Below are 68309 nucleotides of genomic sequence, written 5' to 3' on the forward strand. Positions count from 1 at the left end.
CATTTGTATTTTGAGAGTGTGTCTCCAGGTAAACATGTGTATAGACAGAAAGTACCCTGTGAAATTATAGACTGGAGTGAGGGACTCTCTTTCCAGTCTTCCCTTCCATCTTGATTAATTACCAAAGATGCTATAACAATATATAGGTTCCCATCTCTTGTATCTTTCTTAGGTCATGTTCCCCCAGAGAACATCATGGGCGGTCTAGTCTATTCAACCAGTAGGATGGGGGAAGGGGTGGGGCCAGTTCAGTTGTTTCTCATTATCATGGAAACTGAGTGGCAGAATCACAAGAGTCTGGGGCTCTTGTTCAACCACCAGTCTTTAACTAGAGAAGAGGGCGCAGGCTTCCAGACAGGGCTGGAAAGAAGGTAGGGAGGAGGACTTACTCTTTCCTTACTCTTTTCAACTGTGAGCACTAGGCCAAAGACCTTGGAATATTCCAGTCTGGTGCCCTGGGATATAAGGCAGGTTCTTGCTAGAGAAAGGTCTACCAACCAGAGTTCAAGAATCTTGGGTCTGAACTATCTGGAATCAGATACAACTGGATTGACTACGAGAAGAAAAAAAAAAAACAACAGGCTATTATCTGCCCTGATTGGGTTTACAACCCTCTCCTTCAAACTTTGGAAACCATATATCCCTGAATATGAATGGAGGATGGAAGATGTGAAGAAGTAATTTTTTTGTTTGTTTCTTTTTTATTTTTTGGAATCCAGAGACGAGAGGTCCTCCAATGTGCACTGCTTTGGTTTCCTCAGTTTATGAGAATTCTGGGAGGTACTGAGGGGTATTCGCATTGCTCAGGAAATGACGGAGAGGGCAATAATGAATGTCCAGGTAAAGAGGTTAGAAAAGGCCATCTAACCCTTTATGGTCAGAATTGAAGATATGTTCAAAATCTGGAGCCCAAAAGAGCCCAGCAGAGAACTGGAGCATTATCTAAATAATTCAGCACCAAACCCTCTGACCTCAGGTTTCTTGCTTTTAATCTGAATTTTATAGATAATTGTCCCTGAGAGAGAAGAGGCTGGCCCCTAGCAGGCAAAGACTCAAACTGTGCAACACCAGGACCCTCTCTAGCCGGAAGAATGAAATGCAAGTGACTGGGGGTTGGGGAGGGGTTTCAAGGTTTGGGCCCAAAGGTCTCTGGACCCTGGGGTAACAGAACAGGCTAGAGGACATTGGTCCTCCATTTGGGGACTTCTTTGACTGCTAGAGGTGACGGGTGGGGAGAAAGGAGGGAAGGAGGGTGTTGGGGGGAGGGGAAGGCAGGAACAGATGCTTCCAGATCTAAAGAAATAGTTTAAGAAAGCAGGAAGGATCAAACGAAGAAAGAGGAGGGGGAGGAGGGGGGAAAGGAAAGAGAACAAAGGTATAGTGGGGATTGGAGCCTCTTTGGTGGAGAAGACATAAAGGGGAATCCGGGTGAGATGGCTAAACCAACATCTGCCCCAGGCTATAAAACCTGCTCTATTCGAAGCTGGCCCAGGGGCCACACCGGAGTTGTCAGCTCAGCCCCTGAGGTGGCCTGGAACTAGAAGCTCAGCAAAGAACCTTTGAACCTCAGTTATCCCTCCCAGATTGCCCCGACCCCACCTTTTGGTTCCTCTTCCTCTGCTTTCTCAGTTGGAAGGGAGTTCCAGGAGTAGCACTGGGGCTGGGGACTGTCCCAGGGGATTACTGCGGGATGGAAGGGGCTGAGGAGCAAGGATGTGCAGCAGGACAGAATACAGGAAGCGGTAGAAATGTTGGGCAGAGAACTTTGAACAGCTGAGCAAAGACAGGCAGACAGAACTGGAGGCAGACACATTCTGAAACAGTTCAAAATCATCAGAGAGACAAGTCCAAGAAGAAATGTTTCTTGGCTGGGAGGCCCACATGTTCCCACCTCACCTTGAGTTGGTGGGTCAGGTTGGGGTGAGGCGAGGGGCTAGAGGAAGGCAGCTAAAGGCATGAGCAACTATACAAGAGGAATATTCCATACCTCCCCCATTTTCTCCTTTCCCCAAGTGGTCTGCCTTTTTTTCCTCCAGCTAGAACTCAACCCCTATTCTCTAAGCTTATTTTCCAAAGTCTTTTCCAGCTGAATGGGAAGATTTCACATGCACAAAGTTACAAACACTGTGCTACTGCCCAAAGGAAGAGAGTCTCAAATAAGAGCCATGAGGTCAGTAGAGATCTCCCCAACAAGAACAAATTGATTGGGGGCAAATTTTCCAAGTGACTCACCCAGCCCTCCCCAACCCCCCATGGATAGCCCAGTCCTGTCCCTGGCCATCAGATTTGAGAAGGGTCCCCTTTCATAAGAGTCCTGACCCTGACCTGGCTTCCAGAAACAAAGGCCAGGAGAAACGGGAGGCTGTTCTCCCTATAATGTGGGGTGAAGGTGCGGAGAGGACCCATTCTTGGTCTGGAATTCCTCTGATGGAAGACACTGTTGGTTTGATGGCCTGGGATTCTTCAGTCCAGCCAAGTCCCTGTCAGGGACTGCTTCCACTGCTAACTAGATTGCCCATCTCCATCCCTGCCCCCAAAATCTTGAAAGGATCCCATTTCCTGCTCTTGTAACTCCGAAAACTATTCTTTCATTTCTAAAGAAAATGAAATCTTATCTGGTGATGGTAACGCTGGGGTATTGGTCAGTCAAAGAGAAATTAATTGAGAGTCCGCTCAATTTTCTATGAAAAAATGGAAGGGGGAATACGAGAAAGAAAAGGGAGATTAGGCTCTAAAGGGCGAGACCCCAGGGGTGTGGAGCGGAGTTCACCGCGCAATGAACCCGCTCGGCGGCCACGCAGCCTGCGCCCCCTACCCCGCCCTGAGCCCTATTGTCCTGGATCCCTGCCCGGGGTCGTGACCCAGCTGAAGGCGACACCACGCCCGGGACTGACGCGGCGTGGAACCCGGAGGAGGAGCCGGGCTGCTGCCGGCCTCTTGCATTTCGCCTTTGCCCAGGCTGGTCCCATTTCTCGATCCTGACGATCCCGTAGCTGGGATCCCCGCCCCCCCAATCCCCCGCCCCCCCGCGCCCGCGCCCCAGAAAGGCAAGGCGTTTTGTGCCGCATTCTCTTGAGCCGGGCTTCCGGGAAGCCAGAGGCCAGAGCGGGAACCTAGGGTTGAACTATTTAGCGGTGCCTCCCTACACACTTCGTTTTAGGGTTTCTCCGCTCAGAAGTTCAAATATACTTTGCTCTCACAATCTCTGATGCTGGGAAGGGAGGGTCAAAAAGGAGGAGTGAGTAGAGGCGACACTTTGGTCTTGACCCATATCCCACCACGGCTGGCACAGCAGACCTCAGAGGACCCTACTCCTCTGGAATCTGGCCATTGCTGATGGGGACTGGAAATTTAAAACCGTTCCTTCCCTTGATTAGGCTCTGTAACCTCATTCACGCTCAAACACAATCCAAGGCCCTCCTTACCCATCCTCGTTTCCCTGGCCTCCAGGGAATTTATCAGCTGGCTGGGCCCACAGGCGTGGGAAGCCGGAAGGTGCAGCTGCAGAGGCCCTTACCCTGCTTGCATGGGTGAGGGCTCGGCTGGTGGGTGGACCCTATGTTCAAAGAAGCTACAGAGCTGACAGCAGAAAGAAGAGCAGAAAAATCCCAAGGAATGGAGGAAGAGCCAGTTCTCAGAAGGGACCCCTGGATTTAGAGGACAGGGAGCAAACCTTGGTTTCTTCTCTGCTCCCCAAATTCAAAAGAGATCTGAGCTCCTCGTGCTGTACAGGGTTTAAGGTGGCTGAGGGACCCCTTCAGGTCTCTGATTCAAACAATGCACCCTCCCATTTTTTATTCTCAAGAAGCAGTTAAAACCTGGTACCCGCTGCAGGGGGAGAATTAAAATGAGGCTACTGATTTGGGGTGCAGCAAAAGCAGGCCGAGGGGGTGATCCGTTCTAGTAGATAGATCGGTCAAAAGCAAAGACTTTCTTTTCTACCAAATCCCCCAAATGTTTATTTTGGGCTCTTGCCCATCCAGATAAATCAAGCTAACAGATTAGGAAGTTCATAAAATTGTATTTTTAGGTAATGGTATCCAGAGAGGTAATAAATATTCTCTCTGCTCTGATGGCCACCGGGATTAGGGGATCCTCCATCTCTTTTTCTAAGCTTGAGAACAGTTTCTTGAAAGGGGAACATTTCAATTAGAATTAGCTCCCCAAAGCTGGGGTGCCATATAGAAGCTGTGGAAACCATGAGAACTGGCTTTGTGAGGGCATCGTCTCCCAGGACTGGGCAAAAAGCTGAGAAAAGGATGGTGAAATTGCCCCAGCCCGCTGCTCCTCCCTGTTATAGTGCCCTCAATCTCAAGGACTCCCTTGGTAGTCCCTGTCCTATAATCTTAGAGAAGCAGACAAACTGTTTAGCAAGGGCTCCCCTGCCCCAAGCTCTGGAGAACCACTTAATTGTTTAATCCTCCGTACCATTCCCCCAAATACACACAGACTGTGGGTTGCAACCCACAAAGTCCACACATGAAAAAAACAGATGCACAGATTGCAGGAAAAAACTTGGTAGGAAACTTCATACAAACAGCACTGAGAGGCCCTCAGAGAAACAAAGTTCCCCGGTCCTTTCCCCTAGGCTTACTTTGCCAGTTCTCTCCCCTTTTTGAGTCAAGTTTCTTCACTCCTCAAGTATACGGGTGCAGGAACTACATTTTCCCCAAGCAGAAGCCTTCCGTTCAAGATTAGATTTCCCACCTTCCCTCCCCAAGACTGGAGTTGTGATAAAAATTGAATGGCAAATAGAGAGAGAGTTGAAAGTGCTATACTTCTCACCCCCAGAGTAGATCCAGTGCTAACTACTTACATGTCAAGGGAATTTTTGACTTGTGGGGATCTCCTGGCGCTTGGAGAGAAGGACCTTGCAAGATTGGTGCCGCCGTGGTTTCACCCCGGTCTTCTTTCTACTTGGCCGTTAGTGAGAAAGATACAATGCGCTAGCAGGCATTCAGGCGCCTCTCCTCTCCCATTACTCTGGGCAAGAAATCGCCAGCCCCACAAAAGCAGTGGCATCCTATCTGGAGACCAGGGGCTGAGCCAGGGCTGGCTTGGGAGGGTCGGAGATGGGGGTGGGGGAGAGGTCAGAGGCGCTGCTGCCGAACATAAAGGCAATGGGAGAGAAAAAGCTGTGTCCTCCCCGTGAACCTGGGCTGCGTCCTCCCCACCCACCCCCCACCAGCCTTTTCCCCACTGCTCAACCCAACTTCAATAAAAGCCCCAGCCCTCGGCCGGGTCTTCCCAGTGAGGCTGTAGCAACACCGGGTGGAGAAACAGCAGCAAGGGACCAAACCTGCCAGAACTAAGGTCCCTGGCCCCCGTGGCCCCTCACACCCTTCTCCCCAACCCGTCCCAACAGGCTGATCCCATTCTGGGTGGTCAGGTCCAAGGCAAAGGAGAGCTTTGAGGAAAGAATGAGAATGGAGCCCACTGGAGGGAAGGCCAGAGGCCAAAATCTTCAAAAACTCAAATGTAAAGGGGTTTAGTTTTATTTTATTGGTCAAGAATTATGGATTTCTGATGTTTCAGACCAAGAGGGATAGAAACACAGAGAGAATGATTACGTGTACATGTGTGAGAGGAGGAAGGAGAAACCAGAGCCCCGAAAGAGGGGAAATAAAAGTGTCCCAATCCTTTTAAGCTACTTTTCCTTCAACAAGTTCAGGGAGAAGCTTAAGAAATAAGACAGTGATTTTTCCCCTCTTTGCTTTTATCTCTTCCACTTGGAGGAGGAGAAGGAATAAATTCCCCTAAAACCAAAGGAGCAAAGTTAGGAAAGGACTATGGATTTTAATTTTATTTTTTTGCCCTTCTCTTCCCATATTAACTTCCTTACAGGCTTGGAAAGACAGCCAGGTCCACCCTTCAGACCCTCTTTCCCCTCTCCCAAACACAGCTAGACCCTCTCTTCCTGCCCCAAAGTCAACTGCCTCAAAATGACAGCAACTACAGTGAGATTTGGTCCCTAATTCACTTGATTACATAAAATAACTCTAGATAATTGTTGGCCCTTCTTCCTCGCACTGTAGGCGGCATGTTTTGCTGTCTCCAGGGCACCATTGACGAAGGAGAAAGTAGACCTACAGGACCAAGTTGTTCCCCTCAACACACATACACACACACACCCCCACTCCAAGAACCAGCCAGCAAGTGGTGCAAGAGGAAATAAATCTAGATCGCACCAAACTGACTTGCACAACTTAGTCCCCTTGTTGCCTTTCACTACAGAATTTGGGGAGAGAGGAAAGGAGTATCCTTGGCTCCCCTGTACACCCCAGATCTCTTCTCCTTCTTTCTTCTACTTCCGATAGATCTCCACCCTAAAATTTGGATAAATTGCCTGAGAAGCTCACCAACTGCCTCTCCCACCTTCTCCCAACAAACAAGCGAAAAAATGAGCAGGTCTTGCTTAGAGCTTGGTCTTCAGGACCAAAATTATTTGGGAACCTTTGGCTTATATGAATTGCTCAGGTAATCCAGACCAGTTTTTTCTTCCTTTCTTTCTTTTCTTTCTTTCTTTCTTTCTTTCTTTCTTTCTTTCTTTCTTTCTTTCTTTCTTTCTTTCTTTCTTCCTTCCTTCCTTCCTTCCTTCCTTCCTTCCTTCCTTCCTTCCTTCCTTCCTTCCTTCCTTCCTCTTTCTTTCTCTCTTTTTCTCTCTCTTTCTTTCTTTTTTCCCCCAAGGAAATAATATTAAAACAAAAATTTTACAGCCAGAGAGCCTTGTTCCAGCCTTCCCTCAGCCTTGCCGGGACCTGGGAGATTGCAGGAAGAGAGGTAGCCCCTGTCTCTCCCTGTATCTTTTCTCAACACCTGGAAGGTCCATTGTAAAAGTTAGGGGGGAAAAATAGAAGTTCTTCATTATCTCCAGGCATCAGGCTTTGAGGCCTACCAATGCAAGGGGGCCTCACAGGCCTCTGGCCTCTACTTCACCCTTCTTTCCAAGTCTAAACAAACAGAGAAGCCATCCTGACAGGTCACTTTGCTGCTTCAGAATCACTAGCTCGAATCTTTCTTCTTTTAAGGAGAACACACATTGAGGGGGCATCTTTCTTAATCCCTCATCCCCAAAGAGCCCTAAAAAATGAAAACTCTTCTCCCTCCTACTATCTAAACTTGCCTTCTTGTCTGCAAGTGAAGCAGGCCTACTCAGCAGAGAGAAGGGAGAAAGTAGGGGAGGGAAACAGAAAGAAGGAAGAACTGTGCCTAACTATAGAAAAGTGAGACGCTCCCCCCCCCCCCCCCCCGCCTCCACTGTAAGTACCCCCAGGAGAATCTGGCCTCTTTGCAGACTCAGAGGGAAGGGACAGGAGAAATCAGCCCTAATCTTCCACATCCCCTCTTGTGAGCATCCGCTCTCCCAACCCCCTTACTGGTTCTTCTAAGGACATTGGAAAGCTAAGTTGAGAGTTAAGATTTGTGTGTTTGCTTAGAGTAAACTTAGGCAACTATAGAGAAGGTGGGATGTTACCAGGCCAGGAGGATGGGGATAAAAAAGAAACCATCAGACATTGACGTAAAACTAATTCACATCCACTGGTTTATTATTGATCACGGGGCATTTCACATCGACACTAAAATTCTTTATTGCAAGTTTTACAATAATCAAGTAAATTCAGTCCAAAAACACAATAACCACGATGGGGGTTGGGGGGAGAGATTCTACCTATAGACTGCCTCTCTGAACTGAAAGTTCATTTTTATTTTCTTTTGGCTCCTCAAACTGAACAGCTCTGAGAGGCTCTCCAGATGCATTTAGCTTTGTCTGCTGTCTTCTCCCATCTCCTCCCAGCCTCCCCCCACAACAATAATACAAAAGAACTTCATAGCTTTGTTCTCCTTAAAATGACTTCCCTCTCACTAACCTCCCCTGGTGCATTTTCAATGCAAAAGGCCTAAGGAAAGAGGAGGGGAAAGAAGGAGGAGGAGGAGAAGGAGGAGAATTGGCTTAAAAATCTCTTTCCTTTTTTCTTTTCCTCATTTCCCCTGAAATCCACCTAAACCAGACCATCACACCTTGCAATATATAATTTTTGCAGTTTTTTTCTTAAAAAATAAATAACCCCCCAAAATGGCCTTAAAAAAAAACCCCAGCAGGTACCATGCTAAGACAACATCACATGCTTAAAAGGGTCCTTAACAGTGGAAGGGAGAGAAGGGCAGGGGGCTTGTTTGTTTTTTCTGTTTTGTCTGTTTGGAATTGACAAGGGATACGGTGGGAAGAAGAGAGAAAAGAACCAAAATATATATATATTAAATTCTATAAATAAGAGTCAATTTGTATGTGAGGGGAGGATGGGGGCATGGGATGGGGGCAGGGTGTGAGTTATGTTTTATAACCTGGTAATGTCCTCTGCCCGTTGCTGCTCCTGCGGCGTGGCGCTCTGGGAGTGGTCTTCAGAAGTGCCCGGGGTGGCTGCCGAGAGGGTGCTGGGCGCAGCGCCGGCCGGGGGCGCTGACCTGACTTTGGTGTTGGGGAGTCGGTGGTCCTTCTTCCATTTCATGCGACGGTTTTGGAACCAGATTTTGATCTGCCTCTCAGAGAGGCACAGCGAGTGGGCGATCTCGATCCTTCTCCTTCGGGTCAGGTAGCGATTGTAATGAAACTCTTTCTCTAATTCCAGGACTTGCTGCCGGGTGTAGGCTGTCCTCGAGCGCTTGGGTTCCCCTCCGTTATAATTGGGGTTCACTGGGGGTGGGGAGGGGAAAAGCAAATAGTGGGGTTCAGAGGCAGCAGGCTCCCCTCCCCCCACCCTCACCCCAACCTCAGCTCTGTGGAACAGGAGGAGGGGGTGGTGGAAATAAAGTCATCAAGCTAAATGGGTTATAAAGAAGTTGAAGGAAGCTGGAGACTTTGTAGTGTAATAAGAGGGGAATCCTCATTGTAACGACACTGAATTATTTATGCGCCCTTAGAAAGCGAGCATAGTTTTCACACATACATAACAGATCGTAGCACATGGCTCGGACTGCCCAGAGTAGCTAAGCCATAAAATTTATGGGGGATGTAATTACCCATTCTCGCTCGTAAATCCAGTTCAATTGTGCTAACCCAGAGTCGCTCCTGGAGAGAGAGGGGGAAGGAGAGAAAGGAGGACGGGGGCCAGAGGGGGCCAGGGAGGGTGGGGAGCGCTGGGGAAGAGGGGAGGGAGGGGGAGAGCAAAAAGCAAAGTTGCCTACCCGTGCTAACGTGGATTTTTTTCATCCATGGGTAGACTATGGGTTGCTTGCTGGCGGCGCTGGAGGGATGGTCAGGGGCTGGCTGGCTGCAGGCTGGCGGGGCTGGGGACGGGGAGGCGGAGGCGCCTGAGAGAGGCGCCGGCTCGCAGAGCGGCTGTGATTTCTCAGGGTGGTGGTGGCCCGCCTGGGCCGGCCCGTGGGCTCGCGAATTGCCTGGCCCCTGGAGACTGGTGCAGCTATACTGGCGCTCGGGGTAGCTAGGACGCGGAGGCGGTGGTGGGTACAGCTCCTGGTGGTGATGCTGGAATCCCGATTCCCTGGTCCGGCCGTAATATTCCGGACTGTGTTCAGGGATGTAGCTATTTTGCGAATATTCTTCGCATGGAGGAAATTTCGGATCGATGTAGTTAGAGTCCATCAAATACGAGCTCATGATCATTAATTTCTGGAGTGGAAAATAATTTTTCTCGCTTTGTCGTTTTTCTGCTCCATAAAGCCCTCCTACTAGCTAGCGACCCTGTAAAGTTACTTTCACCATGTGACTCTGCCGGCCAATCACACGGAGCAACCCAGTCCCCGGATAAGGAACCGAATCGCTTTATTCAAAATGTATCCAATTTTTTTGTGTGTGTGTGGTGGTGGTGGTGGTGGTGATGTGGGGTTAGCTGTCAGGGGCTAGGGTGCCCCAGTGCACACCCCACAGACTGACAGCCCTCCCCTGTAAAAGGAGATGGTAAGCCCCCAGATCCCCTCCAAAGCCTGGGCATGGAGGGGCTACCGGGAGGCTGTGATTCAGCCGTCTTGCAAAGTCTCCCCTTGGGCCTCCAGTGGGCCCCTTGGGCCTCAGCTCCTTAGCTTCTCCGAAGGTCTCCATTCATGGCGATCCTGTCTCAGTCTGTGTAGGTCACCGGGCAGCGCCCCTCTTTCTCAGGAAGAGGAAGTTGAATGAGGACTGGAGTGGAGGTTGGATGGGGAGGGGCCCAGGCTGAGCCCTGGAGGCTGAAGAGCCTGGAGTGCCCCCCATCCAACAATACCAGAGTCCAGCCCCCTTGCCATACACACTCACCCAACCCTCTGGCCATGGGGCCGCCAGGCAGGGTCCCAGCTGGACCAGGCAGGTAGAGGCAGCGGGATGCAAATGATTCTGACGTCATTTCTGGAGGTCTGGGGGTTGAGCCCCCCCTGAAGAGAGACAGGAAGTGGTTGGCAAAAGCAGAGTTCAGAAGCCTTGCCCTCCCCTACTACCCACTGACCCTCCCTGCCCCAGCCCAGGAACAGAGGATCTCTTCTACTGCTGGTTGCTTTTTCCACTCTCCATGCCTTCTGGCCTGCTGCTTTCTGACAACTACCTCCAAGGCTGCTTCCTAAGGAGCTGGGGCAAGGAGGAGAGCGATCTGCCAGGAGTCAGTGCCCTGCCGTGGTGTCCAGCCAAGGCCTTGGGAGCTCTTCCTTCTCTGTTCCCACAGAGGGCAGACCTAGCTAAGAGGGAGGCCTGTGTTGGTAGAGCCTGCTTCAGGCCAGGGATTGTATCCATGTAACACATGTATTTACATGTAAACACATATTCCCAAGGGCCAGCTCCAGGCTGCCTTCCAAAAGCTGAAGGGTGAGCTCACTTAGCTGAGGAGGCTGGGCACACCTGGGGGGGGGGGTCTCCGGTCCATTTCTGCCCCCTTCCCTCTCTCTGCCACCCACCCACAGGAATACCATGGTGGCGGGGTGTCAGGGCCATAGAGTGGGGAGAGGGCAAGAAGGGCTGCTTTTCAACCCCCCCTCAGATAGGGGTGGCCACGTCACACCACCATTTCCAATTAACTGATCCCATAACTCAGAGTTGGGGGGGGTGGTAGCAGAAGGGAGAGCCCAGGGAGGGAGCCGGGTCCCCTTGTTGTACTTGATAACAATTATAGTTTAAAATCATAGCTTGCCGGGGCTCGGCTATATTTTACTTGATAACAATAAAAGTGACACATAAAGTTAACTGTTTATGTTTTATTTATTAGACTAAATCTGCCAGCGGTGGTAGGAGCGCTTGCCTCGTCGCTACAGCTTTTATAGGGCTGTAAAACGTCATAAATCAGTCTCGCGGAATCGCCCGCACTCTTTGTGTCGGCGGCGGCGCAGGGCTGGCGGCCGCTGGCTGCCTGCTCCCTCCTTTCCACGAAAAGTCGTAATGTGATTTTTTTCCCTCTGATTTTATTATTATGATCGCCGCCGTGATTAGTCAATCTACCTTTAATTCGCCGCCCTACGCTGCCTCCTCCCAGCCCAGCCTGGTTGACACTTGAATAAGTACCTTTTAAAACGGCATAACAACTATTTGAGGGTTTAATTAGAACATCTGCAATTAAGGGAATGAGGAGGGGAAAGAAAAAAATAAAGCCCTTGTGAGAGGGAGACTGAAAGCTAGAGATTCTCAACCTGTCTCTCACCACCTTTGGGATGCAAGAGAGGGTCCCCACTTCCAAATTAGGGCTCACCCTGAGGGCAGGAATGAGAGAGACACTGGGCCACAGCTGGCGCCCAAAGGGGCTGATTCTCTGCCTGGGCCCCTGACTGCCTTCTCTCTTCCAAAGCTCAGGTCTCCTACCCTCACCCCTGGTGCCGGGAGAGGTCCATGGATACCCTCTCCCCAAGAGGACAGTGCCTTGCCCTACTGCCGCCAGGCAGGTGAGGGAACAGGAATTCCCAGGAGTAGATTACCCATCCCTTGGAGGAGGCTCCCAAATTCCCATGGTTGGTTGGGACCCCCTCCATGTGAGGATTGGCTGATTTGGTTGGAAGAGGAATTTGAGACATTGAGGAGGGGAAGGCTGCTGCTTGGTTGACAGTGGTTTGGAGTGTGTGAGGGTTTTATTTTTTGTAATTATTGGTGGTGGGATGAGGGCAGGAAGAGGGCAAAGGGAAATTAACACTGAATACTGACCTACATAAAAATCCGAACCACTGCCCCAGACTGCCCCAAGGGGAAGAGCCAAAACTGCGGGAATCTCAGGTAGGGTAGGGGTGGGGGAGGGTGGCTGAAGGAAGAGAAAACTTTCCAGCCCCACCCCCAACCTCCCTTCAGACCAGCACCTGGATCAGGCTGCCCCACCCCATCAGACTTCCTGCCCAGCAGGCTGGCCCAGATATTCTTTTCTCCACCTGGCGTGGTGAGGTTTTGGCCTGGCTACCCTCCTCCCAGCCCTCACACTCACCTTCCACCAGCCCTGCCTCCACCTCAATGCTCATTTCTTCAATCTTTTCACATTCTTGGACTTGCTAAGGAGTTCTTCCCAAGGCACTGCCCATCCTACATGCTTACTCCCCAGGATTCTGGGCTCCTGCAGGTGGCTCGGGGAAGCAGGAGCAGGAAACTCACTTCAGGCCAGTATGTGTAAGTAGATACAGAGAGTTCAGATGCCTCCAACTGAATGTCAAGTCTCTTTGGTTATTACAGCTAACAAATATATATGCATACATACTATTAATATTTATTAATGTATTAATTCCACCTTATGCGGCCACAAATATGTGGGGTTCCCATTCTAGTTTTGCACAGCTAATTCAACATGCACATCCATAAAGCAAAATCTGGGAGATTCCCCCAGATATGTCCATGCTCATCTACATCATTTACCAAAAAACTCTCTTTGGGCTCCTACAGCTTAATAGCAGGGAAGTCGCCTATCACATGGGGAAAATAGCAAGCCAGACTGCACCACATGCATATATACAAACATTTTCACTTACTACCAGTACAAAAATCAAACCCTTTCAGAAGGCTCCTGCACTTAGCGTGGGCTTAATGGGGAGGGGGACACTAAAGCGGCTCTTGCTTGTGATGAAGCCTAGTATCTGGTCCTGCCTCCTTTTGTGCTTTGCCCTCCTGCCTTGCCAACCCAAGTATCTCTCCACGCCATCTCTGCCCTCCATCTCTCTCTGTTCCCATTTTATTTTTTATTTTTTTCTGACCACTTTTTGCCAGGGTCCAAACGCTCTCCGAATGCCCCTGACCCCAGACCCCATCTCCTTTCTAAATCTCGAATCAGTTTCTCTTTCGGAAACATGTTTCAGTACAAAGCGCTTCCCTTCTGACACCACTGAAGAAAAATATGTGTCCATTGTGTGCGAGGCCTTATTGTGCCGGGATTACCATACTGACCGTTGGATAACCCATATTCCTCCCCTCCCCAGTAACAAGCTGCCGGCTGAGAGACCTTAGCGGCTCACAGATTCTGTGCTGCATTAAAATCCACCTTTCAGACTCCCTGAATTTTCCTAGAGAGAAAAATAAATGGGAGAACCAACATAGGATTTGGAAGGCAAAGAGAAGGAAAATGAGAGTCATTCCTTTCCCTGTTCTCAGAAGTGCAGGATTTTTTTTTTTTTTTTGGTATATGTATGTGGGTTTTGTTATTTTAGAGATTAAAAATTGCAACATGTCTCTTTCCTCCTCCTTAAATGAATTGACTTTTAGATGATATGCAATCAAATAATTCATTTCATTTTTATTTTTTTCTCCAAGCAACTTGAAAACCCCAAACTAGAGCAAGACTCTTACCCCATTTTTTTCTGTGTGTGTGTATGGATGTACATATGTGTGTGTTGTCCCTTTCTAATGCCAGCAGGCAGGGTTAATGTATGCAAAAGAATATGCAAATGCTTAATTGATTTTTTCTTAAATCTCTTGTCAGTAAAAGTAATGAATTGGTCTAAAATGATTTTAATAATCCGGACGTGTCACCAGAAAATACTCAACCTTTTTTTTCTCCTGGAATCGCTTATGGTCTCACAAAAAAAAGAAGAAGAAGAAGAAGAAGAAGAAGAAGAAGAAGAAAAAGCAATCATGGAATGTTAATTTGCCTCCCTTTAAAATATTAAAGATAAATTTCCCTTGTTTGTTCGAGGACCATAGGCAAAGTCTTCTCCTGGATTTCCCCCTCCTTGCCTTGCCTTCCTTGGAATTCAATTTTCCTCAAATCTCGTTTAAAGTGGCTTTTTAAAAAGTGGCCGCATTTTAATATTGGTTAGACAGAGTGACCTGCATTTCACCTCGGGTGTTTGACTTGTTCCAATAGGTCACTGCCATGGGGTTATTGATGGGGAAACTCCATTGAAATTTGTCTCTTCGCAAATGGCCTTTAGATCTTCCAGCGAGTTCAATAACTAGTTATAATGTGGAAGGGGAAAAATGAAGGCCCTGGGCTAACGAATTTGATGTTTCATTTTTATGCTGGAGAAATTGTTAGTTAGAGGGTGGGTTCCCCACCCCCTTCCTTGCTCATCCTGGCCCCACTGACCCCACTCCTGTCCAAGGCTGCTGGATTATAACCCCTGTAACACTTGGGCTGGGGTGTCCCTTTCTCCCTTTGATGCAAGCTTTAATTCTTATTATGAACATAGTTGACATTCAAAATTATTACTTAAAGGTGCAGGAAGCTTGTGCTGCTGGAGATTTGTCACCTGAACTTTCCTTTTGGGGAGGGGGAAGAACTTTTTCTTTTAAAGGAGCCTAAATGCAGTTTTGAAAGATTCACTAGTTAGGCTGGCTTAAGGGTAGTTTATGGAGGGCTCCTCAGCCTGGTGCTCTCAGAATTAAGGTGCCGATAGGAAGCTGCGATCCCTTTGAGGGGGGTGTGGATGACGGTATCTGCTCTCATCTGTTCTTGGCCTCTGAGCTGCCAGAGACCCGTGGGATCCCCCACCCAGGACCAAAGTAGGCAGACGCCAGGAAAGGCTTAGGATAGAGGGAGAATTCCATGGAGCAGGCAAGGGAATTCTGGGTCTCCTCCAGGGTCAAAGACAGGATTCATGAGCATTTGGTCTGGTAACTGCCCGCTGAACTTCATAAGAAGAGCGTCCCGCAAAAGCCCAATGCCCATAGACAGGGCATTTTAGTGAATTGGAGAGAGTAGAGGAAACTGTTGGGGGGGGCATAGAAATTTTATAAGGTTCCCTTTTAGCTGGAGTTCTTGAGGAGTGGGAGGGGAGAGGGCAGAGGAAGAGAAGACTGTCTTTATTTTACCCTCCCCAAGCACAGCCAAGGTGGGGGACCATAACTTCTCCAGGGAAGTCTCTGTGAGAAGGTTGTGTCGGGGTGGTCTCTCCAGGCTGACCCAGCCACTCCAGATCATTACCATTATTAACCCCAATAATAGCAAGAACACCGTTCCCTCACAGAACAGCTGCCTGTGTGCCTTATTTTCTTCTCCCAGGAACTGTTCCTTTTCTTTCCCTGCCCAAAGGGGTTCAGTTTGCTCAGCCTCAAGTTTTCCTTTTAATAAGCCCCTGCACCTCCTTTCCCCCTTCCAAGCCTGGGCCCATAGATAGGAGTCATTCCAAAGGCGAACCTAGGTTTCTGGGTTGGGGGAGTCAAGGCGGGGGCCAATATGGAAGTGTCCGAAACCAGGGTGCCACTTCCCGCCATCCCCTCACACCCAAAGGCAGTATCTCGGTGCCACCTGCGCTCTCTCATAAAACTTTCCTAGGCAGATCCGTGGCACCACTGGGTCAGGGGAGCGGCCCTTTAACCACACTCCAGAATCCCGTGAAAATGGGGGAGTCTGAGAAGGGACCATCTGCGGCTTCAGGAACCGGCCTGGAAGACGACACCCAGCCTGCTCTCCCCAGGCAAGCCGGAATCAATAGCGATCTGTTCTAAACTTGCCCGCAGCCCCTCCACGCTCGGGCCGGGCGGGCGAGTCCCTTCCCCGGATGCTCGTCCGCCTCGGCCCGCACCTCGGCCACCTCCTCCGCACCCCGGACCCCCAGCCTCGGGCCTCGCCCTCTCCCCGTTTTAATTACGTGATTGATTTTCGCTTTGGCTGCCTCGGGACGCCTCTGCCTTCGACTGGTTTAAAGCTTTAGGTTCCCTTTTTGTCTTTCCGAGTCCTCCTGCCGGGCTGTGTTTTAGAGACTGCCCCTCGGGCTGCCTTGGTCCGGTCCGCTGCTGCCTCGCCCTACACGCCAACGAAATGGTCCTCCCCGGCTCGGCGCGGCCGGGTCTGCCGCCCGCCCGCCACGCGGGGCTCTGAGACTGCTGTCCTGCCCATTCGCCTTTCTGAATTATTTTGTGCTCCATTATTCTCTGATGGAGAAACGCTCGGTGTTTGAGTTATCACTGCGCGCCGGGGCTGGGGCTGGGGCTGGGGCTGGGGCTGGGCTGCCCGCGGTGCTGCGTCCCCTCCTCACCCGGGTGAGGGGAGTGCTAGGAGGTCTGCGCTGGGATTCGAGGAAGCGCGACGCCTGGCTCCGGGCTCTGCGAGCAGCTCCAGCCGCGTCCCACAAGACCCGGCCCGGCGCCCGCGGCCCAGAGGCGCCCAGAAGCGCCCAGAAGCAAATACGGCCACAACTTTCCACCACTACACGCGAGCGGGACCTCAGGGCTGGCAGTTGAGAGCCCCTGAACTGCAGTTGGCTGTTAGGTCTGCTGTCGCTCCCCAGCCCCAGACAGAGTCCCCACGGGCACCGGCGGCGGCCTCCGGCATCTTCGTCCAGGAACTCGCCAGGCAGCCCCTGCACCGGAGGGACTGACTGAAGGTGAGGCGAAGGAAGGGAGAGAGGGGAGGAATTTTAATGTTTGAGTATAGAGATTTGAGGTGGGGAGTGGGAGGGGAAGAATTGAAATAAAGAAAAGGAGCCACCTCTCCCACCGTGGCTGACTTGCCCTTTCTCGCCTCGGGAAGAAAAAACTATGTATTTTTTTCCTCCCCAAACCTCTGGTGTTCCTCGTAATCTCTCATCTATTTACAACTAATAAACACCTCTCTGGTTATCTCACATGGCCTGTCCATTCTTGGATCCTTTCCAAGGAGGTAAGCAATGAGTTACTATTAGCAGTATTTTATATTTTTCCCCTGGGGAGAGGAGGGAGTTGGGAATGTCTTTCTCACTGGGAAAGAAGTTCAGTGAAACTCGCGTTGGTCACAACCTTCTCCTGTCTGCCGACCTACAACACCCCAACCTCTGCTCCCCCAACCCCCTTCCCCCGCTGCAATGTTGCTGGGTAAATAAGAGTCCGCCTGCCTGGCTATTAGGATTCTGGAGACGTTGGCATCTGTAGCAATCATTAGTCAAAGCCGCAGAAGCCAAAGGAGCCGAGGAGTTGGACAGAAAAAATCTTGGAAATGATATACAGGAGCCGTGGAGGCATCAATCCCGCCGATAAGAGCGCGGGGCTGCCGGCAGCGAGTCGGCCACTTAATTGGGCCCTGGGCACCAAGAACAATTGAGGATGGGACACCTATGGGCTGGCGGTGACTCTGGCGCCATTTGGACACGCCACAAAAATAGTCCAGGACTTGAACGCTCTTTTCCCCACTAGTCAAAGGCCCAGTTGAGGTGGGTGGATGGGTGGGGAACTCTCATGGCTCTGTCAGCTTCTCCACTCTGGGAGCCAGGAGGAGCTGGGCTGAATGACTCTTCCCTTTCTTCAGTCCCCGTCCCCTTAGTGGCTCTCTTAGGAGGTACTGCAGGTAGGGGAGCCTAGGCTGGGATTTCAGATCACAGCGTTAGCCTGGAGAGGCTGTGATCCCTTGCTAGGGTTTTCAGGGGGCAGATAACTCAGTTGTACTAAATTTGAAGATAGACTTAGAGACAGCAACAGAATCACTTGCTTTAATAAGCAAAATATCCAAAAGATATTTGTTCCCTATCCCCACTCACCTAATGTCTTTATTAATCACAGAGATAGAAAGACAGAGAGATGCAGTAAGTTTAAATGCTTCCAGAGGGAGATCTATGCTCCTGTATATAGATATATGCATTATGGAACCATCTCTAAATATATGTTCAAATATTTAAGTTTCCAGCAAAACTGCAAAGACTATAAAGATCTCCAAATATTCTGCTTCAATATGTAGCTTTTTTATGAGTTGGGGACCTTGCATAAATCTAGATAAAATTTTCAAAATAGAGATTGAGCAACACACCCATAGTTCTTTACAAGTGAGAAAAAAAAAAACCCTCCAAATATTCATCTAGGTGTTTAGAGAGAGAGAGCTTTACCAATACATCCTAGCATATACATCCAGCACTATAGAAAGATTGGTAATGTGCACACAGGAATTCGACAGAGGACTGTTATGTTCACTGTGGATCTATAAATCTAGAGATCTATAAATCTGCATTTAAATGTGGAATAGAGAGAGATGTAAAACATACATCCTGTTATAGAGACATCGAGCAATCTATAAATACATTTTCACGTGTACAGCTACAGGATTGCTCAGCTCTCTATAAAGACACGTGTATTTGTGTGGAGTCCTAAGAATGACAGCGTTTCTCTATTGCTTGTGGGTTTAGGATGTCCCAGCCCAGACTTCTCTGGGAAATAAACAAGGGTACACTAGAGCCTGTTCAAATGCTAAGAGGGCCCGGGAACTCATATAATCTATGGCCTCATTTCTAGCATGTGGGGGCATTTCTCTGGCGGTGGATAGGAGCCCTTATCCCTGGGCCTGAAAATGTCCTGATGTACGGAGCCCGAAACGAGATGGAGGTAGAGGGCTTTTTATTTCTTTCCCGTTCAGCTCCTTAGCCCCAGGCTCAGGGGACACCCATGGGAAATTGGGGTGTCTTTAGGAGGGGAAGGCTCATTAACATTACAAAATGGAGTCATTTAGGTAAATTATGATTTTGTTTGAAGAGGGCTCGGTTAGGGAGAGATGTGAGAAGGCTGTGGGCTTTCACACACCCCCCTGCTCCCAACTTAATTACATAAAACCAGTCACTGGACTACAGAGTTTCCTCTCTTCATATGGTGCTAGAGGGGGTCTTCTACATGCCTCACTCCCACCCCCTTTACTCATGAGCTCTCTCTTATACACCTTATTCCCCTTTATCAGGAATGGGTTTGGGGTTCAGGAAAGGGGTCACGGGAAGACAGCAACCCAGAGGAGAGCAGAGCCCCCCCACTCCCGGAGTCAAGGTATCTATCACAAGGCTCAGAAGCTGATTGCTTTGGATGTTGGTTCCTTTTTAACTGAGGGGGTGGGGGGACCAAGGTCTGCGTGGGCAAAAGAAAATGAAAGGTTGCTCGATTGATTTTTAAATCTGGACCTTTGGGGGTGATCGCCAATGAGCTCTTTTCTTATTGGAGGCAGAAGATTTTGGGAGCCCTGGATTTCCTTTTATTTTTCCTCTCTGGTTTACTGGGGAAAGGGAGGTACAGAGAGAGGGGCCCCAGGTGGGCTTGTGGAACTGCAATCCAATCTAGCTGGCCAGATTGGGGGCGAGTGATTTACAAAGCAAAACCTCAGATGCTGCTTCCTGAGAAGTCACCAGATCAAAACAGCCTCCTCTAGGCTTTTATGACCCAGTCTCTACTCCCAACAGGAAAAGCACCCTCAATAAAATGTTGGCCCCCACCCCCACCCCCATCCTCTATCCAGAGGGACCTGAAGATTACTCACTTCACACACAAGCGTGCGTGCGCACGCACAGACACAGTTTTCTAGCCCGACAGTGTTTACTAGATAAGATTTTTCTCCACTGAGCAAATCATCAGCTGTGAGAGATTTGGAATTTGAGTCTGGAGCAGAGAGTAAAAGGGGGATTTAATCAGGTGAGGGTCTGGCTTCATAGTCCTTTATTGCCTTCCAAGTCCCCAACAACTCAACAGGCCAACAGGACACTAAAGGTCACCAAGAGCTTGGCTGTCGCCATCTGTGGAGGCTGCTCCAGGGTTTTAGTTTTCCAGAGAGGCAGAAGGGAGGAAAGAGAACAGTTGCCTAGAGCTTGAGGGCAGGGGTGGGGATGGCAGGACAAATGGTGTCCAGCCTGGGTGGATGGGAAAAATGGGGCAGGACAAGGACTGGGAAGTTGATTCAAGGCTGGTTTACTGTGTGCAGCCTGAGCTTCAGACCTCTTTCATACTGCACTTGGGCAAATACATACACTTAGGTGTGTTTAGTGTTTGGGTGTGGTATTTGGGGCCAGAGGTTGGAAGGAGTAGGAAGGAACCTTTCTAGGGCAGAACCGAGCCTACTCTACCTCTCTGAGAGCTGTGGCATGTGCAGTACTGATGCATCCCAGGATACTGAGCTGACACATTCCACCCAGCTCATACAGAGGTACAGATCATAGTAGAACTTTCTCTGCACTTGCGTCAGGTGTGAAGTAGCCTCCTTCCTGCACTGGCTCCCCAGCATGCCAAGAGCCTTCTATATTCAACTTATTGTAGCTTCTAAGGCCCGGCCATCAGAAGCTGAACAAAATCGTTGGATTACCCAGTGCAACTTTCCCAAGTCCAACATTTTATCCCTCCCCCCGATATACAGTGATTTCTCCTGGATGTCTCTGTTCTCTTTTGCCCTTCAGTGAACCTTAGGAATGGGAGAGGGAGATGGATCCCAGGGTTCTGTAGGACTCAAGGACCAAGAAAGAGATCTCTGTCACCCCAGGGCCTCAGTCCAAACTCCTTTAGTTCCTGGGGCCCCATCAAATCCTGTGAAGGAGATATTATCAGAATAGACACACCATTCTGGATTACAAGGACCCATTAAAAGGGGATGTAATCTTCTTGGCCCTGTAGCAGCCTAGTTTCTTCCTTAAATTGAACCTCTAACCAAAAGAGCCTTAGCTTAGGGTCCTCATTCTCTCCCTTCTCCACCTAAAAGGGTTCCAAGCTCTCCAGGCCCACCAAGGGAGGAGCAGGCTCGGAGTAGTGCTTGTCTCCTCAGCAAAAGAAGACACTGAGCTGAAGCCCAGGATGATGATGTTTCAGGTTAGAAATTCAGCCCAAAGCAACTACACACAGAGAGGGAGAGTCAAAGAGACAGATAAAGTTTACATGGATATTAGAAGGATTGAAGAGATAAAAATCCCTCTTCCCAGTGCCTGTTTTGACAGCAAATGCCCCTTATATTTCTTTAACCAGCTTCATGGAATCTAGAAACTACAGTGTGAAAAATCCACATTGGAGGTGAGGGTTGGTCTCAGACAACACACCATCTACCAAGGAAAAAGAAGTGTGTGTGCTTTCATTCTAACACATGCAAGAGTCAGTGGAGCAGTGTGGTTGAAGGTGATGTGGGAAGTGGGAGCTCAATGGTTTTTGAGAAGGGCTGCCCTCCCTCTGGCTTCTCATTCTAATCCTTTCCACCTGTCGCATAGTCCCCAAATCAACCCTACCCAGAAGACAAACAAGCAGGAGGGTGCTGACAAAGCCTAGTTCAAACTGGGCTACCCCTCCTACTCCTGCACACTTGATGCCCCCAGAGGAGGGCTTAGATGTCCTGGTAGCACAACCCATCAGAACTTCTGTCTCTCAGATTAAGGAGGACAGGAGATCAGAGGGAGGAGGGAGGGGAGGAGAACGCGACCAGAAAATTAAGCCTGGAACAAAGCCCTGAAGGCTTGGGGGTGAAGAGAGAAATACCTGTCTGGACCCATGAGCAGGTTGGCTCAAGGTCCAGCCCAAAATGTTCAGGAAACACAAACACTTCTGTCATACATGCACACTCTGTGCCATCAGATGCTCTTGCCCAGAAATAGTTTCTCCACCCATTGCTTGTTCTGATCTGACCCTTGTAAACATAAACACTGAACTCCACACCTTCAGTGGGCTGTGTTGTTTGATAACTGTTGGTCAGGACACAGGATCACCACGTAGATAAAGCTAATGGGTCCTAGAGCATTTCCAAAAACACAAACCAAAAGAGATCTCTTCTAATCATTCACCTGCCCTCAAAAAGATCAGAAGAGAATGAAAACTTGTACAAGGTAAGTGTATAGGGAATAATCACAGTCAGAATTTTAATCCAAGGCTGGAGTTCATACCCCCACCTGCTACATATCTGTCAAGTCCAGAGAATTGGGCCAAAATGGGAGTAATCCAGAGGACACCCTCACAACTTCAAATACCTGTACAATTGAGATTGACCTCAAGGTACAACTTTGATATAACTAGAGGACACAAGCCAAAGACTCTCCACAGCTGGTTCAGGAACAGAGGGAGGGGGCTAGAATATTCTCAGCATCACTCATCCCCTTGGGCATCTGAGATAGGGCAGACCCAGGAGCTATAGGGAGTGGTGGGGAGGGAGCACAGTGGAAGGGTAGGGCTAGACAGAGACCCAAGTTCTTTGGGGATGATTGGTTGGTGGGGACCATGTGACTCTGCTTAGAGCATTCCTGATTGGTTGCTTGACCTTTCTAGGGTTAAAGACCTAGGAACAAAATTTAAAGCTTTCCGGGTTGGCTGGAGAACCTTGGCACCTGATTGACTGCTCATCCCCCCCTCTCCAGAGGAAACCCCTCCCCCTTCAAGTTGAGCGAGGGGAGAGAGGGTGGGGAAACCGAGAATCTCAGGCCCTGTTTTGTTCGTCCTACTTCCATTTATATCTGTCCTACAAAACAGCAAAAACAAAACAAAACAAAAAAGACAGGTAAATTATTTTAAAGAAAGGACGATCTATACTGGGTCAGAAAGAAGGGATGATATTTTCGAGCCTAAAAACCAGAAAAGGGGACAAGGAAGTATAGGTCCCCAAAGACTCTGTGTAAATGTGTAAAACAGTAACACAAGCATACATCGCTCTACACCCGAGCGGAAGGGAATGGGACCGAGATTTGGCCAGGAGTTGGGGGGAGGCTACGGGTCTTCGCCTCGACTAAATCCCTGGTTAAAGACCATTAGACTCGCTCCCTAAGGCCCTGCGGAGGCCAGAAGGAGGGAAGAGTCGCAGAGCAAGGGAAATTCCCACCACCCTGCTGCTTGGATGGAAAGTTTTCAGAAATCCTCAAAATCATCTACTGGTGGAGAAGGGACAGTCCAGGAGGTCTGGTAATGAGGAAGGGGGAAACCTGAGGGCTAACTTTCTAAGTGGCCTGCTGAGGTGAATCCTCTCAGATCCTAACGCTTCCCTGGCAATAAAGGGATGAGGAGGAGGGTGGGGAGGCTGACCCTTCGCGAGTTACTGAGGCCAAAAGGAAAGGCATAGGAAGAGTTCTCCAGTCAGGCGCTGGTGCTCCTCCTGCAGAAGACAGACTACTGGGTCGAGGGCTGGGGCTCCAGCTCAGGCACCAGTGTCTTTGGCTCTGTCTCCTTCCACCCTCCCAGAGCCTGCCTGGTCTCTCGCCTGTGCTCGATCCCTGCTTCTTCCTCAGTCTCTTGGGTGGCAGGGGCACGCTAACAGCGTCCTCTCCCCTTCCCCCCCCATCTTTAAATGCACCTCTCTCCACAAAGGGGGTGCCCAGGTTCCCTCTCTCTTCAAGGCAATCCCCCCTCCTCTGGGAAGGCACAGACCTGGCTGGCCCCCTCTGCTCCCCTCCTCTTCCCTGAGCTGCCCTCCATGGGACTAGCTTCCACCCTGCTTCGGAATCCATAGCAATTCCAATGGGCCCCTTCAAGGGACCTGAGTTAGTATGTTGTTGCTTTTCTGACTTAGCTCCAGGTGAGGAACTAGGAGGGGTACCGCACTCATGGGTGCGGAGGACACGTGCCTTCCAGGCCTGCGCCTAAGCTGCTCTCCTTCCTAGAAACCTGAAGGGAGTCCCAGGCTGAGACTGGCTCCAGAGTGCCATGCCCGTATTGGGTCCCCCCCTACTGCTCCGTCTCCCAGAACCCACTCTCTCCTCAGGGCTGAAGCGCTTTCCCGTCCAGCCTAATAGACAGTTGCCTCCATTCCCTCACCCACTTACACTCTACTCACAGCACTAACTTCTAGGCCTCCTGGGCCTAGATTTACCTTAGACAAGGGCTAGGGAGGCCAATAAATTCCCCAACAGTTAGACGGAGGAGGAGGCATGAAACCACACTGGCCCCAGCCAGACTAGAACCCCAGACCACTAAGGTTGAGACAGCTGTCCACCCAGGTCTGGTGGTGAGGAAGGAGAGGATGAGCTGAGCTCCCTGGGGTTCAGCTGGCCACCTTTAATATGTTTCTGCCATTTCAGCTTGTAGCCTTTGGGCTCGGAAGTCCCAAATCCCTCTTTCCCCTGCCTCCTTTCCCAGCTGCCCACACTGTTTGGGCTCTGGGTCACTGGCCAAGGGTGGAACTGGCCCTTCCCTGGACCAGGGGACCCTAGAGGCAGTTTGCATTTGTGTCTAGAGTTTACACACTTCTACAAACACCAAACACCCATGTGTCTGCCGCTGTCTTTCTTCCCAACTGAAGAGTGAAAGGGGGTCAGGAGGACCTGGCAAAACTCTGGAGAACCTAGGCCTCTCTTTGCCCCAGTTGACTCACGGCTTGAGGGAATAAGGGGCAGGAAGGAGAGGGCTGGTCTGGGGAGACAAGCTCCCCCATCCTCCTACCTTCCAGCGGCCTTTTCTCTTCTCCCACCCCAACCTGACGATGCCTGGGGAGGCCTTCTTCTTCTCCCCTTAATGAGTAGGAACTGCCTTCTCTCACGAAGGGGAAAGATTAGGTAAACGGGAGAAAGGGTCAGAGAGAGAGAAAATTAACTTACAGCGTTCGCCTGGGATTCATTTTCGAAGATGTAACCTCTCTCACCATCATCCCCAGCGCCGTAATCCCCTCTAACTGCCAGGCCCTCTGTCCTAGCATTAAACCTCACCAGCAGCTGCGTGGCTGGACAGTTAAGATTATATATGATGTAAATATATTGTGGGTTTGTCAGCTCTCCCTACACCATAAAACTTGGTTTAATGACATCACGTGGTCCCCCAAGAGCCACTCACGGGCTTGCCTTCGGGCCATTCACATAAATAACCTCCAAAAGTTTCAAACTCCTAAATTCACATAGAAGCCATGGGTATTTCTCTAATGCTCAGTTACACTAAAAAGCCCTTGTGCTGCTCCTTTGCCCCACCCCTACACCTCCCCCCGCAGGGTGGGGAGTGGGGTGAGGGTGGATCCTTATTTATTTACTTACTTATTTCCATAAGGACCTGTCGCCTTCGAGGTCGTGTTGATATTTTTTTTCTTCCTATTTTTTTCCTCCTCTCTCCTCTAATTGTTCAGAGTGGGCCGTGTCCCCCTCTTCCCACTCCCCCGGGAAGGTAAGTCACGCTTCTTCCCCTTCTTTTTTTGCTGCCAGAGGGGGTTGGTTTCAGGGCAAAGTGAAGAGGCAAGCTTCATGGTCTCTGTTTGGGACCCAGAAGCCCCTCCACTAACTCCCCCAGAGTATTGCTAAACCCTGGCACTTGGTGATTGTTACAGGAGGCTGGCCGGTAGGGAAACCCCCTCAGACTCCACAGCAGAAGCCTCTGCTCAGGGAGGAAGCAAGAGTCTGGGCTGTATCCACTCCCAGTGCAGGTTTGTGATCACTGATGCCGCTGGATCAGATGCTGGGGTCTGGGCAGAGACCTGCAGGCCGTGACAGGACGGGGGAAGCAGGCAGGCATGGCTGCATCTACCTAAACCTGCCCAACTTAAGCCAGTCCTCCAGTTTCTCCAGCGAAAGAGCTGTTCAAACCCCGCGAGAAGTGGGGCAGTCAGTGCCCGGTGGGGCTGGTGCACCCTGCACAGCGGAGCAGAGCAACATCTCCCCCACCCTTGGCAAAGCCCTTGGTTTTCCCTCAGGGGCAGTGCATCCCTGGGGAGGAAGTGCAGGGCCTAGGCAGCCAGGGAGGCTGGGGCAGGTGACGGTGGGCGCCAGGGCCTCTTCCTTAGTTAACTGTTACCCATTGGAGACACCAGTGCTTCTCCACGCTTCACCGCTCACCCAATAGTTTTACTCAGCATGGAGAAAAAATTAAAATAACTCCCTAAAGAAAATTACACATTTTATTTGAGAGGGAGGGGGGAAAGAGAGAGAGAGAGAGAGGAGATGAGTTGGTGCTGGGCTGTCTGCTCTATGCTAGTGGAGGAGAGACATTTTGGGAGCCCCAATCTGTTCTGAGTGAGTGCGGCGTGGAGAAGTGCGCTGCAATGGGTGCAGTTCCATAAACATTTGGTGAGACCTCCTACGTGCTGGCATGGGGTGAGGAAAGGCTCTTGGGTCTTTTAAAAAATGACAGGTGGCTTAGGCAATAGGATGCAGAGAAGTCAGTCCTTATAATAAATCCATGGAGCATCAGCATTAATAATCATAAATATTCCCCTTACCCCTCCCCAGAGCTTCTCTGCTCCCTCTCTCTCTTGGCTGCTGGAGCAGCCTTCTAGCCCAGCTTCTGAACCTCCCCCTCCTGCACCACCCCCCCCAGTGCAGGGAGGGGGGCCTAGGCTTGGCTCCAGGAAATCACCCTGTTGTGGGAGGCGGGAGAGGAAATGCAGTAAAGTTTTATGGACCCTTCCCACATTTGTTTCTCCTATAAAGTACTTCCTCCCCCATCCCATTCCAAGATCCTGGAGCAGAGCAGAGCAGAGCGTGGGGCCTAAGCCAGCCTCAGGCACCACCTGAGTTATCTGTTTTCCCCTTCCCTTTCACCCACCCTCCCTCTACACAAAATCTCAGGGACTGAGATAAATGGTGGCAAAAGACGCAACCCAGGCACTGGTCTATGTAGCTCCTTTCCCAGCTAATTGTCCTACCGAGCCTTAGGCCCTAGAAGGTGGGGAGACAGTCTGAAGATTTCTGCCAGGCAGGTACACCACGAAGATGGCCTTCCCTACTCATCCTCCACCAGTATCTGAGAAAGCTGAAACACACCTCTTCCACCTCCCCAGCACCATTTACCAAACAGTACCAACTTTCTGAGGACTCTTCTGAGACCAAATGGGACCCTAGGCTGAGGGTTCAGCCCTTTCTCTATGACCATTGAGACCCCTTAGGGACCGCTGAGAGAGATCTTCAGAGGCCCAGAGGGTCTGAATCTGAGCATCGCGGAGCCACCAGTCCCTGCAGATTCATTCTGGCATGCAGTAAGGGCCGCTGTCAGTCTAGAGACCTCAAACCCACCCAGGCAAAGTGCAAATGGGGTGCAGAGAGAGGCTGAATGCCTTGGACATCCATAGCATGGGACAGGCCAATACAGGCGCCTAGTTGTCCTCCCCTTCCCCCAGAGACTCTTGGAGCCAGAGATCAAGACAGGAGCTCAGTTTCACCTCCCTCGCCCCAATACCCCAAGAAGCTCCTAAAAATCATTTTAAAAGGGAAGTTTAAATGCTGTGGGCCTCCCCTACACCTCACAATTCATTTAGACACTTTTTCCCAATACATGCCCCAAACAGAGAGGAGCCGCTGCATCTTTAATACTGTTCTCTCTTTGTCTTTATTTGATATGACAAAATATAGTTTCAGGAAAGACCTGGAGTCAATAAATAGTTGTACAACAGCGATAGGACAGGAGGGCACAGAAAGTCATGGCAGGGACGACTAGCAGCCAGGAGCCTCTAGGACAGCTTGTTGGGGTCCGGTGGCAGGGAACCTCCACAGCTGAGCTAGCTAGTGGTCTGAGGCTGGGGGCCTGAGAGGGCATGCAGAGGGTGCAGGGTGGAGAGGGTTCTGGGCTTTGGGGTTGGAGGAGAAGGTCTGGAGAGCACAGGGCAACCAAAGGGGCCCTAGGCGGGCTTCACTCCTCTCCCCTTTTTATTATGCAAATCATTAAAAATGAACAACTTGAATTTAGTCTCTTCAAGAAAGCACCCCGAGTCTGGTGAGTCTGGCGCCAGACTCCCCCAGGCATAACCACTCTCTCCGCGAGCCCGCAGCCGTCTGGCCAGCCGAAACCGGGAACAAAGGAGAGGACGAAGCTGGAGGATTGGGGCGCCTGGCCTGCGGCCACCGCAGGGCCCACCTTAACTCCGGCGGGTCAGGCTGGGGCTGGAAGCCTGAGAGGCGGCCCAGGCCGGGTATAGTCAGCGCCGCCCCTTAAGCCACAGCCATGGAAACCCATGTGGCGCTCATCCTGGGGCCCCAGGGCTAAGCAAAACTGAGAGGAGTCAGGACAGCCGGGCAGCCCCGTGGGAACCTGGGGTCGGTGCGGATGCGGAATGCCAAGGGAAAGCGCTTTTGTTTATGAGGCCGGGGGAGCCGGTGCTGCAGCCACCGCCCTTGCCCCAAAATACAGAGAGAGGAAAACCGAAAAGGAAAGGAGAAGGGGGCGAAACAGGCTCGGGGTACTTTTGGCGGGCCCCCGCCCCGCTGCCTCTAAAGAGCCTCTTTGCTTTTCATTTTGGAATCTTTCTTCCACTTCATCCTGCGGTTCTGGAACCAGATCTTGATCTGTCTCTCGTTGAGACACAAGTTGTTGGCGATCTCTATGCGCCTGCGGCGAGTGAGGTAGCGGTTAAAGTGGAATTCTTTTTCTAGTTCCAGAGTCTGGTAGCGCGTGTAACTGGTTCGGGACCGCTTGCCGTCTGTCTCTGGAATACAAACACCCCCCAAGCCAGGAAGGGGTGAATAGCTTGCATTGCCTTAGCGTCCCCACCCGAGCCCCAGGCCCCGACCCGCGGCCGGAGGGACCGGAGACGGGCAGGACGAGACAGGCCCGGCGGGCCGCAGGCGGGCCCGGCCCAGCCTAGCCGCGGGAGAGGCGCCTCCGCCCAGGCAGGAAACTTTCCGCCGCAGCCTTCACTCTGCAGCCGGAGGGGCTGTGGGATGGGGCGAGAGGGAGACCCAGGCTCGGACCGAACAATAAGCACTCTCGAGATCCGAGCACCGGGGACCCCCCTCCCGCCCCTCCCGAGTCGCTGGAATCCTCCGGAGCTGCGAGCGCAGGCCGAGTCGGCTCCATAGGGGGAGGGAGGGAGCCGCGGGGGGATCCCCGCTCTGGAGCCCCGCGCTCCTCACCCTTCAGATCCCTCTATTTTTTTAACTCCCTCCCTCTCCCCCAAAAATTGAATATTGCCTTTTATACACGTTTTGTTCCTATGATCCAATTATGTCGTCGTAAATTTGGGCGCACACAGCCTCTAAGCCTTTTAGTGGACAGTTTTACGAGCCATTGATGCCTGGATCGTAAAATTTATGGCCGCAGGTTTTTTTTCTTTATTTGCCCCGCATGGCCTATAAAACCCAGGCGGACCCGAGCGCGCAAAATGAAGTCCTAAAGTTTACCGTGGCTCATGTGCAGTTTGGTCATCCACGGGTAAATCTGTGGCGGGGCCGGTGGCTGGCTCAGTCCGGCAGACTGCCCTGTCTGCGCCTGCTCCTCTTTGATCTCCCCACTGCTCTTAGCTCGCTCCTCCAGCGCTGGGCGAGCCGCCTTCTGACTGTACATCCCGGGGTTCAGAGGAGCCGCTTCGTCTCTGCCCAGAGCGTGTCCCGGAGCGGCCGCGGCGCTGCAGGCGGGGCGGTCGGGGTGAGCCCGGGGGTTGGCAGCCATGTCTACCCCGTGGAGAGAGTTGGTAGGCGCAGACGGTGGGAAAGTGATGCTTAAGTCCAATCCGCCGTAGCAGTACCTGGATGCCTGCACCTCTGAGGCCGATCCATAGTTCCCACAAGTTTGCATGTTATAGGCAGGGATATTGGGGCTCTGCTTATAGAATGAATTGGCTACGTAGGAGCTCATGGCGGGGAGGGCCCAAAAAAAATTTCTGCACCCTTTTTGATTAAGGGTGATTTGTGACTCTTTGAAGTTGAGGGGTTTTTTTGTTCTCCAAAGTGCACAATTTATAGGTGGAGATATCTCTTTCTTTATCCTATGCGCTCTTCCCAAATAAGGGAGCCTTAAATAGAGTCACGTGACTCCAGCGGCCACTCATAAATTTGGCTTGATGACCTCCGGGAGGTTAGTGATGGAAGCCGGCGAAACGCATCTTGATATGTTGGCAAAGCCTAACCAAGGGGGAGAGGGAGTGAGAGAGAGAAGGAGAGAGAAGGGGGAGGAAAAAAATGGTTCTTGGAATTGGGGGTAGCCGGGACAACGAGCCCACAGCGACACCTGGTGCCTACTTGGAGAAATTGCATCCTGGCGCTCAGGCTCGCCTTCTAGACCGCTGGATTTTCTACCCTGTAGAGAAGCTTGACTGTTGCTGCAACAACCCCTTGAAATGGCCTTTTAAATTGTATTTAATTTTAAGGAAAGATGAAGCCGCTTTTGATGCACTGAGGGATTTTTTTTTTTTTTTTTTTGGTAACGGATAGATCCATCCTCTTTACCTCCAGGGCCTTCCAATATTCAAAAAATGGCTGAGGGAAGGGGACCTAGGTTGGGGGGTTGGGACCATGCCCAGGTTGGACTTTGCGGAAGCTTATCTCAGGTTGGAGTTCCCTCTTCTTGGAAGTCCCAAGGCGCTGCTATTGCTGAGAAGGTGCCTGTCAGCAGGGAAAAGTGAACCAAGCCTCTGAAGAGGTAGACAGGATGGTCAGGAGAAGGGATCGTGGGTGGGCAGAACTAGATAGGAGTGGGTAGTTCATGGGGCTGAGAGTACTGGGGACTCTGGGATGATTCTGGAGGTGAAGAGCCAAGGTAGCTTAGTAAATCTTCTCACCATGCCAGAGACCCTAGAGTGGCAACAAGGATATTTTCAGTGTGTGTGTGTGTGTGTGTGTGTGTGTGTGTGTGTTTGTGTGTGTGTGTGTAGAACCAGACACAATGGCCTGGAAGACTACTCTGCATCCCTGTATATGACCCTCCTGTGGTACCACCTATGTCAGATATTTTGAATAGAAAATAGATGTTAATTAAGGGCATGGAGAAGTAAGATTCAAACCTCCACAAATATTATATGAACAGGGCAGAGGACAAGGCTTATTTTGTGCCCTATGAGGGAAAGGCCTCTGAACCAGGCCCTTAAGGGACCTGAATCCACAAGGTCCACAGGAGAGCAATTTCTGAGCTGAAAGAACCTGACTGGGGGTGGGGTGAAAGGGATGGGCAGAGCAGACGCCTGGGCAACCTTAACAGCCTGTGGCCAGGGGCTCTGCAGCCATTCGGCCCCTTTCCGACCCCCTCCACAAGCCCCAAGTCTTATTCTTTCCTGCCTGCCTCTCCCCAGGAAATCTCCGCCCCTGCCAGGAGAAGCCCCCTCCGGCCCCCCCGCAAGCGGAGGCGCTGGAGAAGGCGCTGGCGGAGATCAGGAAGGTCTGGAAAACTCTGGCAGATTTTTTTTCTCCTCGGGGAGACCCCCTCACTACCTCACCCCTTGGTCCACTCAGGTTTCTCTGGCTGGGCTTAGGGAGAAAAGGCCTGAGCTGGGGAAAGGTTAAGGCCTGGCTGCGCTCCTCATCCGCGGAGTTTGAGGAAAGAAGAGTGAGGAATCAGACTGGGGCTAGGGCTGTAAGAAAGAAGGAATTCTGTCCCAGCCGAGTCAGTAGTCCCAGAGCAGGCGAGAGCTCAGTTTCCAGGTTTTCTTTTTCGAGATGTCCTTGAATCGCTCAGTCCCTGGCCGAGGGCTCAAATCCCGAGTCTTCTTTTTCCCCTCCGCTCTCCGCCTCCGCCACGTTTCGCAACTGTCGCCTGGCGCTGGACAGGGGTGTGTGTGTGGGGGGGTGCCTCACAGGGCGCCCCCTCCTCACCCGGAGAGTAGGCGGGCGCGACCTGGTGCTCTGGATAATGCTGCATTTTTGGCAGTTGGGGGCTCGGGGTTCAGAAGACGGACCCCAGACTATCACAGGCAGGAAGGAAGGCCTGTGTGGGGCTGGAGACCAATTCGACTAAGCTCGGCTTCGTGCCCCCCCTTTACCCCCATCGAAATCCCATTCGGCATTTTGTGTGCGGGGTGAGTGTGGTGCTCGGCGTAAGGAGCCCAGAGAGGACTCCCAACCCCCCAGCGCGATCACCGGAGGGGGAGGCCAGGGCTGGCGCCCGGCTCCGGGAAAGGCGAGGGAAGAGGCTGGGGGCTTGCAGGCGGCGGGCGGACGCGGAGTGCTGGGAGCCTGTTCCAACTTTCACCCCGAGGCCGGCGGGAGAGCGAATTAACAGAAATCCCGATATAAACTTTTAAAAATAATATCAGTTTTATTAAATATTCGAGAACGGATCCAGAGGTCGGATTTGTACAGGAGGGTAACACGAGGGGATTTTTTTTCATTTATTTTTTTTCTCCTACTGGCTAAACAGACGTCATTCACTTTTTTTCTCTTTTTGTAATTTTCCCTCTCTTTTTTTTTTTTTTCCTTTTAAAGATGGGATTGGAACACGGACGGTGCTAAACATAAATATAAATACAGGACCACAAATACAGCTAAAAATATTCACACAGAAACGGTCACAGTTTGTAATATGCCATAATGACCCCCAGGATTCTTTAAACACAATTCGCCTGGGCTGGGCATTTGTTGGGGCAGAGGGGCCGGGCAGGGGCTGCGGGGAGGCCCTGGGGGTTGCTGTGGGGCCACGACTCGCCCTCCCTGGGCCTCCCGCCCTCCCCCGCGGCCAGGCCGGGCCCTAAGGCCCCGGAGCAGAGGCCCCGGGCCCGGGAGTCGGCTCTCTGCGCAGGGGTGGGGGGGCACCGAGGGGGTGGGAGGCCAAGTCCTCATTTGGAGGGAGAACAGTGGAGTCTGATGCGAGGTTCAGGGACAGAGCCCCCAAGGCCTGGGCGGGGGAAGGGGCCTGCAGACAAGCCGAGAACGAGCTAGCAGGGAGTGAGGAGGAGGAGGAGGAGGAGAAGGAGGAGGAGGAGGAGGTGCGTGATGAGAGAGTTTGTGCGGTGAGGGAGGGGGTCCAGAGTTGACTTTTAGGTCCATATCTGACTCCCTAATTTTGTCTTAGAGAGTCAAAACACACCAATTTGTGCCAGTGATAAATACAGAGTGTGTGATTAGGAGGGAGTTGGGAGAGCGAGGGAGAAGGAGAGAGAAGGGTGGCAGGGACAGTCCAAGTCACTCTTTCTGCTTCTCCTCTTCTGTCTCTTCCCGCTTTTCCTCTTTTCCGCCCAGGCTGTCGGCCGCGGCTCCTCCGCCGCCCCCTGAGAGCGTGGACGTAAGATTAGATTCCTTTTTCCACTTCATCCGGCGGTTCTGGAACCAGATTTTGATCTGTCGCTCGGTCAGGCACAGCGCGTTGGCGATCTCGATGCGCCGGCGCCGCGTTAGATAGCGGTTGAAGTGAAATTCCTTCTCCAGTTCCAGGGTCTGGTACCGCGAGTAGATCTGGCGACCGCGCCTCCGGTCCGCTCCATAGCCGACCCCTAGAGATCCGGGCACAAAACACACTAAAATCAGCCAGCAAGGCTTCCTCCGCAGACGATTTAGCCTAGCAAAGTCCTGACTCTCCCAACTTGACCAGCAGCTCAGGCCCGCTTTGGGCTCCAGCCTTCCCCTGTTTGCCTTGCCCCACCCCCACAAGGGGTACAGCCAGGATCCCAACTTCATTCAGTTTCCCCCATAGGTTGGTAGGTGTGTGTCCCAAAGAATGGAGGGGGTGCAAGAACCAGGCAGAAAGCTGTAAATCTAAAAGCTGGTTTTTGAAAAATCCCCAGCACTGGGGATGAGGGCCCTATTTCTCAAGGATTCGACTCCCCCACCTCCCCAAGCACCCTAGCTCTTTGGAAACTTCTCCCCCACTTTTCTGCCCTCTCCTCTCCTCCTCCCTTCTCCTCAGACTGACTCGACTTTGGGGGTTCCCTCACCCCTTGCCTCCTCCTCTCACCCCCTTCCCTGTTCCTGCCCCCTCAGCCCGCCTTGGAGCCCTCCAGTCCGTCAGGGGCCAAGGGGGCCAGGCCCCTCCGAGCAAGCGGGAGGCGAGCAGAGGGGGCAGAAGAGGGGGCCCTGTCTCGGCGTCGGCGAGGAGACGAGCGTGATTGTTTTTATGGGGCCATAAAAAACTCTCTCCGCCCGTTCTTCTAGGGAAGCCGGTCATAAAGCCAGTTCAGTTTATTTAATTTATATCTCGGAGCTGTAAAACTCACCACTGTGCGAATTCATTCGCTGCATCCAGGGGTAAATCTGGATACTGGCTTTCTGGTCCTGGGGCGCAGTCCTGCCCTGCTCAGAACTAAAATCCTGAGCGATTGAGGTCTGTGTGTTATGTCCTAAGGTGTTTTGTCTGCAGTTTGAGAGCATGTCTTTCTCCTGGTAAAAGGAATTAGATCCATAGTCATACGGCCCCCGGCTGGAACTGAACACGACATTCTCCTGTGGCGAATAAAAGGGAGTCGAGTAGATCCGGTTCTGGGCAACAGCCGCTCCATAGGTCGAGAAATGCCTCACTGGATCATAGGCGGTGGAATTGAGGGCGACGTTGGGGAGGACGTCCTGGCCCCCGGCGAGGTGGCAGGATAAGGAAGGGTTAGTGAAGTAGGAATTCATCCCTTTGCCTTTACCTGGTCGGGCTATGATTTCTTTAATATTTATTTCTGTCTCCAGTTTGTACTCGGAACTAGATGGTTATAGGGACGGCTCCAATCCAGGACAGACAAAATGACAAAGTCAGCTGACCCCCTTCCAGCCAATCGCAAGCCAGATGTCAAGAAGGGGGAAAAAAATCGCTTCTGCTTCTGTTGATTCCCTAGTTGAGACTAAGTGTGTGCTTTGAAAGTAAGACTTGGATTTCTTTAAAATATATATACGTAAGGGAACTGATCTGGAGGTGAAGGAAGGGTGAATGTCCGTGAGCAGGGCCTTGGGGCCCAGGGAAGGAGAGCTGCACTCCCAGGAAATCTCTCAGCCCCAGCTAACTTTGCTGTACAGTGGCCAGAGCCTGGGCTGGAGAATCCCTGTATTTTCAATCTGATTTCATCTTTTATATCTGCCCCCCCCCGTCTAAAATTACACCCTGATTTTTCCATGGGAGGAGCTCCCTCACAGCTCAGGGAGGATCCCCAGAAATCATAAAGGAAATCCTGGTTTGATACTCCATGAAGTCAGTCCTCAACACCAAACCAGCATATTTTCCCCCATTTTTTTAAAATCAAGAGTAGGAAGAAATTGCATAAAACATGGTGCTCAGAGAAGGAAGGGTGTGGCTGAGAGTCCTGGATGCAGGGGGAATGGGGGGAGCAAGAAGGTCTCAAGGGGTATGGGTGAGACCTCAGGGTAGAGTGGCAGAGCTGAGGTGGGCAAAGGGACCAGGCATCTGCTTTCCTCTTCCTCCCAGCTCCCTCCTGCCTCTCCCTTAGGACCCTCTTTTTGGGGAAACTGGCAGCATTTTTGCCTAAAAGGGAGAATGTATAAAAAATACAATAGAAAAGGAGAGAAAGGAGTAAAAGGTGAAAGAGTGAAAAAAGAAGGAAGAAAAAAAGAACTCAGAGTCTTTCTAGACACATCAACTCCTGTTTATGTTGGTGAGAATTTATGATTTGGAGCTAGCGAGGGCCAGTAGGGTAATTCACATTAAATCCAGCCAGAAAGAGAAGGCTGGTGGAGCTCTGATGGACACTTAGCATCTTGCAGGCTCAAGCCTTTACACATGTCAGAAGGCCCCTGCCCCCTCCAGACTCTCTGCCCTGCTAAGGGAGGCGCCCCTGGACCTGAGCTCTGGAGCTTGGAGATTCCAGCAAAGTGCTCCTGGCGAGCTCTCACCCACAGGCCAGCCACACCTGGTGGGGCCCAGCCTACAGCAGCTCCTGCCCCTATTTCTTTCCATCCTGAGGCTGAGAAAAAGGAATAGAAGGTTAGGAAAAGGCAGCTGAGTCCGAGGCTTCTGAGGGAGCGGCGGTGGGCGAACTGAAGCAGCGGAAGGTGTGCAGATGGGGTTTTACTCCTGATTAATCCAAACTTAATTTGCTATCGTGACATAGGCTGAAAATGCTTTAAGTTGACAAAGAAGGGGCAGTGGGGCATGTGAAGGGAGCAGTGGAAGCTCATATTTTCTCCTCATCATTTTTTTGGGGGGAGGACTGGCTATAACAAGGACCCGGATGTCGCCAGATTTTATGATCTTTTCCTTCTGTGTAACAAAGCGGAGTAATCAATGGGTAGCAATAAAGCCATAAACGGGACTACGCTGGGAAAAAACTCGTTTATTCATCTTCTGTAACGTTAAGGTTTCCCTGGAGTGTCGCTAGGGGGGAAAAATAAAGTTTTGAACCCAAAAGCAGACAGTGTGTAGGAACTGGCGGCGACAACATGTTAGTTAATACATGAAGCTCCTTACCGGGTTGAAGAGTCTTCCTGCCAGACAATTTGTGTTGGCTTTTAAAAATAAAAGCTCAGTCCTTCAGAGAGGAAAATTTGTTGGTATTTAGAAGGGTAGGGGAAGGACCCCTGCAACTACAAAGGTTCCTCCTCTTGGACCATATTTTCCTCTCCTCAAGGAGATGAAGGTGAAAGGGTAGAGAAGGGTTCTTAAATTAAGAAAGAAATTTTGAGATGAGTTGTCTCATTTTGGGGTGACACGGCAGGTAAACGAACACAGACACCAGCGTGAATTGCCTTCTGCTCTAGAATCCAGCTGTCCTCCAATTCATGGCATGCCTGGACAGAGGTTTCCAACAGCTGGCTGGGGCTCCAGGCCCCCTGGAGGGCAAAAGGGAGAGGGAGAGAGAACTAGGGGCGGGGAGACCCAGGGGGCTGAGCTAAGGAGCAAGTCAATGCACCCCCCCCCCCACCGACACACACACAAGTAGCCGCTCTGAGTTCCCAGCCTCATTTCTGCCCTAAGGGTAGTGGCGTAACACGTAGAACAGGCCAAAGAAAGAGTAAACCACCCCCTCCCCATTTCAGAGAGAGATTGCTAGAGGGATAAATCATGTCAGTGATATTTCCTTCAAGATATTAAATTGTTGCAATGTACAACAAATTGAATGATGGAAGATAGGATGTCTTAATGAGGTTTTGCTTTCAATGAGTGTCGATTTTCTATGTGTTTTAAAATCTCTCTCTTTTATGGGTGGGTGGGGGAAGGAAGGACGTTGGAAGAAAGAAGGGGCTTCTGGGGAAACACGTGCTGCAGCTCCCCAGCAAGCCTGCCTAGGTTTCCTTGAGCCCCTCCTACACTAAGTCTAGAGGGGAAAGGGGCCCCAAAGTTGGGAAGAGTCTCCTTTGGGGCCTAAAGGGTGTGGGCGCGGGGGTGGGCGACCTGAGGAGCAGAATGTAAGTCTCAGCCCCGGAAAGTTAAGTGTTTTATTACGTCCCTAAACAGAGGGCAGAGACTGAAAGGTCTTGCCGATTTATAATGAACAGAAACCAGCTGCTGGGGGAAAAAGGCAGAAATGCTGGAAGGGGGAGAGAAGGGGAAGCAGAAACACAAATATTTTTCCCCAAAGCTTAAAAACTTTCAGCAAAATTAATTTCCAACACACTCTCTCCCATCACCTTCCATTCCTTAGGAAAGCAGCTTCCTTCTTTCAGTTAGATCTTTAATTATGCAGCTGAAATTTGCTGGAAGGATTCTTCGCTCCAAGGGGGAAGAGCAGGTCAGATGAGCCCGATCTTCCCCCTATTGGCTTAAATTTTCCTTTTTTCATCTCATGTTAATTTCTTTTCTTTTCTTTTTTTGGCAAAAAAACAACTGTCTATGGGGAGAAAGCTGGGACTTGGGTTTTTTTCTAATATATTTATATTTTCCTGTTAAATTTGTCTGAAAACAATTATGGAAACTCATCAACAGAAGCAAGAACAGATGTTTTATTAAAACTGCAGTTGAGCTCTGTAAATATGCACAAGTCTTAGGAAGGGGGGAGAACTTGTTCTTTGTTTCTATAAAACAAGCCTAGAGAATCAGAGAACACCCCCCATCAGGCCCCTAGGTCTCCGAGTTGCTCTGCCCTTTCGGCCTCCGGAGTCAGGCATTCCAAGGGGGTTTGGCTGCGAGAGCAGATTTTTGCTTTGGGAACTGTAATTAGTGGATTCAAAAACAGAATTCAAAAGACACAGAACAGGAATAAAGGGGGAAAGTTGCCGCTTGCTGCTCCAGTCTCCCCCTCCCAATCCAAAACACATGCTTTTCATGAGCACTAATTATAGGAGAGGAACTTATTGCAGGCATGCCAAGGGCCTGAGTGGGGGGCAGCCACTGGCCTGTAGTCCCCAAGGCTCAGGGTCGTATTGGAGGCTGAACACTTGAGGGTTTTCCAGGGCAAGTCAAGCGCTCCTACTCTCCTTACCCCGCTCCAGGCCAGGGGCTGGGGCCTGTGTACCTTTGAATGGGGGAGCGGGTGGGTGGGGCAGGTCTCCGGCCCCCAAGGGGTTCCTAGGCAGGCTCACCTTGCTTGCTTTTGCTTTCCATTCTACTCTGGGAAATGTATTAATTTCTTAGGGAAGGGCATCTGAAGTGAGAGGGGTGAGATCTGGAATTTTTATTTGGGGGCAATCTTTTCCAGAGATCCTGTTTAGTTTGTGCTCTGCTAGTCTTCTCTCTCTCTCTCCCTAGATCCCTCAACTCTGCGCGGATGTCTGTGACCCACCCCGCCTCACATGCAGATACGCACACTCCATTCCTGGCTGCCGGCGCCACCAACTACAGCTCGGCGCCTCCGAGGGCTGCTCAGGGACGGGGACCCGGACACTGGAGCCGCAGGACTCAGCGCTTGGCCTGGGCGTTTGCCCGCCTGGAAGCAACTGCAGCTGCCTGACCCACCCCGCCAATTCTGATTCCCAGAGCCAGGGAGGAGCAGTTGCCCCACCGGCCTCTTTTGTGCCACTGGGCAAGGGCTGAAATCCCTCTTGCAGAGAAAGCTGAGTTTCAATAGTTGTTCAACTCACTTCACAATCTCACTGTTTGGTTAAGGCTTTGCTGTTCCACATTGACTGTTCAGTTAGCCCGACTGGCTTGTGATTAGATTTTTTTTTATTTAAAAATTAAAAGAATAAATCCTACTCCAAATGCCTAGTGTTTTTGTGCATGAGCTCCTTTGATCTCTTCAGAATCCCGAGTAAAAGGGCTGCAGAGCCTCTCAGTGCACCGGAGAACTTGAACACAGGGAGCTGGGTCTGCGTGGGGACATCAAAGAATATCTCACTCTAGGAGCCCCCAGTTTCTCATAGATATTGTGAGAGAGGCTGTCTGGGCACATACCTCCCCATATACACATTGCATCCCCCAAAATGCTCCTTCCCCCTTTAAAGTTCAGGCATGGAGACCCTTGGAGGAAAATGAAATTTAACACACCTAACCTGGAAACGGATTCCATTTGGGGGTGCCAATATTATGGGGACAGGGCCCAAGCTGGCCAGTTGAATAAAGTTGGGGGTCCACAGGGAGGGAGGAAGGAGGAAAAGGCCAGATGGGGCATGTCAAGTGCCTGAGAACTGCCTCAAACACCTCGGAGGCCTGGGCTGGTGACTCCTCTTTTGAGCCAAGAGGTTTAGAGGCTACACAAGCTGCTTTTGTTTTATTTGCCATTAAACAGAGAAAAAACGTACATGGAGGGCTCTGCTAACTCACCTCATATTTTCTCTCCTCCCTCTCTCTTTCCAGATTTCTGCCTGACCTTTCCACTTAATGCTGCTACCATCAACAGACACCAACTTCCACATCGGTGTTTGTTTGGCTTCTCAATTCACTTCTCTGGCTGAAGGTTAAAAGTAAAATAGGTCTCAAGCATCTCTGTCTCATCTAATTCAGTCCTGAGCCCCTGTTGGTTCCCTCAGGAAGAAATCACTTCTAGCTTTTTAGGCCTGGTCCCCAAGCCTCCCACCACTATTCCAAGCAGCTGATTATCAGCTGAGGAGGGGGCATGCAGAGAGCCTTCAGGAATGGGGATGGGACTCAGTGGCCCAGTGACATTTCAGGGAGGCAAAGCAAGTGGTTCGGCTTGGTCCAGGAGGAAAAATGAAAACCTAGAATATTCAGAATATTTTTGACCCCCAGAATGAAGCCAAAGGATCCCCAACCTCCTGGCTTCTTTTACATCACCCCACACTGAGGCAGCACTGCTTAGACCAATTTTGGAGGTTTATGAGAATTATAAAATTCAAGAACACGGCATTTATGACGTCACAGTGAATTGTCATGAGGAAATTGTAAATGTCATAAAAGTTTTATGCAGCAGGAGTTTTGTGTGTGGGTGCCTTGCCTGCCCTGACTTGTTTTTCCTTTTCCCCTTCTCCCCCTGGTCTATGTTCTCCCACTTGAAAATAAAATGTTATTATGTTCTGGAACAATAAGCCAACAATGAAACGTAGTCCTCATTTCCTTATAAATAATTTTATCCTTTATTGTTTGCGGAACTGAAAGAACAATTTAATCTGTGCTGGTGAAAAGAGGGAGAGAGATGGGAAAGGGGGAATTTCAGAAACGAGAATATTACTGACTTCGATGATACTCCTTTGGATTTGATAGCCAGGAGCAAAATTAGAGGCCAACAGTGGCCTCTGACTCTACACCTGGTGGAACTGGAAATTTATAGGACTTCAGCGAAGGGGCAATTTAATTTTATAGGATTTACTTAAATTCACTGCTATTTTGGGGGACTGAGGAGAAGGGAGGCTGAGCAACATGCTTTATCTAGCTTTACAAATCTGCCAACATTACCCTGATTTAAAATCCAACAACCTGCGTCTCAGGAAAAACTCCTGCGGAAAGGCGTGTGGGAGAAGGATGAGGGGTCTCAACTTTCTCAATGCCTGTGGCCCCCTTAACCAAGCAGTTGCCAAGGGGGAAGGAAAGCTGGAGGCAAGGGAAGGGCTGCTGGAAGTCTCTTCGCCACTAGGACACTGGAGGGGGTTTATGGTGTCCCCATAATTCCCCTGACCCTATAAACAGCTGCCCTATTTCAGGACACTTTCTGCTTTTTCCCCACAGGAATGGAGAGTGAGGGAGGAGGTAAGGGCTGGAGCTGGAGCGGGGTGCTGGAAAGGGGAGGGAGTTCAGGATAGCGCTGCACTTTGTTCTCCTGGGTGAGTTTGCTGGTTTGGCGGGTTTCAGACGCAGGGTGGCAGCAGACAAAACAAGTAAACAACTCCTCACAGACACAATAAACAGGGCGGCTGTGGCAGGGAGCCGTGGCAGAGGCCATGGGCCAGGGGAGAGGCACAATTTGGGAGTAATGTCACCCCAGCACCCAGGGGTGCCCGAGGCCTGAAAGCCCGAAGTCGCTCTCAGTGCCAGCGCAGAGAAGGTGGAAGAAAGCGCACGCCTCCGCAAGCACAGCATGTCTGGACAGGAGAGCCTTGGGAGGAACCAGAGTGCTCAGGAATGGAGGGAAATGCCGCCAGCCCCTCTCCTGTCCTTATTTTCTTTTACTGTTTTTTTTCCACAGACATTTACATGTCCCCCTTGCTCTGTCTTTTCATGGCCCCAGAAGGGAGAGAGGCTAGGAAAGGAGGCTCATTAATCGCCTGCCCAGGCCCATACTCAGGGCACCAGGCCCACAGGCAGCCAGAACCAGCTTCTCTGGCACTGACCCGTCGGCCTTCTCCCTGGATTAAGCAGCAGGCAGAATTAAAACAAAGTCCCATTAGTAACCAGATCTGGCTATTTGGGGAACTTAGAGAGCCCCTTTTCTGCCCCACAGACAACGCAGGCAAATCTTGGGTCCCATAAAAGAACAGAGTGAGCAGGACTGGAGGATGGATGTTCACCGAACCACTACCCATTCTGGCACCTTCTTCACAGGCCGCTCCAAGTACCCTAGCCCACAGCTGCCCTCCCCCCCACACTACCCAGAGGCCACCATATCAACCCCGCCACCCCAGCAAGGCTTCAGGCATCAGGGCCCTGCCCACTGCTCCAAGGCCCACATTACCCACAAAAGAGTTTCCCACAGAACTCACTTTCAACACAGCTGGGTTCCCCTGGTAAAACAGTCTCTGAGTTAAGGAAGTTTGGGGGGAGGCATGGAGAGAAAGCAGAAAGGATCAGTATTTCCCTATCCCAGCTGCTTGGGCAGCGAAGGTATTAAGGTCTGAGAAAGCCTTTGTAGCATCCGCTGGTTACTGGAACCCGCATACTCCGATTCCAGCACGCACACGTTTCAGCAGAGCGCACACAGAGAGCCTTCTTGGTGCACTCAATGCCTTCTTGAGCCCACGCCCATCTAGCGAGGGTTAACAAAATTTTGCATGCACATAAAATGGTGTTCGAGTGAATACAGGCATGGTAATATACAATTAACCAACGATGAAATATGAGTCTGTATATATTCATGCAAAAGTCTAAGTCTGTACATTTGAGCCTGTATATAATGTGTATAAAGCTACCAAGTCTGGTTTTGGAACAAAACAGCCAACCCAACAAGGCCGCCTTCTCCAAACAAGGTCGCATTCTTCATGGGGATCACAACTGTCAAACCAGGGAGAGAAAAGGTTTGCTCTGCCCATTTCTTCCAACTAGGAACTGGCACATGAAATACAGCCCATGGCAGCAGGGCTGACAAAGCCCCTAAGGGGCAGGCCTGACATACCCAAAGAGTGGGCTCAGAGCTGAACACTGGGGGCCAGGGCTCCAGGGAGTGTTGCCAGACTCTGACCCACAGATTCAGTGCCTCTGCCCAGCCCTAGCCCTGGGTGTGCGGAGTTCTTGAGCCAGATTCTGTCCTCAGCCGCCCTGGCTATTATTAGATAATCACTGCAGTGCTCTCCTGTACTGAGGACTATTTCTACAGGGAATTTGGCCTGCAAGGAGGCTGAGAGTTGCCACTGGTAGCTCTTCTTGTGCTACTAGTACCAGAAAGGGAGTACCAGAAAGGGAGAGAAGAAAGAGAAAGAAAATCGAAAGTAAGGAGGGAAGGAGGGGGCTGGCGTTTAGGGCCGGGTTTATTCCCTGGCCAGACTAGAAAACTGGAAAACCAGGGCCACTCATTGCTGCTATACTCTCCCTGCATTCTTCTATCTCCTGTGGAGTCTAGGGGTGAAAAGATTGGGGGCCTAGAGGATCCTACCCAGGAAGAGACAGAAAATCAATTGATAAAAATATTGTACAAGGACATCTCATGATGGTGCTGTTAACCCGTCAACCACGAATCCTAACACCCTGAAATCTCGCCAATAGCACATTTGGTTAGATCCCCATGTATTCCTAGAGAAATACCCCGCCCCTGCCTTGCACCTACAAAGGGAGGGGGCCCTCTAATATCCCAGGTGAATCCCCACTGGCCCGAATGGCCTTCTCCAGAAACTGTTTCCCGGGGGGCGAACAAAGGAGACTTGTGCCCCCCCCCCACACACACACAATACGGCCATCTGCAGGGGCGGGGGCAGACAAAATATAGGCGAAAGAGAAATAGAGGCCTCACCGGTCGGCGGTTCCCATATTACGCCAGGAGAAAGGCTCCCATTTTCAGGCCTCCGGGGCCCCTCCACTGGCCCACAGTCCTCCCCTTGCCCTTTTCAGGTCCCACAAATTCGGGATCTCGGTGGCCGCTGCCTAGCTCCCGGGCTAGGAGCCCCAGGGCCGCGCTGGAGCGGCGGGAGAGCGCGCAGCAGCCGGAGCAGGCGGCGGGCTGGGCCCATTTGGGGAGAGCCAAGCGCTTTTCTCGATCGTAAACAAGGAACGCGAAATTAGCCCCTCGGCAGACGCCTCTGCCGACTCACAAGTCCTATGGGGGGGAGGGGGAGAGAAAAATGCCATTTCTTCCCCCAGGAGAATACTTCAGAGGCCTTTCTGTCGTCTGTGAAAAGGGGAATTTTGGGGGCGCAGGAGAGGAAGGGAAGGGGGCTGTGGGGGGAGGGGAAAGAAGATTCACCGTCAACTCGAGCCCAAGGGGTTTGATTTGAATGGAGTCGAACTATATTTTTAAGAATTTTATGAAAACAGGTTCCCTCCCCCCCCCCCCCCCCCCACGGCTCCCCTACTTCCCCACTCCACCCCCAGGAGACGGGTCAGGGTTTAAACAGGAAATCGAGGAGCGATCCCCTCCCCCACTCGGGCTTGCCGGAGAAGCCCAGCCGCGCCTCTGGAAGTGGACGGGGCGGGGTGGCGGGGGTGGGGGGGGGGCGCGGCTCCTGGCTCGGACGGAAGGTGAGTCTGGCCTCCAGACTCACAGCCCTCTCAAGGAATATGCGCCCCCTCTCCCAGCCGTGGGGTGTGTCTGCCTGGGTGTGTAAGCGGTTCCGTGTACGTCGCCCTTTATAAAACAGAAGCTCACACACACGTAGGGGCCGCCTCGGACCCAGGCTAGGGAGCAAGGCGGGGTCATATATTAAATTGCAACACATTCAGGGCCACGTACATTTGGAAGAAATTAAGCCACTGTGTTATGAAACCATATGTGTCGGGTTAAGCCTATACAACACGCCATTAGCACCAATTATTAGGAAGAGCCCCGGCGCCCCAAACCCTCCGGGCCGCCCAATTCTGACGTTCCTACTCCCTGGGCCAGTCATGCCTTAAGTTCTCACTGCCTCCACTCACCCAGGAGGCCCGGGCAGCCAGCGAGGCCTGGGCCTGTCCCCACCCTGCCTGGGGCCGCCCCAATTCCCACCTCCGCCCCCAGGCCGGGCTGATCCTAGCCCAGAGCAGCCAGGCCTAGGAGGGAGAAGCGGTCCAGTGGGTATCCTGGGTGGGGTGGTCGCCACTGGGGTAGGGGACGCTGCGCCGGATGGGCGGGCGGGGAGAGAAGGCAGATAGGCCCCTTTTCTACAAGCACAAGATGAGTACCACGTTCCCCCTCCACCCATCCACCGGCAGTGCAGGGCACCTCCCATCTTTCCGTCCGCTCGAGTGAGGGCGGGAGCAGGGGGTGGGCAGGAGCTCTCCCCTCTGCTGACGCGCACCAGCCACCAGCCTCCCCCCTAATTGCCAATTAACTGGCCCCGCCGCCCGCCAAGCCGCGCTCTCTTCCTGCTCGGCGGCCCGGCCCTGGGCCCGTACTGCGCATGTGTGAGCTCAAGCAGTCGCGTTCTCCGGGAGGGAGGGGGCTGCGGAGCAGGGAGGGGGCACTGGAAAGTTTGTTTGGGGGTCCGGGGGCTGACTTTGCTCAGGGGGCAAGGGTTACAGCCTACGGGTTCTCTCTTTTGCCCTGGAGTTTGAGCTTCTGGGCCACCTCCCTCCCAGTTCCATTAGCCAAGAGGCCGCAAATCTATATAGCAGGTAAGGACACGGTGGGCACCAGGCAGCCGGCCCGCGCACTAGACCCCGGCCTTGAGCCCCACAAATGCAGTCCTCTTGCTCACACCCTCTCACCCCCAACTTCGGCGCACAGTGACATCAGGACAATACACTTCCCCGACTATTATATTGCAGTTTAACCCAATTTCTCACCCTTCCACATTTTCTCCCCATAATTGCCCACGCGCCCACCCTCTCGCCAGCCCCCTCTCCTCTCTAACCAAGACCAGCCGCTGCTGTCCTTATCTTGAAACCGCCACCCAGCTACGGACCATTAGTTACATATTTGAACCAATAAGGAAACACTTACCGGGTGCTGCTGTCACTCTCCCTCTCCCTCTCTCTCTCTCTCTCTCTGCCTCTCTCTTTCTCCCACTCTCTCTTTCTCGTCTTCCCTCATTCTGTGCCGTTGCCGAGCCTGTCTCAGCTCCACACACACATATACTTTATATAAATTTAAAAATAAAAATAGTCCCAATAATCAAAAAGCCAAATAAAATTAAGGAGAGTTGCAAGAAGAGGGCAGGAGGGAGAGCCTGGGAGAGGGGAGGGGAGGCATCTGCAGCTCCCTATCTCAACTCCCGCTCCCGCATTCCTCCTGCCCCTTGGGGGGCTAGAGGGTCGGGAAGGGAAGAGAGAGGTGCCCTCAATTCCTGCCTCCCCCTCTCCCCCCTCCCCAGATGCCCCCAGCTTCCGGCAACTCCACCTTGGAGGAAAAAATTAAAGAGGGGGGTAGAAAATAATTATTAATCGGATTAATAAAAAAAAATACTGGTAATGAAGGGAGCGCCCAGCGCAGGTTTCCCTGGCAATGGTTAGGCTCTTACAGGGAGGACTGTTCTGCGGAGCGCTCGGAACGGACAAACCACAATAAAAAGTTCACGTTCATGGATGGAATCCACATGACTTCTTGTGGCCAATCCAACTTGTGAGTCGATCGTAAACTTTTATTACTCAGCTGTAAATTTTCTGCAAACAACCGGGAATGCAATGCATTTGTGTAGCGTGTGCAAATGGGCGCCACGGTCGCCATGTTTACCCAATTCTCTCGGAGAGGGAGCATCCCCCGACTCCCACCGCACCCCCACCCACCGCCCACTCCCCAAGGGCCGGGCTGCTGCAGGCTAGCGCGGAAAGGGCGAAGGGAGATGCAAGAAGAGGGGGGGAAGGATTCTGGCGCTGAGTGGGCTGCCTCCCTTCGCCATTTCGAATTTTAAATATTTTCCTTAATAAATGAGGTATTAAGGTTGGATCTGGGGGAACGGCAGCTTGGCAAAGGTTTGTGACATTGAGGCAGTAAGGGCTGGCAGGGTGAAGGGACTGAGAAGGTACGCCCTCTTTACCCCTGCCTTTTTTTTCCCCTGGTAAGTGAACAACATCCTTCCCAATGGGGTGTCCTGGCAGCCCCCCACTCCACCCCAGACAGGAGTGGGAGGGGCAGGCCGCTGGAAGCCTCATAAGCAAGCCTGACCTGACCGTGGTCTGCAGAGCAGAGAGGGCTTAGACTGGCCCTGGGCACTCCTGCAGAGACAGCAGAAGGGGTGAGAATTGGGGGCAGACTCCAGAGTCCCCAAAGCACCCCTCATCCTCATGTTCCTTTTTCAGAGAAAATGACGTTTACCCCCCAACACCACCTCTGTTGTCCACTCCCCTCAATTCTAAGGTTGAGATGGCAGCTTACTCCCCATATTTTTAGAATTAAAAATAAAATGAAGGCCCACGATCTTGGTTCCCACTTCTTTTTCCTTTAGGTGCCAGACAATTTGAAGCCTTTCTGTCTTATCAGGTGGCCCACACTAGCCTGCCTTTTCCAGAAATATTCCGGTGTCCGGAGATAGCTGAGACACACCTTGGAGGCATTGGGAAAAAAAAAAAGAAAGAACCTTATCCCACCCTAAATTCCACCTTCTGTGCTAAATTCTGAGCACCCTAGGCACCCCCACCCTTCTCCACACTCAAAAATTTTGGTGATGTGTCCAGTGTGAGGAAGCCCAGAATAAAGTCTCCACAGAGATTATTTGCCACCCAGTCATAGCCTAGCCACTCTTCCCACCAGCTGGAGATTAGAAGGCCCCAAACTCTCCCCTTGGTCCCACATGGAGCTGTCATGGGACTTCCACAGGTGGGTACCCTACCCCAACCAACAGGGGTCCGCTATCCCCTCCCCAAACTTCCTCCACATAAGTGAAGCAGCTCCTTCAGCCGGATGCAGGGACCTCGTTTCTTTTACAAACCCACTCATAAATTTTATAACAGGTAGTTAAAAATTACGACAAGAAAGCACTGGCCCAGCTTTTCACAATGGGCCTCAGGGAGAATGGGACAGCACTGCGGGCAGCTCGCCGGAAATTTTACTTCTTGTCTGTGGCACAACCTGTCCAGAGTTTGCTCTAATTGGGGTTGGGCAGCTTTCTCCAGCGGGCTCCCAACGGCTGGGGCATCTCATTTGGAGAAGATGAGACTAGGGAGGCCCATTCACTCTTCCACCCTAGGGTCTGCCAAGGAGCCTTTCAGGACACTCACTGCCTCCTTCACAGCCCCGACCCCCCCACCCCAGGTTGCGGAGGCCCGAACCTCCCCGGGCTTCTGCAATGAAGTGGGGAGAGAGAGAAAATGCCGAGAATTTTTTTTTTAAATCCAGAGAAACGAATTTGCCCTCCAACTTAATAGCTCCGCTATCCCGTCTCTACAGTTGAGATTAGAATAATAAATTCAAGGCGAAATGAGGGAGACGCTTCAACTCAGCATTTTGAAAGATACTATTTTTCACAAATCACAAATAGCTTTCGGAAGCCACTTTGATTGGCTAATAAAAAAGTAAAGAATGGGAGAGAGTCCTATCTGCTGCAGCCGAATGGTCCCCATTCCGGTAATGGGACGGCAGGAACGTTTGGGAGGACGCGTTTCTAAAGAGAGCGCATCCCGCTCGCAATTAAGTTCCCCCATAAAAACGGGTTTTACCTCCTTTTCTCTCCAAACGAGAACACGGAGGTGGCGCGCAGAAAAAGCGGGGGAGTGGGTGCTGCACGAGGGGGCGGCTGGAGCTCTGTTGTTCTGGCCCACGTCTCAAGCGATGCCCGGCGCCAGATGCACCCTGCCCTCCGACGCCGGGCTTGGGGCCACGGGCATTGCTGAGCAGGGCCAGGGATGTATGGGGCACTTGGTGCAGGGAAAATTCGGCGAGGTCCTTCGGAGCCGCTTAGTGTGTAGGCTTTAACCCACTTGGCTACTGGGTCAGCGATTTTTATTAGTAGCATTCATAATTCCACATTTAAAAATGAAACGGCCCTCCACTGGCCTTCGGACTCTGGAGGGGAGGCGCGTGGAAAGGCCTGAGATCAGAGCGAAATGCTCCCTTTTAGGTCCTTCCCGGCGGTAGCCGTCGCGGTCTCCCGCAGCAAACGGGGTTACCTGGCTGGCTCCGCGGCCTTCGGTAGGGACCGCACGTTCGGAAAGATTTCCCCCAGCGCTGTTTCCCCCAGCTGTGCCCGGCTGCCCCCAGCCTGTGCTTCCAATCGGCACCCTCTTTCTGGCTGCACGAGTCCCCTATCCACAATGTCCGACCCAATCCTGTTTTCAGGGCCACTTTGCATGGGAGCCAGGATGCAGACGCGGGTGAAGTTACACAAAACAAGAGTCAGCTTGGGCCTAAATCTGGGAAAATCATTGACCGAGAAGGAGGGAGGGGGGGGGGGAGAGAGAGAGAGAGAGAGAGAGAGAGAGAGAGAGAGAGAGAGAGAGAGATCTGCTCTCAAAAATATTTCAGTCATTGGGGATCTGGTTTTTAAGACCAGAAGATCTCATCCCCTCCCCTTTCCCCCTCTCCTGACTGAGCCAGATGACTTCTATCTCTGGAATTTGGTATTATTTGACGAGAATCTTACTGGCATAAACAGATTTCTCTGTCTAGGACCCTCCAGGGAGGAGTGAGAGACCATTTTGCCCCCTGAATCCTTTAGCCTTTGACCCTTTATTTTGGGGAATGAGGAGTCCAGTGGAGACTCTCCTTACTCTACTACGGCTGGGATAAGGGGCTGATCACTCAGTAGGTCTGCCCCTTCTCCCCAGGCCAGTGTCCTGCATTATGAGGGCAGGGCAGGCTGCCCAACTGCCAAGGTGAAGCCAGGAATGGGCTTGAAACAACTAGTACAGAGGCTGGAGTAGATGCAAGTGGCCTAGGTGACAATGATGGCACTGTGCTGGCTGAATTTGAATTTCAGAATGTGGACCCACACTGCTTGGTGTACCAGCTCACTCACCTTCCCCTTCTCCTCTCCCTTCCCCCAGGCTTAAGCTTCCTTATCCCCTACCCTTAGGCATCTTCCAGCCAAGTCTTCCAGGCTGCCTTGAAACTTATATTTTTCCACCCTGTTCACTGTTCTAGTGCTGGGTGCTGGCTGCTCAGGATTGGTGTGCAGAGATCAGAAAGAACCCTAAAGCCTCATCCTCAGCCCCTGGAAGAAAAAGGCCTAGCTCTTGGGGGAGGGGGGCAGGTTCTTTGTCTGGGCCCAGCCCCGGGCTGAGGAGGAGGAAGGTAGGTAAGTGGGGAAGTGCTTTCTCCCCTTTGGGATCCTGACATCCAGAAACCCACTTTGTTTGGAGCCAAGGTCCTCCCAAGAGCATACTGCTCTTCTCCTTCCTCCTCTTCACCTTCCCTCTTTTACCTGCCCTCCCAGCCCAGCCTACCCTCTCAACTCCAAGTCAGTTCTCCCCACCCACCCCAAAGTCAGGTCAGTGGAGGAGACCTTTTCCAGAGTGTTAGGAAAGGAGGACAAGGAGGGGGAGAAGGGGTAGCGAATGGAGGGTGGTGTTGGAGAAAAAACAAGTCATTCCAGCTTCAAATATTTTTCTCCTTTTTTTTTTTATTATGACTCACGTATACAATACAAAGTACTTGGACCAGGAACAGGGCTGCCGGGACACAAAATCTACATTCATAGCTGGACATAAAGACAAATGACAAAAATTATTATTATAGATATATTTTAACGCTTTTTCTTTCGAGCACATTGCATAAACAGAGAATTCAAGACAAAGTTAACTATACATTCAGTGCAATTTAGTTCTACTCTACTGGGGTTAGAAGCACAATAAAAGCGCACAGGACCGGCGAGCTAGGCAGTCTCAGTTGTTGGGTTTTCTTAGTGAAATAAGCAGCAACAAACGACAACAAAACTGCATTACGAATACTCTCAAAGCAGGATTTCTTTCTATAGGTAGTGATAAAATACGTTGGAGGGTTTTTTTTTCATTTTAGTTTTTTCTCTTTTTTTCTCCTGTATTAGGATTTCTAAAAATTTCTTTTTTATTTTTCAAGATTATTGCAGGTTCCCTTTAGGTAGTATGTTAAAGATTTATCAGTATTGTTATTACCAGTATCATTATCATTATTATTATTTTCATGATTATGGTGATTTCTGAGTGCTAACACTAATGCAGCTCAGAAAAAGCTGGGCCCAACAACAGAAATCGGACAGCGAAGGGGAGGGAGGCACGGGCCCAAGTGACCATGGGGTGGCTGGGTAGGGTTTTAGCGGTGACTGCAGGCTCCCACCTACCCCCTGGAAAGGTGGAGGGACAGCAGAGACCTACATCTCCTTCAGGTTTCCATCAGGTTTCTAGAGAAAGTCAAGGGGTCTTTCTAATGGGGGAGCCCCAGAAAGGGAGATAGGATATGCCTTGCTATCACTTAAAAAATTTCTTTAAACGTTTTCCCTTTCCTTTCCTTCACTTTTCTTTCCTTTGAAAAGAAGTAAATCTAATACACTAATCCTAGCATAAAAACAAAGCCACAAGTCTTCTTCATTTTGAGGGGGGGCTCCCCTCTAAAATAAATACCAAAGAAGCAGGGGGGTGGGAATGTGGCAAGAAGGGGCTGAGAGAGGGGGCAAAGAGGCCAGGTCTCAGACCTTAAAATCCAGGCTGGTCTCCAAAGGGTGGGGGTAGGGACTAGTGTGTGTGTCGGGGGCAACGACTGAGACAGAGACTCCGAACTTTTCGCTGTGTCTCAGTCTCCCCCCTCCAGCCCCCGAACAAATAAAGATCGGGGGAAGTCCAAAGGTAATAAAACCAGAACTGCAAGTATCTGACAGGTAGTTAGAGTTGTGAGTGTCATTCTATTCTCTATAAAAGCAAATGACAGTCGTAAACTTCTCAATTTATCCGCTACCATAAAACGAAACTTCAAGGGAGTTGCTAAAGGGTGGGGGCTCTCTCTCTCTTTTTTTTTTTTTTTTTTGCTTAGTCCTTGTTTTCTTCCTTTTCCTCCTCTTCTTTCTCCTCTTCCTCATTTCCTTCTTCCTCCACCTTCTCCTCATCTCGGGCTCCGGGCAGTTTATCCTTGTTGTTCTCCTTTTTCCACTTCATTCTTCGATTTTGGAACCAGATCTTCACTTGTCTCTCAGTCAGTCCCAGGGCATGAGAGACTTCAATCCGGCGCTTTCGTGTCAAATATGGATTAAAGAGAAACTCCTTTTCTAGTTCCAAGGTCTGATACCGGCTGTAAGTTTGCCTTCCGCTGCGCCGCCCGGGAGCTGGACAGAACAGAACCCCAGTCTCATTATGTTTGGGTGGGGGCTCAATTTTCCCTGCCACTCTTTCTCCCCTAAAGTCCTCCCTCTGATCTCTGAGTTCCCCTCCCTCCTGCAGAAAAGGAGAGAGCGGAAAGCAGGCAAGGGCAGGAAAGTTTGGGGGCTTGTTTTGGTTTGGCTTCACCTTGGGAGGTGGGGAGGGGTAGGGGCAGGAATGGGGCTCTGTCTGGAAGCCGGGGTACGGCAGGGGTCAGGGGAGCACTGCAGAGTACTCCAGGGCCTGCAGCCCCAGGAAACTGGCCCTTGCAGCTTTGTTTACAAGTGCAGAGTGGCATTTGGTAAGCAGAACTAGGGACAGTTGTTTCCAAAAGAAAGGAAAAAGGTCTGGGGGTAAAGAAGAGGGTCTTTGCTCATTGTCCCCTCACCAAATCTCTCTGCCTAATGCCTTGCCAGGAAGAAAAATAATTGATCTCCTGGAATGTATCACTGCCTGGCCTGATTGCTAACTGGAGACCAGCAAATAAATCACAGGCCATCCCCGCTGGAACTTGTCGCTTTCTCGCTTCCCCTTTTACTTCGAAATTGGGCCATGAGGGGCCACCCTTTGAGGGGCTCATGACCTGAGCTACTCTTAGTGTCCTGAGGAGACTCCACTAGCCTTTGATTGGAGGTAGCTTGGCTGGGATCCCCAGGACCTCAGAGCCCTCTAGTCTGCATGGCCTCTCTCTTTTAGAGCACTCCTTTTTTCCTCCTCTCTGGCTTCCTCTCTTCTCTTCAATTGAGGGAAGTACAGCAAAGTTGGGGTAGTGGCCCTAAACCTAGTTCTCTGAGAGAAGACAGTGAGTCCCCCCAGAGAGCCAGGGCACCTGTTCTTCAGGTCTCACCCCCCCTGACCCAGCTAGGGGAGAGACACAGGGGTCTGTCTCCCTTTACCCCAAGACAGCCTGGCCACTATGTTGGACTAAGGCTCTGTGCCTTATGGAGACACTGGTTTGCTCCAAAGGCTGATAACCTCAGGGTCCTCAGGCTCCTTCCCAGCCACCTCCCCAACTTTGATTTTAGGGATGGTAAGAGGGAGAAATAGACAGACAGGCGGAGGTGGAGAAAACGATTTTTAACCCTTTGCACCCAGACACCATCTCCCCCCCACCCTAACCCCAGTTCCCAAAATATCCCAGGCAAACCCCGTACCTCACCCCCAGCTGAACCTCCCAACCTCGAGAAACCCACTCAGACACGTAGGTGGGGCCGGGGAGACCCCAAAGCCAGGAGGGAAAGCCAGGGCAGACAAAAAGGAGGCAAGGGAGGGGGGGAGACCCCGGAGCGCGGGAGACCAAGGGGGAAAGAGAAAAGGCTTCTCACCGTGGGGTCTCATCCATGGAAACATGAGGCTGGGAGACGAGTTTTGATTTAAGTGGCCTTGTCCTTCGCTACTGTTAGTGTTGGCGGAGGATTTACAGTCGGGATATTGCACCACGCTCGCCTCTTGCTGAGCCCCATAAAGGGACTGTCTGGGGAGCGCCTCGTAGCCATAGAATTTGGAGGCGTCTCCGTGGCAGCTCAGCGAGCACGGGTTCTGCTGGTAGCCTGAGTTGGAGATGCCCGAGGTGCCGTGGTGGAAGAAGTCTTGGACGTGGTGCGAGGCATGCTGGAAGCCGGGCGCCGAGCCGCCGGGCCCGTACACCAGCGCATGGCTCCTGCCCACGCTCTGGGGGAACCGGCAGTCGTAATAGGCCGGTTCCAGGGACTCGCCGCCTTTGTATTTGGAGAACAGGGGGTTGACGAAGTAGGAGCTCATGCTGGGCACATGAAAACCGCCGCCCCCTCCCCTCTGGCTCGAGACTCCCCCACCCCGTACCCCCGAAACTCCCCTCCCCCCGGGAGCGAACCCCCGGCCGGCTGGCTCCCCGGGGCTGGGCCGGGCTGGGCGGGTGGGGGACGCCGGGTGCCGGCCGGCCGGCTCACGCAGCTCCCGGGCTGGGCGGGCGGCGGCGGCGGCAGCGGGCGCGGCGGCGGCTCTCTTCACTGTCGGTAGGTAGAGCTCGCGCTCCCTCACTTAGCTCTTTCCTTTAACAGCCCAGGCGAATTCCTCAGACTCCCGGCGGTGGCGGCGCTTACACGCGATTCGCGTTCATCAATCCACGACATGAAGACAGGCGAGAGAGAGAGGGAGAGAGAGAGAGAGAGAGAGGGAGAGAGAGAGAGAGAGAGAGAGAGAGAGAGAGAGAGAGAGAGAGAGAGAGAGAGAGAGAGAGAGAGAGAGAAGAGATGGTGGGGGGTTGAGGGGTTCAGGGCTGGGGGGACCTGGAGGGAGGGGAGGAAGGAGGAGGGTTGGGGGGTGTGGTATATATGTGTGTGGGGGGGGCGGTGAGCCAGCCTCAGCTAATGGCTGGGGCCAGTTTTTCCAAGGTGCGCATTCAGATCTGAAGGTGCCTCTCCCCCCTTTTCTTTTCCTTCATCTCAGAGAAGAGATACCTGAGCCAGCAGGTCAACTCAGGTTACTTCAACAGGTATAAGACCCTAGGGGGTTGAATGCCAGCAAGGCAGAGCAGGTTCCCTAACCCAAAAGACAGGATCCCAGGGGGTCCGTAAGTCTGGAGACTTTGAAGAGGAACAGGCATATCACATACCCAAATACTTCAGGCATCAGAACTCTCCATGTCTCTTGTCTCTCCCCAAGGTGCAAAGCTGCCCTGCCTAGGTGCTTGAGGCTCTCTTGTCTGCCTGCCTGCTGTGGGTAGACAAGACGGCCAGAGGTGGGGGCACTGCTTATACCCAGTTGGGGCTGCACTGCCTCTTCAGACACCAGCTCCCGCCTGAGGCATGAAGCCCAGGCAATGGCCAGGAGCTTGGCTGGGGCTCTGAGAGCAAAGCTGCTTGTGGGGACAGAGAAGAAAAGGGCAAGCTGGTGGGTCCGTGGCTTCTGGCTGAGCTGATTCAGAAGGTTCTTCCTAGGATACTATTTGTGTCAGGGTTGGAGGAGACTGGAGCAGGCCTCTTGTCCCTACATACCCTAACCCCATAGGAAATGCCAGTTCGCCCTGGAGAGCCCCCTGGCTTCACCACACCCCCACTTCCTCAGGCAGGCTGCCCGGGCCAGGATGTGGATGAGAACTGTCAACACACACTCTTTAAATATTTACCCACACTTTCTCTGGAAGGTTCTCCCCACCCCTAAGGGTAAATTCAAGTTAATTCTAACGAATAAAAGAACCTTAGTCCATCAGCACCCTTCTCTGGCCATATGTATGTACAGTTATGTGGGCTGAACACAGAGAGAAAAGGGGGAAAGTGAGAGAACTGTAGATATGCATGCTGTGTGCATACGAATGAAGAGGAATAAGAATGATTTTTTCCAGTCCTTCCTCTATACAGTGTGTGAGGTTGTTACACACAGGGCAACACTGAGGCACACTTGGGACATACACATACTGTATGTACTACCTTCCACCCTGAATAACATCAAATGCATGCTCACTAAACTATCATGCATGCCTTGAAACACCCATCACTTCACAGATACTGCGCACACATGTGTACACCCAGGCACACAGGAAAATAATACGTGACACACATGCATTTTTAGCTCTCTGCATTATGAACAATCATGAAAAAAATTGCTACTTATTTTCCTTCCACATCCCGGGGTTTAAGGATTGTATGAGGAAGGAGGGCAGTTAGAAGACCAGATCTTTTTCTTCCCCATCGGGAGCCGGGCTCTGGGGATGAAGGAAGGAATGGCAGTGCAGTGGAGGATGGTGTTTAGAGAATGAGCCATCCCACCCCATGCTTCTATTATCTAAATAATTGCTGGGGAAAGGGCCACCCTCAGCCAAATTCCCAAAGGAAATTCACTGATGTCCCAGCAAGAGACGTTTCCACTATCCCCTGAATTTAGAGGAACCCACCCCATCTGAGTTAGGGACTGCCCAGACTGCGAAACCCAGACCCTGGGCCCTGGAGCAGCAGAAAGGGAGGGCCAGAGGAAGGCTGTGCCGGGGCTGCAGGTCTCCCTAGGGTCCAGGATAGTGGAGGGCACGACAGGGGTCTCTTCCACTACCAGAGCACACTCCAGCCTTGATTCTAGCCCTACCTTCTCTGAGCCTGCTCTGCAGCACCGAGCTGAATGAGATGGACTCTGGGCTCCCAGCATCTGGGTCACTGGGGACTGTCATAAATACTTTCTTTTCCCTGCCTGGAAAGAGGAGGCTCTGCAGGCCGGATACGCTCTGGGGCCTGTGCCTTATCTTTTAGGGGGGGGGGGATATCTCGACAGTTTATGGTCCAGCGAAATCCCTGCCACATAGCTATTCTTCCGGGCCTTTGTGTCTTGGAATGCGACTGTCCCGAATGTGCCGCCACCACTGCCTGCTCGGAGAGCCCACCCCTGGCTAGACTTGGTTTCCCCTTTTGGGGGTCCCTTGCCTTTTCTTTCTTTCTTCCTTTCATGTGATTGTTTGTGGTTTTGTTTTTTTTTTCTTTTACACGTAACTGGTAGATTTTGCTTCCGGAGTCTGGAAATAAAGAATCTCAAGCAGCCATCCTCGCTGGCGAGTTTCTGTCCTGCACCGCCCTCGTAGGTACCACGGATTTATGTTCGTTTGTCCGGGACATTCTGCCTTTTTGTGTTAATTACGTGCTGCCTGCTCCGTTCTTATCTCCTCCGTAAAGCGATTATTCTCAACACCCGCCCAACTGAGCCTCCTGAACCTGCTGCCAGAGCGAGGGCCCATCTCCCGCCGCCACTCGCGACTTATTTACACGTCGCAGGTGAGAGGATTGATTTGCTCAGAGCCAGGAGGACCGGCTGGACCCGGGCGCGGGGCCTTCTCGCCGCAGCTCCTCCGAGCCGGGCCTCAAATGTCAGTGCGTCCAGGCTGGCCTGGGGCCCCGCCGCCGCCTCTAACATTGAGCAACAGCGCCACCTCGCGTCCACTTGCTTCAATGCAGTCTGGCCGGGAAAAAAGCCAACAAACGCATAGAGCAGGCAGGTCTCTCAGGCTTGGCCCAAAGGTGGAGAGTGGGAAGAAGGCGTTTCCAAATGGGTGGGTGGGTGGAGGTGAGGGGAGGGTCCCTGGAAGGGAGTTTCCCTGGGACCTCTGTTCGGGGTTTTTGGGGTTTTTTTTCCAATAAGTTATGGAAACAAACCTTGTTAAAGGTTTCACACTATTCTTTTTTTCACGCTCTCTTCCCGCATTAAGAGACAGTGCAAAGGAACTGCTGCGATGTTCCTCCCTCCCCATTCAACGCACGCAGATGCACGCTCCGAAGCTCCCGAGACCTCATGCCTAAGGCGCGCACGCTAAATTCCTCGCTCCTCTTACCCAGCTGTTGGTTCCGCACCGCCTATTCCGCCGCGGCCCGCTGGACTTTGGGGTGGGACTCTGACTTTCTCCCGAATGTTTGCCCCCTGGTTTGTAGCCCATCCCTCTCTCACGCTCGCTCTCTCCACCTCTCTCCCTCCCAGCCAGTGAGGTCCTGTTCTCCGTGGGCCATAGACAAAACATTCCTATAATCTGATTTCAAAGGAAAGAGTGTCCACCTTATTTAAACCATAAAACAATTAAGCCCAGACGTCTAGCCAACTCCGCGCTGCTGTTTTGTTCGGCCCCATTCAGAATCCATCGCAGGGAGACAAACAGCGCCATAAAAGTGGCATTTCGGTGCTGCGGAAATGTACCTATCCTCTGCCTTCCCAAGTGGAACAACCTTTAGGGTTTTGTGATTCTGACAAAGGAGCAGAGGAGAGGTGGGAGGGGAAGATTAGGGCAGGAGGGCATTTGCTAGCCCTTCTTTTCCCCCAGCTTTCGTTTCTTTCCCCAGATGTGTGGTTGTATTTTGGTGGTTTTAACTCACAAATTATAATAAATAAAAATCGAATACAATCCTGACCTGCAGGCAGCTGAGCTGGTATTGAATAGTGAGCCGGCGGTATGGGTCTGCTCTGGATCCCACGCTCTCCTCAGGGCCCTCGAGCCCTGCGGCCCTCCTTCCTCCCCGTATTAAGGCTCGAGCAGGCTGCAGGAAGCAGGCCTGGGCGGACGGAGGAGGGGAGGCGACAGGGTCTCGGAGCAGGCGCCGGGTGGAAGTCCGAAAGGCCGCCAAGCTCGGAGCTGGGAGAGAAGCCTGAGTCCCCGCCGTCAGGAAGGAGGCAGATGGGTGCCTTGTTCTCCAATGGGTACGGAACTGAGGCCAGGTTCCCAGAACAGCAAAATGGCCAAGGAGAGGAGTGAGGAAGTGAGAAAAGAGAGAAAACTGCATGCAAAGTACCTTTCAAAAGGACCAAGGAAACAATTGCTTCTGGAATTGGGGAGGATGTCTCTTAACTGGGAAAGAGGAGAGGGTGCTTCAGCTACTGGGAAACCCACACAGTTGTTTGCGACTTTTGATTGCCCCCTTCAAAATATTATCAAAACAAAATGGTCACTCCTACCCACCTTCCTCCAGCCCCCCAGATTGGAGTGTTGAATGGATAGAGGAGGTAGGACATTCAAATGATGGGGAGGGGCTGGTCCTGTAAGTGCCTCACCAGTTCTGTAAGGTGACGCAATGGCCTGGGGAGCTGCACATGGCCTGGGGCCCCCAATTATTTTCTTTTATGGTGGTGCACCCCAAGTATTCAGAGCAACACCCTGCACCGTCTCTAGAATGGGCAGCCTGAGATATTAAAGGGCTATATTTCAGGCAGTCTGAGTTTAATAGTTTCCAGATTGGGGGATTTCCGAGAAAGGGGGCGCCCAGGCAGAGGCATACCCGGCAGCTTGTGTCTGCTTCTGATTAGCAGATGAAAACTGCTGGTTCTAGGGAAGGCAATCTGGGGTACAGTACAGCTGACCAGCCCCGCCAGGCTGTTACACACACGTCTCTACACCCTTACGCCGGGGGTCCCACAACCACCATAGAACACCCCATTCCTGGCTAATCCCTGACCAGCTTCTTTGGGCCTGGCCACACCATACTCCAGAAATGCAGCAGCCCAGCCACACAACATAGCCCCAATGCCCTTAGACCAACATTCAAACTAAACGTGAGAGAGATTGAGAAGAAAAGAGAGAGCTAGGAGACGGAGAGAAGCTGAGAATGCATTGAGAAGTAAAAACTAAATCTAATCCTAATAATATTGGCTTTGCCATCTTTCTCTTTCCTTATTTCCTTTCTTCCCTCCCTACTTTCTCTCTCTCTCTCCATCTTCCTCCTTTTACTCTTAACGTAGTCCCCAGTGCCTACCGGGCTCCCTGAGGCCTGCTGGCCTTCTTCCTCCTCACCGCAGACCCTCCCTACTCACCCCCCTTATCCCTCCATCCCTCGAAGCACCAGCACCGCTGCAGCCAGGCAAGAATCCAGCCCGGCCCTCACCCAGCACCCAACTTTCATCTTCACCTATCTCTTCCCTCTGATCTTGTGTACTCATAAATTACTACAATTAATTACAACCAGGGAAAACCATTCATGCTGTGCCCCCACCCCCCTGGACGCCATTGAGCTACCAGGAAACTCATAGGCAGCTAACGGAGCAGTCACAAACTGTACCCAGGCCTAAGCAGCCTCCACCCCACCCCTGGAGCCCTCACCCCCATCCCACCCTGCCTGGAAGAAGCAGCAGGCACTTGCCCTTCCGAGGTCGAGGGAGCCCCTTGCTGGCTTCAGCCGCCCCCAAAGGATCTGAACACTTGCCTCCTCCACGACAGCAGCCTGGGAGCCACAGGGAGGAGAAATAACGAGAACTGGATGCAGTTGGGTTTCTGGTTTTTTAAGTGACTTCGATATATTAACACAGAGCTGTTCTACCATAACAAACAGAAGCACATTACAGGACGGACGCTGGGGATGAGAGGAAACACTGCTATGTACATGCCTGAGGCGCCGGCCTGCGCCGCTGGACCCAGCCTGCGGCACCATCCCGGCCCTCGCCCCTCAGCTCCTGGGCTGGGAATCCTTAGAGAGAGAGAGAGAGAGTGTGTGTGTGTGTGTGTGTGTGTGTCTGTGTGTGTGTGTGTCTTTTTTTGTACAAAATGTGCACGCAGAGCACCCCAGGTCTGGGGAGGGATGGCCCGGACCAAATATGATACAGGAAAAAAAAATAGAAATATAGCGATTCAAGTACTGGCTTCTCTGAAGAAAGGAGGAAAAAAATCACATTTGTGTGTGTCATTTATTTCAGTTGCGCTGGGAGAAGAGAATGCGGTTTCTCTCCCCGCCTCCTGCTCTTCGCTGGATAGAACTAACTCTAAAACACCAATTTCTCAACATTGAACCCTCCCAAATCGCAAGAGTTTTCCTTTTCCCTTTCCTTTTTTTTTCTTTTTAAGCCGATTGGCTTTTCTCTATCTTGTTCTTTCCTTTTCTTTTTCGTGCTCTCTCCCGCCTGGGTTGGGGTTTTTTGTGGGGTTTTTTGTTTTTCCCTTGGCTGTGCCGAGGCAGCAGGCCGGGGCAGGGTTTAGGATTGCTCCTTGTCGGTTTTCTCTTTATTCATCTTTTTCATCTTCATCCTCCGGTTCTGAAACCAGATTTTGACCTGCCGCTCGGTGAGGTTGAGAACCCGGGCCACCTCGTACCGACGGTCCCTGGTTAAATACATATTGAAGAGAAACTCCTTCTCCAGTTCCAGCGTCTGGTACTTGGTGTAGGGGCAGCGCTTCTTCCTCGTGGAGCGAGCGTGGATCCAGTTGGCCACGGGGTTGCCTGGAGGGCCAAACACAGGCAGGGGTCAGTGGAGACCCTTTCCAGCCCAGGATCCCTGCCACTCCACCCCCAGACTTAGACAGGCTACCAAAACCCAATAATTGAACCTGAATTTGGACACGTTTTAGTTTAGGAATTTCCCCCCACTCCTTTTACATTCTGCCCCCTCCCATTCTCCCCCCCCCCCGTTTCCAGCACCTAAAACTATAGGAAATCAAAGCTATCAAAGCCTCTACAGTCTGGTCCTCAGCTTCAAGAGTAGTAATTTGAGAATATCCTCATAAAAAGTCCAAATTCCCAACCGTTTCATAGGCCCATAAACGCTTCTCTCTCTTGTTTTTTATTTTTATAGTGAGGTCTCTCTCCTCCCCACTTCCCTCCTCCTTTGCCCCCTCCCATCCTCCCAGCCCACGACCAAGTCCTGAAATTTCAGCAGTTCTGCTTCCTGACCCTGAGAGTCCCTAAGCCCCTCACTATCCTCTCCAGCGCTAGTCGCTTGTCGCGTCTCGCTCTCTGAGTCCAACCCTGCTGAGGCGAATTCTCAGGGTGATGCTGGGCTGGGAAAAGGCTTCCTCCTCTCCCCCAGAGATCTGCTGGCCTTGGAAACAGGCTCCCCCATATCTTCGCTTCCCTGTTTGGCTTCCAGTGCCCCCCTCCTGCCAGCCCCAGGACAGGCTCTGCAGGAGCCAAGCCTCCAATTTCAGGTTTATGGGAGTAGCTGAGGGCAAGGAGGGAAGGCTCAGAGGGGTATAATTAGGCCCTGGCCCCTTATGGAACTGGAGGAAAGGATTTCCTGGAGCCCCCTCCCTGGACTCCCTCAGACACTTCCTCACACCCAGAGGGCTGCACCCCCTCCCCTGCTGTTTCCCTTCTTTCTCCTTTCCCCGGCCCTGCAGCTCCCACCTGCCCCTCCCCACCTACCCTGTCCTTTTCAACACTCAGAACGCTCCTGTCTCCCTGACTGGACTGTGTGCATGTATATGTGAGTACATGTATGTATGTGTGTATGTGTGTGTATAACTCTCTAACCTGGGGAGATGTCTCTCCCCACTCCTCACCCCTGACACCTCCACTCTCTACCTTCTCTCCTGCAGACACTCAAAAGAGGGCTTTCAAGTTTGAGGCTGGGACCCCACTTCTCTCTCCCAACTCTGGAAGTCCTGTCTCTCCAAGTTCCCAGGCTGTGAAATCCCCCAGACCCTTCAGTCAGTGCTCCCAGGGGAGAAGTCCATGGACCTTCTGCTTTATGAATCTCTAGTGGGGTGAGGACCCCCCCCATGTAGGCTGGGCGCTGGGGGTGATTTTTCTCCTGGGGGCATTTCCTCTCTTCTCCCAGCGTCCTCCTCACCTCAGCCCCATTCCACCTCAAACCATGAAATGAACCTCGCCCCCACCCCATCCCCTGGCCCTGTCTGCATTTCTTCGAAAGTAGCGACTGAGCCAAACAGCCTGGGCTGGGGTTGTGGGGGCAGGGGTCTCTCATCAAAGCCAGCTCCTGGGAGAGGAGCCCCCCTCAGCCTTCTCTCAACCTGGCTCCCTGGGCCCTCTTCTTAGACCTTCCTGCCCCTGAAAGCTCCCCAAGGTAATTCGCTTTTATTGAGTCCTCGCCCCCTCGCCCTCACCCCTCTCCCGCGCTCCCTGCGCCGCTCCGAGGGGTTGTAATCTGGCTCCCCCCCGCCCGACCTCCCCTCCCCTCCCGCGCCGGTTGTAAAGGAAAATTGCTCCCAACTTACTGGGGTCCAGGTCGGCCTTCTCCTCTTTGTGCTTGCTGCCGGCGAGGGCGTCCGCCTCGGGCGAGGGCAGGGTCTGCGGGGCGCGGTCGCGCAGCTCCCCGGGCGAGCCGTACATGTAGTCCGGGTAGCTGCGGCCGTCTCCCGGGCCGCAGTCGGCGCGGCGCCCGGGGTAGGCGTCCGGCTTGAGGGCGTAGTGACGGCCCCCGGCCGGGAAGCTGGGAAAGGAGACGGCGCCGGACAGCGGCTCGAGCCAAGTCCGCATGTAGCGCGTGTCGGCGCCGAGGTGGGGCTGGGGGCCGTACGGGTGGTACACCACGGACGACTGCGAGGGCACGGGCGCCCACGACGTGCTGAACACGGCCGGCTTGGGCGCGAAGCTACAGGACGGAAAATCGCTACAGTCCGGCACCAAGCCGCTGGGTCTGGCGGCGGCGGGGTGAGCCCCAGTGGCCGGAAACCTGGACGCTAGGAGGTCTTCATTGTCGTGAGAGATGAGCGAGTCCACGTAATAGTTACTGATGGGCCCCGTCGCCGACATCGTAACGGGGTTTTACATACATAAGATTATTGTATGAACTGTATATGTACTTTTTATCTGCTCACAGAACAATCAAGGCAGGTAATTATTTTTCCAGCCTTTTCCCCGCAGCTCATTGGCTCTCCGGCCCCCACGTGATCGTATTTACCCAAAAATACGGCGCGGATCAATGCGCAGGGGCTTTTTTTTTCCCTGCTTTTTTTTTTTTTTTTTTTTTTTTACCTTCTCCCACCCCCTTCTCTGCTGATCCCCGCGACCTGCGTTTTCCTGGGGGTCCGGAACTCTGGACCCAAGGCATCGGCCACCCCCTCAGGACAACTCGTATCTCATCAGAGAGCCCCCTTGCCCAGGTCCACTCATAAGCAGATGGCCTCCCGCCCCCAACCCCGGGAGAATTTCTTAATGGGGTGAAAATGCCAGTCCCAGAAGCCAGGGTTCCCGGACCCCCGGGGCCGAGCTGGGCGCTGGAGCCCCGCAGGGACGCAGAGGCCGCCGAGGTAGGTGGAGGAACTATTTCTTGACGTAATCTGTCTCTGTCGGCCCCGACGCTCCCGCAGTGTCTGCGCGAGCCGAGATCAGCGATTGTCAGTTCGGAACGTGGCTTTTAAAAATGCGTTTTTAAATAGTGTGTATGTATGTATTTCTTTCTGGAGCCAGCAGCAGCGAGGGAGGGAGGGTGGGAGGGGACTGGGAAAGCTGGGGTGGAGGGAGGGAAGGAGGGAAAGGGGAGAGTCTCTCTGCCACTGGCCAGCTCAGCCCCCCAAATCTGGGGTAGGAGAAGGTTAAGGAAGGTGTTTCGCGGATGGGAGGGGTAGGACCTCTGGACCTCATACTCCTTTATCATCAGCAGTCCTCTCTTTGCTTTGGTACAGATATATATGCAAGCTCCTTTATTTTAAATTTATTGTCTATATCTATTTATCTTTCTTTGCCAGCTTGAAGAAGTGGAGAAGAGATCTACACAACTTAAGTGGGGCGAACTCATCCCATCTTCCTGCTCACTCTCCTTTGCCCCCAATTCCTTCTCTGCGACACCCTGCCCCCCAAAAAAGAAGTCACCCCCAGGTTCTATCTGCAGAGTGCCAGGGTGAGATCGGGCAAGGCGAGAAAGCGACCTCAGTTGTGGGCAAGTAGCTTGTTTTTACGTCCTTCAATAAAAATTTTATGAGGATCATTTGATTGTTCATAAATGTGTCTTTCATTAAATAAAATTGTAGGCTGTTTTGGAATAGGAAAAAAGCAACGGAGAGATGGGAGAAAGCAGTTTCTTTGGGGTCGGACACAGGAATTCTGGAGGAAGTGTGATTGTAGGGAAGAGCTGACAACTAGGATTCCTCCCCCCCATAAGTTGGTTGCTACCCTCCTGTTTGAATTTGGGGCTTGGTACCCAGCCCTCTGCTTTCCATCAGACTGTCCCATGGTGGTTTAGTAAAGGTGGGCTTTAGGCAAGCAGGAAATTCTCAGTGTGGGTGCAAAAGAGGGGGCAGAAAGGTTGGCTGGTGGGGGAGAAGAGCAGGTGAGGTCCCTAGAGGCAGATAGATGCACCCTAAGCATGGCAGAGCAGAGCGAGTTTGAAGGAGGGGTGCAATTTCAGGGTCAGAAGGGAAGAGCCCCAGTTTGCGCTAGAAGAAATAGGCAGGAGCTGAGCCTGAGAGGAAGGCTCTGAGGCAGCAGGGAAGGACGAGGCTTTCCAGACCCAAGATGCCCGCCCTTCCTTCCCACTCCTGACCCCAGGAAGGGACCAAACGCCAGGGGTGGGGGCCCAGGCTGGTTTTCTCCTCTACCTAGGTGAGTCTGTCTCCTCTGGGGTGGTGAAGGGCTAGAGAGGTGTCCCAGAGAGTGTCGTATGTGTGTTGGGGGGAGGAAAGTTGAGAGGGTGGAAGGATAGATCTGAAGTCCAAAGCACTGACCCAGCTTCCTCGGGCCCCCTCCCCAGTCCCTGTTCTTCACCCTCTCCAGTTCCTTCCCTTTCGGTCCAGCGGGGCTGGGATCTCAACGCAAAGGGGGATGTAAGAAGTGCCTGGTTGGGGAGAGCAGACCCGGGGCCTCAGCCTCCTCAACCTCGGCTCTGATTATCTTCCCCTCCCCCAGACTGGACTGGTTTGGAAAATCCAAATTACAGCAAGAAATAGAATATCTCTTTGGCCTTGATGGAGTTGGGTTAGCTGTCAATCAAAAATTCTCCCTCACTAGTTCAAGGAAAAGACTGGAGGTTCCCCCTGCCGAGGCTTTCTCCAAATCCCTAGCACCGGCAGCACCTCCCCCAGCCCTGGCGGCTGGGGACCCTGCCCAGCTCTTGGGCGGCTGCTGGCAGACATGTAGCCTTTGGCGGGCCCAGGCCAGACTGTGACCAAGAGGACCTCAGGGCACAGAGCCTGAAAGAGACAGAGCTCCAGAGAGCCTGAGACAGAACAACTGAAACACAGGGCGCCAGGCCCATAGAGAGGAAGGAAGGAAGGAGAGAAGAAGAGAAGGAAAGAAGAAAACGGAGGATTAGGATAAAAAGGAGAGAGAAGAATTAAGGGAAAGAGGGGAGGCAAGATGAAAAGGGATAGGAGAACAGGGAAAAGGAAGGCATACAGAGAGCGAGACAGAGGAAGGGTGGTGATAGACAGGCAGGACGGTGTAGAGAGAGAGCTGGCGGAGCAGCCATGGCATTGTGCAGTCCGCTTGCTTGCCGGGCCTTTGCCGGGGACAGGCTCCAGGCGCAGCGGCCACTTCTGTCCAGACACAAAGGAGGAAGGGGCCTCCTCTCCTGCCCTTCCCAGCGACCTGTTCCTGTGGGTACACTAGCCCCCTGGGAAATAGAACCCCATTTCAGTCCAGACAGCTGCCGAGGCAGCTGGGGCTGAGCCATGCTCTAGTCAAGAAACGAAGAAGACATGATGAAGGAGGAGAAGGTTTCATGCCCTGCTTCTCTTTGCATCCTCGCCAGGCAACAGGGCCCATCTGCCTCAACCTCAGTTTTCCTAGGAGAAAGATGCCCCTGAAGACCCTCTTCTATGGGCCTCTACTATTTGGGAGAGTCCCTCAGACAGAGTGGTTGCAACACAGATGCCCCTTTCTGTACTACCCTCTTTGGTCACTGCCTTCTTTTCAACTCTTGGGCAGCCTGCCCACCAGCAGAGGCAGCAGCAGCGGGGCAGCGGGACCACCGGCCCGCACTCCCTGCTGCTGTCAAATTCCCTATGGAACTGAGGGGAGATTGTCACTTTAGTTTTGGAGCGTGAACCCATACCCTCCCCACTCAGGCATAGACAGAGCTGTGGATCAGGAAGTAGGCCTCGCCCACAGCCCCCTCCCCACCAATGCCCCATTTTGCCCAGGCCTTGCTGAGACAGGCAGCCTTGGGGAGGGGGGCTGAAGAGGCTGGGAGCTCCTGAGTTCACCAGGCCCAGGTCCCTGCGGTTCCACAACTGCATGTGGCTTGTACCCCCATTCTCTGCATTTCGAGGTGGAGTGGCAGGTCAGGGCTCTGAATCAGACCTTCAGGATCGCCCCAAATCCAGGCCTGTAAGTATGGGGACACAAGGATGTGGCAGCACCAAGAGGGAGGGGCTTGTCTTCCCAGATTGAGTTACTTCTGCTGAATCACCTGCCGGATTCCAAGGCTGCCTTTCACCCCCCACCACTCCAGTTTTCCTCAGTGCAAATGGGGAAAACCCAAGAGACTGGAGGCTACTGGGAGTCCCTGTTGGGGACAGGTAACCCCAGCTTCAGCTAGACGCTCTGCATTTACTCTCGTTCTCAGAACTTCCCTCCAACCTCAAAAGATTTCACTGGGTACTGGAGAGCCCCCAAAAGGGGAGGAGCAGCCTCACTCCATCACCTCAAATCTGGGCAGCTGCGACCACAACCAAGCTAGCACTACCGTGGGAAGGACAGACAGAAAGGCAGACAGGTTAGAGTCATCCCCTCCCCTTGCCTTGCATCTCCTTTTCGGTGATTTAAATTCCCTCCGGTTCAATCCACACCGTCAAGTTCGGATTAAATTTAAAACAGGCTTTCCCCAGTGCCCCCAGTGGGCTATCCCAGCCGCCGCAGGCTGGGAGCCCGCTCCCGGTTCGTCAGCACCCGCCCGCGCGGAGGAGGCTGTGCTCCATTTGCTTTCATTTTCCTTCTCCACCCTGAAATGGGCTCATTTCACCTCTTCACTGCCCTCTCCCCCTCCTCGCCCCTCCCCAGTTCCCCTCTACTTTCCCCCCTTCTCTCGCCTGATCCCTCTTTGTTGGGAAAAACACACCCACACACAACTCCTCCTTGCTAAGGCCTGCGCTGGAAGCAGAAACTGAATTCTCCTGGCCTGCTGCGAGGAGACCCGCGTCCTGCCCCCACCCCAGGTGGGTATCGGGGATCCCTACACACCAGGACTCAGGCCCCTAAGCCCAACAGGAGTGAAATCCCTAGGGCCTGTGAACGTGGCCCTCTCAACGCCACGGCCTGCATTCCCGCCGGCCCCCTGCCCTGCCGCCCCGCAGCAAACGGGGCTATTTCCGGCTCCCCCAACCGGTCTAGTTTCCAAGCTTGGGGAGTGGCTGGAGTAGGGGAGGGCCCCAGAGCTAGGGGTGCTTTTTGCCTGGAGCTCCCCTGGCCCTGGGCTCCTTGTTACCTGATCTTTATGTGCTGTGTGTGTCGCAAGGAAATTTGCAGTGACTTTGGAGCCCAGACTGAGGAAGCGGAGGTGGCGAAAGGAGAGACAATACGGGTACAATTAAGTGGCCAGAACGCTAGTCTCTCCCCCGCCCTCCCTGCGCGACTGGGAGCTGTCTGGCCTCCAACCTCAGGGCAACCCGCGAACCTGGAGCAGGATCTCAGCCCGTGGCGGAGGAAACCAGGGGATCTGGTTTCCAGGAGGCTGGAATCAAGCTCCCTTCCAACTTGGGGGCGCAGCAATCAGCCCCGCTGAATTACAGAGAAGCCAATGAATGAAAGTGCACATTCCGACGAATTTCCCCATTTTTTTCAGCCTTCGGAAGGAGACCCTAGGGTTTGGGACGTCTCAGACAGGCAGACAGACAGACAGGCAAACCGCATCTCCGGAGGCACACTGACTCACAACATGAGTGTGAGCCTAAAATCAAATACAGGTTCAACATTCCCCGAGGCCTCTCTGCCAGGCCGGCGGGCGCCGATCTCCCTACCTTCTCTCCCCTCCAGGGCGCTGGGCAGAGACCTAGAAGACTCGGTCTCTCTGGCGTGGTCCAATCCCGCCTCGGGAAGCGCCTTCATTACCTGCTCCTCGGCTCCCCACGGCCACAGATGCAGGGCAGCCGCCTCCCGCCCAGGGAGGGAAGCCCCGGCCACCGCAGCCGCTGCTGCCCGCCCTCCTTCCCTCCCTCCCTCTGTCTCGCCCTCCCTCCCTCTTTCCCTCCCTCGCGCGCTGCCGCTCACGGGGCCCTCCCGCGGGCAACCTGTTCCTGGACCAAATCCAGGTATCTCCGAAAGAGTGAAAAAAGAAAAGACCTCTTATGTGCAAAAGAAAGAAAGACCCTTAACTGCATTCATTTTTCATGCCCTGAGCCTCGGTCGGCCTCGGGTTCCCACGTCCTGGCCACGGCCCTGCCCCTGCGGAGGTGTGCCGGGCCTGCCGCCTCGCCCACGCGGACCGCCGTGCCCCACGCACTGCGTGCTGCACACTCTCGGCCACCGCCCCGGGCAGCCCAAACACCACTCAGACCTCAAGGTCCTTCCTATAGACTCAACATCCGGTTGTCCGCCTCGCCGAGGGCCTCCGCCCAGGAGCCAGCTCTGCTCAGTCTGCGGCCAAAGTCCACACTCAATCCACCTTGTCTGTGCTTTCGCGACGGGCCCGGACAACCCTTCCAGCCAAGGCGCCCACCAGGGCACACTCTGGCTGCGGTCCTGCCCCGGGCTACAAATCCTCTCCCCTGCACGAGACCCACACAAAGCCCCGCGCCCTGACGCTCCCATCCGCTGCCCCCAGTCCCAGCTGCCGCTGCCCTTCACCTGTTTCCGAAAAGAGCTGCATCTCCGCG

General features: G+C 52.3%; 5 protein-coding genes across 5 annotated transcripts; all 5 read right to left on the reverse strand.

Moving 5' to 3' along the window:
* Nucleotides 1-8336: 8336 nt before the first annotated feature.
* On the reverse strand, nt 8337-9622 carry HOXC4 (homeobox C4). Its single transcript, XM_054590738.1, has 2 exons — nt 9184-9622; nt 8337-8692 (listed from the first exon to the last, which is right to left on the reverse strand). Exons 1-2 carry the CDS (start codon nt 9620-9622, stop codon nt 8337-8339), a joined length of 795 nt encoding a protein of 264 aa, XP_054446713.1.
* An 18542-nt stretch (nt 9623-28164) lies between these two features.
* On the reverse strand, nt 28165-29527 carry HOXC5 (homeobox C5). The gene is made up of 2 exons (XM_054590739.1): nt 29074-29527; nt 28165-28379 (listed from the first exon to the last, which is right to left on the reverse strand). Exons 1-2 carry the CDS (start codon nt 29525-29527, stop codon nt 28165-28167), a joined length of 669 nt encoding a protein of 222 aa, XP_054446714.1.
* Nucleotides 29528-32781: 3254 nt separating this feature from the next.
* On the reverse strand, nt 32782-34209 carry HOXC6 (homeobox C6). Its single transcript, XM_054590740.1, has 2 exons — nt 33810-34209; nt 32782-33089 (listed from the first exon to the last, which is right to left on the reverse strand). The coding sequence occupies exons 1-2, from the start codon at nt 34207-34209 to the stop codon at nt 32782-32784; spliced, it is 708 nt and encodes a 235-aa protein (XP_054446715.1).
* Nucleotides 34210-51070: 16861 nt separating this feature from the next.
* HOXC8 (homeobox C8) lies at nt 51071-53158 on the reverse strand. The gene is made up of 2 exons (XM_054590741.1): nt 52723-53158; nt 51071-51363 (listed from the first exon to the last, which is right to left on the reverse strand). The coding sequence occupies exons 1-2, from the start codon at nt 53156-53158 to the stop codon at nt 51071-51073; spliced, it is 729 nt and encodes a 242-aa protein (XP_054446716.1).
* A 6639-nt stretch (nt 53159-59797) lies between these two features.
* HOXC9 (homeobox C9) lies at nt 59798-62313 on the reverse strand. Its single transcript, XM_054590742.1, has 2 exons — nt 61776-62313; nt 59798-60042 (listed from the first exon to the last, which is right to left on the reverse strand). Exons 1-2 carry the CDS (start codon nt 62311-62313, stop codon nt 59798-59800), a joined length of 783 nt encoding a protein of 260 aa, XP_054446717.1.
* Nucleotides 62314-68309: the final 5996 nt, after the last annotated feature.

This window comes from Pteronotus mesoamericanus, unplaced genomic scaffold, assembly GCF_021234165.1.
Source record: "Pteronotus mesoamericanus isolate MK-2021 breed Mesoamerican mustached bat unplaced genomic scaffold, CSHL_Meso_final scaffold_21, whole genome shotgun sequence".
In the NCBI taxonomy this organism is placed as follows: domain Eukaryota; kingdom Metazoa; phylum Chordata; class Mammalia; order Chiroptera; family Mormoopidae; genus Pteronotus; species Pteronotus mesoamericanus.

What these genes read in the sequence shown, in the direction of transcription:
- HOXC4 (XM_054590738.1), bottom strand. Translation starts at nt 9,622, where the DNA reads ATGATCATGAGCTCGTATTTGATGGACTCTAACTACATCGATCCGAAA. An exon ending in AAAAATCCACGTTAGCACGG is followed by an intron (nt 8,693 to 9,183) that starts GTAGGCAACTTT and finishes CCCCACCCCCAG; the next exon opens with TGAACCCCAATTATAACGGA.
- HOXC5 (XM_054590739.1), bottom strand. Translation starts at nt 29,527, where the DNA reads ATGAGCTCCTACGTAGCCAATTCATTCTATAAGCAGAGCCCCAATATC. An exon ending in CAAACTGCACATGAGCCACG is followed by an intron (nt 28,380 to 29,073) that starts GTAAACTTTAGG and finishes TTTGTATTCCAG; the next exon opens with AGACAGACGGCAAGCGGTCC.
- HOXC6 (XM_054590740.1), bottom strand. Translation starts at nt 34,209, where the DNA reads ATGAATTCCTACTTCACTAACCCTTCCTTATCCTGCCACCTCGCCGGG. An exon ending in GCGAATGAATTCGCACAGTG is followed by an intron (nt 33,090 to 33,809) that starts GTGAGTTTTACA and finishes CCGGATCTCTAG; the next exon opens with GGGTCGGCTATGGAGCGGAC.
- HOXC8 (XM_054590741.1), bottom strand. Translation starts at nt 53,158, where the DNA reads ATGAGCTCCTACTTCGTCAACCCCCTGTTCTCCAAATACAAAGGCGGC. An exon ending in TCCATGGATGAGACCCCACG is followed by an intron (nt 51,364 to 52,722) that starts GTGAGAAGCCTT and finishes TGTTCTGTCCAG; the next exon opens with CTCCCGGGCGGCGCAGCGGA.
- HOXC9 (XM_054590742.1), bottom strand. Translation starts at nt 62,313, where the DNA reads ATGTCGGCGACGGGGCCCATCAGTAACTATTACGTGGACTCGCTCATC. An exon ending in GAAGGCCGACCTGGACCCCA is followed by an intron (nt 60,043 to 61,775) that starts GTAAGTTGGGAG and finishes TTGGCCCTCCAG; the next exon opens with GCAACCCCGTGGCCAACTGG.